We start from the raw sequence: 53,006 nt of genomic DNA on the forward strand, positions 1-53,006 counted from the left end.
CATCACGCCTGTAATCCCAGCACTTTGGGAGGCTGAGGCAGGTGGATCACGAGGTCAGGAGAACGAGACCATCCTGGCTAACACAGTGAAACCCCATCTCTACTAAAAATATAAAAAATTAGCCAGGCGTGGTGGCGGGTGCCTGCAGTCCCAACCACTTGGGAGGCTGAGGCAGGAGAATGGCGTGAACCCAGGAGGCGGAGCTTGCAGTGAGCCGATATCGCGCCACCATACCCCAGCCTGGGTGACAGAGCAAGACTCCGTCTCAAAAAAAAAAAAAAAAGTATCCCCTTCTTGTCCTTTAGTCTCAGTCTCTAGGGGGAAGAATATCAGTTGGTTGGGTTCATGAACCTCCCAGCTTTTCTGTGCACTCATACAGAAACATCTAGGGATTCTTTTTCAACCAAAAAGTTGTGTTGCATTGTGTGCCTTGGGCTGCACTTTGGTTTTGTCACTTAACACCATGCCAAGGCTGTCTTTCCAATAGTACATATAGATCTACCTCATCCTTTAAAATTTGCTCAGTAAGACCCTTATTGATGAGCCTTTGCATGTTCTGCCACAAAATGTTGCTTTGAGCATTTTTGTCCAGATATCCTTGTATACTCTTCCAGGTGGAATTCCTCATTTGTAGCATTTTCTTTTTAACAGATACTGCCCAATTATGTCCCATCTCTCTTTAGTTTGAATTAAAACAAGCTCAAGCCATCTGACGCCAGGTTAGCAAGAAGTCTGTTCTTTTTCTCCTGGGGCCTCTACCTTGGCCAAGATCCCCAAGAGTTCTGCTAATCCAATGAGAATCCCTTTTCAGAGAAAAAAACTGGAAAATCTGGTCAGGCTACCAGTAGGGCCCATTTGTGCTATCTTTTCCCCTAATGCTATTGTATTAGTCCACTTGCTGTTTATTATAACAGAATACCTGAAACCGGATGATTTATAAGAAAAGGATTTTTGTTTTCAACATGGAGTCTCACTCTGTTGCCCAGGCTGGAGTGCAGTGGCTCTATCTCAGCTCACTGCAACCTCTGCCTCATGGGTTCAAGTGATTCTCCTGCCTCAGCCTCCCAAGTAGCTGGGATTACAGGAGTGTGGCACCATACCCAGCTAATTTTTTTGTATTTGTAGTAGAGACAAGGTTTCGCCATATTTGTCAGGCTGGTCTTGAACTCCTGACCTCAGGTGATCCGCCTGCCTCGGCCTCCCAAAGTGCTGGGACTACAGGCATGAGCTGCCGCGTCTGTCCAGGAATTTATTTTTTACAGTGATAGAGACTGAGAAGTCTAGGGTTGATGGGCTGCATCTGGTGACAGCCTTCTTGTTGTGAGGATTCTCTGAAGAGTCCCAAGTGAGACAGAGCATCGCGTAGCAAGGGACTGAAGTGTGCTCACTCAGGACTCTCTTTCTCTTCATGTGAAGCCACCAGTTTCCCCACCATGATAGCCCACTAATCCATGAATGGATTAATCCATTCTTGAGGACAGAGCCCTCATGATCCAATAACCTCTTTAAAAGGCCCATTTCTCAGTACTGCCACATTCAGGATTAAGTTTCAGCATGAGTTTTGGAAGGGACATTCAAACCATAGCAGCTACCAAACATTCAATGCTGAAAACAAGTCCTTGTGCAATGTAATGTGTCCTTGTCCATTGCTGCATTGATCTTCCCACCTGGGAGATGAACCTGATGGGCCCCAGTGTTTCTTCTGAGAGATAATTCTCACTCCTCAGTGATGCTTACAGCCAACAGTGCGTTCATCCTGAGCTCTCGGGGCTACTGTTTATTATCTTGCACTTGGGTTGACAGCCCATTGTTCCCACCAAGTCTGTCCTCCATGCTAGCGTGGCTGGATTGGACTTTTTCCTGTGCCTCACCCACCCTCTCCCCAGCACCACCAGATTCTTGTACCATGAACTGATTAGCAATTTACTGTCACCTTCTCTCAGGGAAACTCTCCCTTGGAGACTGTTGATGTGTTTTCACACCTGAACCTTCTCCTCAGCAGAGAAGTTCCAGGCCTGGGACCGGGCACTATTCTAGACACAGGGTACCTTAGTCTCTTTTGTGCTGCTATAATGGAAAAACACAGATTGGGTAATTTATAATGAACAGAAATTTATTTCTCATAATTCTGGAGGCTGGGAAGTCCAAGATTGGGGGACCGGAATCTAGTGAGAGCCTTCTTCCTGCATCATTCCACAGCAGAAGGCAAAAGGGCAAGAGGGTGAACTCAAGCCCTCTTATAATCAGCATTAATTCATTCATGAGGGTGGGTTCTGCAGACCTAAACTTCTTCCTTTAGGCCCCACCTCCCGACACTGTTATGTTGGGGATTATGTTTGCAACACATGCGTTTGGGAGGACATATTCAAAACATAGTACAGGAGATGCAGACAAAACAAATAAGTTTTTCTGCTCTCAAAATGCTTCCTTTCTCTGGGGAGCAGGAGTAGGTAATAAACATATAAGCAAGAGAATACAGTCATTCCTCAGTATCTGTGGGGGATTGGGTCCAGGACACCTGTGAATACCAAAATCCGCACATGCTCAAATTCCTGATGCTGGCCCTGTGGAACCTACGTATATGAAAATTCAGCCACCCATTTCTGAGAGTTTAGCATCCCTCAAATACTGTATTTTCGATCCATGTTTGGTTGCAGGTGCAGGACCTGTGCATATGGAGAACTGACTGTATTTACTGACAAAAGCTTGTGTACAAGTGGACCCATACAGTGCAAACCTATATCATTCAAGGTCAACTGTACTGAATAATGATAAGTGCTACAAACGCAAAAGGCCAGATTAGGTGATGAAGAGTGGCTGCCTGGGCTCCCATCAGCTGAGAGCCAGGGAAAGCCTGACTTGAGGCATCAGTGAAGCTCACCAGGTAAAGATGTGCTGCACAGCATACTAGGCACAGCCAAGACCAGCGACAAGGCCAGTGTGACTGGAGCAGAGTGACAGTGATGGGCAGGGAGGGGGAGAGCACTGGGAGATGCTCTACAAGGTTGGGGGGCAGGGCCACAACATGGATGGGTCATGCCCAGTACCCCAGGACAATGACCTCTAAGGACTCTTCAACCTTCTCAAGACCTACCTCAAGATTTAAGAGGTTCTTTATGCCAAATATGACTCCTTAATTTGAACATCTAGATTTTGTGACTTTCAATTGGGAGTTTTCTTATTTTCATTCCAATTTTTAATCCTATGACCAGAAAAAAGTTTCTAACTTTATGGCCACACCTTTTCATATACCATATGTTTCATCTCAATACAATCTTATATACACAGTTTCTTACAACAATTTCGTTAAAAGACTATTCTCGAGTAAAGATTAACAAAATTTACTGGCAAATATCTAAATTGACATTTAGCATACAAATGAAACCAAAAGGTCAGGAAATGAAAACTGCTTCATAGTTTTTACAAAAGCTGCACCTGCCCCAGATCAGTGATTAGTACCAAAGAGAAAGGCTAATTTTCCCTATTGATGCTTCTGTTGTTTCTGACCACCCCTTCTGCTGTGATCCCCCAGGCAACAAATGAAGCCATTGTGAAGTCTTTTCTGGTCCTTTCAATGGGCAATTACACATTTTTTAAGACAATAAATTTTGTTCTAGTGCAGCTGATTACATTCGTTTATGAAAATGACTAAAGGCAGTGAATCATTTTTTTTTCTGTCTGGTGATGTTAAGATAATCACCAGAGCCATAATAGACAAGTGGAGTGGACCTGGAATTAGGAAACCTGGAGCTGAGTCCCATTCTTCTACCAGCAAGCTGTTGATTTTCAGTAAATGATGGCATCTCTCTAAGCCTCTATTTTCTTATCTGAATAAAATGGATAAGTGTACTCCAACTCAGAGAGCTACTGGGGGTAAGGGGACATCCGGAAGTCTTCCAAGGCATTGGTAAACTTCCATTTCATATATATGTGTTTGTCATATTATTCATCATTAAATATCTGTACACATTTTTTTTTCTTTCTTTTCCTTTTTTTTTTTTTTTTTTTTGAGACAGGGTCTTGCTCTGTCACCCAGGCAGGAGTGCAGTGGTGGGATCACTGCTTACTGCAGCCTCAGCCTCCTAAGTAGCTGGGATTATAGGTGCATGCCACTACATCCAGCTAATTTCTCATTTTTTTACAGAGAAAGGATCTTACTATGTTACCCAGGCTGGTTGGGCTCAAATCAATCTTCCCACCTTGGCCTAAAAAAGCACTGAGATGGCCGGGCGCGGTGGCTCACCCCTGTAATCCCAGCACTTTGGGAGGCCGAGACGGGCGGATCACGAGGTCAGGAATTCGAAACCATCCTGGCTAACACGGTGAAACCCCGTCTCTACTAAAAAAATACAAAAAATTAGCCAGGCGCGGTGGCAGGTGCCTGTAGTCCCAGCTACACGGGAGGCTGAGGCAGGAGAATGGCGTGAACCTGGGAGGCGGAGCTTGCAGTGAACCGAGATCGCGCCACTGCACTCCAGCCTGGGGGACAGAGCGAGACTCCGTCTCAAAAAGAAAAAAAAAGCACTGGGATTACAGATATGATCCACCACATCAGGCTCACATTTTCTTCATGTGTGATATGTATGATATATTCCATAATAAGTTTCTAAAACAGGCAATAAATAGCTGTTGACATACTCGACAAAAAGTAAATACAATATGAGTTTTCCTCTGGATCTCCTAACAAAAAGAATAAATCTAGATATAAGACAAAAATCATTTTCCCCTCACATCAAAACATGGCATTTTGAAAAATAGTTTAATGGAAAGAGTAATCAGTGACATTGTTGAAAAAGACAAAGACTGTATCATGTTTAGTACAGCTCCCTTCCACCCTGGCCCTCCATTTTCCCCTCACTTGTGGTTTTCTAGATCTATCTCCAGAAATATTCCAGAGAGACCAAGAAATTATCTTAAAAGCAGCAAGAGAGAAGCTTATAGAAGCATTTCTGTGTGCAGGACTGTTTTACATGAACAAAAGTATGTTATATGTGCTGCTCTATATTTGCATTTTTTTCATTTATCTTAGAGATCTTTCAGTATCAGCCTATGAATTTAGCACAGATTTGTTTTTTCTGAAGCTCACTGGAGCAGCGTGGAGAATGGGAAGGGGTATACAGTGGGTGTGAGGCAGACAGATGTTTTCCTTATTCCCAGTGGTTTTGAAAACATCAGGCTAATGCCATGCTGCAGTGACCACCTGCCACAGGTGGTCATCCAGCGGGAAGTGTCCATATGGCATGAGAATCACTGCCACTCAGGTGCAGTTTCCACGTGCCGGGTACCGAGCAGGTCAGTCCTCAAGGCCACCTGCTTATGTTATTCAGAGGGGGAGATCAGAGTTCTGAGAGGTTAAGTACTTCTTCTGTGCTCACCCAGTTAGTCGGTGCTTCCTCCCAACCACTAGGTTCACCACCCCTTTTATGCAGGCCCACAAATTGAGCCCTCCAGATGCTGTGGGGGCTGGCTCATGACAGTGGTGAAAGTTGGATTTGGCAATTCCCTCGTCATCCTCTGTCAGAATGCCATAGAAATTCAAGGAAATTCTGTTGATGATGTTGATAGATAAGCTGCTGACAGCAAATATTCTTAGATCTTTGAAGAGTTTCTTTCAAGTGTTAACTACAGTCAAATGTCATGTAATCACAGGGATACATTCTAAGAAATGTGTCATTAGGCAATTTCGTTGTGTAAACATCATGGTGTGTACTTGCACGAAACTAGATGCTATAGCCTACAGCACACCTCAGCTATGTGGTAGAGCCTATTACTCCTGGGCTACAAACCTATACAACATGTCACAATACTGAATGCTGTAGGCAGTTGTGACACAATGGTAAATATTTATGTATCTAAACATAGAAAAGGTACCCTAAAACAACAGTATAAAATATTTAAAGGCCGGGCGCGGTGGCTCAAGCCTGTAATCCCAGCACTTTGGGAGGCCGAGACGGGCGGATCACGAGGTCAGGAGATCGAGACCATCCTGGCTAACACGGTGAAACCCCGTCTCTACTAAAAAATACAAAAAACTAGCCGGGCGAGGGGGCAGGCACCTGTAGTCCCAGCCACTCGCCAGGCTAGTGCAGGAGAATGGCGTAAACCCGGGAGGCGAAGCTTGCAGTGAGCCAAGACGCCCCCTCGCCCCCCAGGCCGGGCCGAAAGAGCGAGACTCCATCTCAAAAAAAAAAAAAAGATTTAAAATGGCTCACCTGTATAGGACACTTACCATAAATGGAGCTACAGGACTGGGGTTGCTCTGGGTGAGTCAGTGAGTGAGTGGTGGGGGAATGTGGAGGCCCAGGACATAGCTGTGCACCACTGCAGATTCTATAAACACTGTACACTTAGGCTACACCAAATTTATTTTAAAATATTTTTCTTCAACAAATTAACCTTAGCTTACTGTGACATGTTTACTTTATAAAACTTTAATTTCTGTTACCTTTTGACTCGTAATAACACTTAAAACACACACTATACAGATCTACAAAAATACTTTATATCCTTATTATGTCAGCTATTTTCTATTTTTAAAATTTGGTGTTTTTTTGTTTGTTTTGTTTTTTCACTTTTTAAGCTTTTTTGTTAAAAATGAAGACACAAACTCACACGTTAACTGAGGCCTACACAGGGTCAGGATCATCAATATCACTGGGTTCCACCTCCACATCTTGTCCCACTGGAGGGTCTCCAGGGGCAATAACATGCATGGGGCTGTCATCTCCTGTGAGAACAGTGCCTTCTGGAATACCTCCTGAAGACCTGCCTGAGGTTGTTTTACAGTTAACTTTTTTCTTCTAAGTAGAAGGAGTACACTCTAAAATAACAATACAAAATATGGTGGAGTCAAGATGTCAGCTGGAAACTTTTTAAAAAGATTTTGAAAAGTATAACATAGTAAATGCATAAAGCAGTAATAGTCACGTATTATCAAGTATTATGTACCATACGTAATTGTACGTGTTATGCTTTTTATAATCTGCAGTGTGGTAGCTTTGTTTATACCAGCATCACCACAAACACGAAGTCACGCGTTGCACCAAGACATTATCCCGTGACTAGACAAAGAAGGTTTTCAGCTCCATTGTAATCTGACGAAATCACCATTGTATACGATTCATTGTTGACTGCAACATCACTAGGTGGGGTATCACTGCATTTTGCTTGAAGTTCCACGAGTTCTCCTAAAGTTACTTGGTAACTTTTTATGATTGCTTTCTGCTCATCTGAATAAAGGGTGAGCCCAGGGCCTGCTGCCCACTGTCTGCTCTGATGACCCTCTCTCCCCTGCAGATTCGAGTGATGGTGGACCTGTGCAACAGCACCAAGGGCATCTGCCTCACAGGTAGGCCGGCCGCTGAGCAGAGCCGCTCACACGCGCCACCGAAGGCCCGTGGTAGAATGAACACCTAGGGACACTTTGTGTTATAAAAATACATGTTGGTTTACTTTTACCAGATGTTTTTAATGAGTTGAAAACCCATTGTAATATGATTATGAAAAATAATATTTTCAGTATTGCCATAGAAATATAGCCATGGAAAATAACTAGGACTTGGGTAATTAGAAACGTGTGGTACCTTGAACCAGAGCCATAGATGTTTTTCCTTTTCCCATTAGTTTTTAAAAGGGGGGAAAATGGAAGGGAAAAGACCTTGCTAATTGATACAGTTCTTTTATCAGAAGTACTTATTGGCCAGATTGGCCAGGTGTGGTGGCCCAAACTGTACGTTGTGGAGTGCTACAGTAGTCCCCTCTGACTATAAAACATGACCATGAGACCTGAAGCCACCTGAAGCTTTTGTTGGATCTCTCAGTTGATGGTCCCAGTCTCTGGGGAGGCCAGGCTAGAGCTTCTCAGGGTTGAGAAAACCTGCACAGTTTGCATCATGTTGTAGGAAGCCTAGCCTTTTTCCACAGTACTTCCCCCACCTCCCTCTCATTACCTGGCTTGTATTAGGAGTGCAATGTGAGTTTGCTGAGTGAATAAACCTGTGGGTATATGAGTGTATGAATGGAGGTGAGATGGTAAGAAAGAAACTCCCCTCAGGAACCCCAAATCCAAGTCTGACTCTCGTTCACTTATTTTGGCCTCAGAGAGAAAAACTATAATCCTGTGGCTTCTTGGGAAATGCTAATTGAATAACTCAAGTCATATTCCGGCCCTCACTGAAAATTAAAGATCTTCAGAACAGCTTGGTCCTTTATTCTGAAACTCTTGTAGCTTAAGCATCTTTCTTCCATCTCTGGAAGTCCCTTTTCAGAGTTACATGCGACAGTAATGAGTGCTAGAGAAATGGATGGATGGAATTACAGGCACAAAAGCCTGTTGAGAGGCACAGGAAAAGCCTCTTCCTTTTTTATTTTTTTAATAGTGATAGACCTGAGAGCCAGGCTGTACAGTGAATGCACGGGACGGAGCTATTGAGACCACTTAGGAGAGATTGGCAGGGAGTAGGGGATGACATCCGTGCTGGAAGTGGGTTGAGTAGGTTTTCTTTAGCACTTTGAAAAGCTTTTCAAAAGACAGCACCTTCTCCTTTCATGCCAGCTTGAAATTGGGCCTCCTTTTACACAGAAAGTTCTTCAATTAAAATTAGATGTGAAAAGTACAAGTTGCAAAGTGAGAGGATGCTTTGGGATAGACCATGGGGTCCGGATTGGGGGCAGGGTAGTGGGCAGGAGGCTGAGTGACAGGACCCAGGAATGAACTGGGTAGCTTCAGAGGGTGGACAGAGAGCACTGGTCTTGAGCCCTAAGAGGATGCCTGGCAGGAAGAATGTGCCAGAGCAGAACCTGGGCTTGGGGACTGGGAACAAGATTTATCGTTCCACTGGATTCATCTTTGAAAAAGCAGGTCCTCATAACTTGAGGCTAGTCCAGCTGTGACCAGGTAACCCGGCTCCCGTCCCTCTTCCTTGCCCAGCTGTTGCTGCTATGCTGCTACGGCAGTCAGGACAGATGCTATGTGATTTTGTGCAACCTTTAACATCTCAGGTGGATTGTGAGGGTAATCCCCTAGCTAGAGAAATTAGTTATTTTTGCTAGTACAGAGTTTGTCAAACAACACATGCTTTTCTGAATGCATCTTACTCTGGAGCCCAGATTTCCTTGGGAACCCAGAAGCATATCTTCTGGGAGAGCAGGTGTCTTGAAGAAGCCGTGTTATCAGGTTATTCTTCACTCACTGCATCCTCTTCATGTGTATCTGTTGGAAAACATCTAAATTATCACGTTACTGAACTGCATATTGGGGCAGAAGCACTACACATTCTCCTTGCAGCCAAGTGACCCTAACCCAGTTATGATACGTGTCACTACTCTCTCATTCTGTACCTAGGCAAATATCAATCATGGATCAATGCTGCTGAGCACAGCCTCATAGCATTCTTTTCTGCTGTTCCAGAAAGCCAACACTAATTGACTGGAACTGGCACTTCTCTCTGCAGACTGATTTGTTTTTGGTGTTCATGGCCATCACAGGCCTCAAGTTTACATAACTAGGGGCATTGTGGGCCAATTTTAGATTTCAAGGGAAAAAAAAAATCTAAGTGGCTCAGCTCTTATCAAGCATCCACCCAATTTTAATCGATTCTGGTTAGGAGTGTGGGATGGGTACAGTTAGCATGAGCTACATAATCTGCAGGGCCCAGTGCAAAATGAAAATGCAGGGTTTCTTGTCCAAAAGAAGCAGGAAAAAGGCTTTCTTCTTTCTTCCACAGTCTTGACCTGTTTTGGTGTGAGTTTTTATCTGCTACCTAATGTCATACTCCGCGAAGCATGGAATACTTATAGGGCAAGTACAGACCCTCACAGGCACCAGGGGTCTTGCCTTGTGACTCAGGCATGCAGGGCAACACTCAGCCCCACCTTTCCTGCACTTGTGCCCCAGCCCCTACCAGGGTGGAAGGTGGCAGAAGTTACTGATGGGGCAAGGAGTACAGAGAGTACAAAGAGTACATCATGGGACAAGGGAGCAGGTGGCATGTCCTAGGAAGGTGGTGGGAGGTGAGACCCCACCAAGCCCTCTGTGCATACTTTATTGACCCGTTGGACTTCACTTACAAAACACAAATTCAAAAACATGATCACTGGGAATTTCTAGATGGCGACCGCAGAGCATTAAGCCCACACCTGAAGCCCCCTTGTGAGGTGAAACCCTATGCACCTGCGTGGGTGGCAGGCCCCGGACACCAGCCTTGCATGCACTGTTAGCATGAACATGGATGTCTGCACACATTCCTCGAGGATGTGCTATTCAAGAAAGGGAGAAGGGTCAGGAGCTGAGAAACAGTTTTCTAAACACTCAGTTGGCAAACATCATGACATTTGACATTATTTGACCCATGTAGGAGCTCTTCCAGATGTCAGGCCCCTGGAGAGCTGGGCTGGTATTCTGAGAGGATGGGGGGCATCCTGCCATCACCATAGCTCCCTATGCCTCAGCACATTTTATGTCTGCCTGGACTGCTGAGCTCTCTGGGGCTGTCTTCCTTTCTCTTCTGAAATTCTCTCCTCATCTAGCTGTGGGGCATTAGACCTGCTGGATTTCCTCCTCCACGTGTCTTCTGACAGCTCTCTCTTTCCTGGTGCCTCTTCTCTCACTTACCTCTCCCCAGGTGGGGTGTGGCCCTCCCGCTCTTCCATCCCCAATTCTAGCCCAGACTTTTTACTCTTGCCTTAAGACTAGTAGCTCTGAACCTTTTTAGGGTCAAGAACCCCTCTAAGGATCTGCTGATGGTGACTGATTCTTTTCCCGGAAAATTTTCACACCACATCAGAGGGCCCATGTCCAGATGCATTCCAGTCGCCTATGATGCTTGGTAAAAATGCAGATTCTTGGGCCTCTAAATCTAAACTGAATTAGGAACCCCAGATAGGGCCTGGGTATCTGCATTTTAATAGGCATTGCAGGCAATTCTGTGGATTCATATGAGAAGAACTCTATCCACAGGGCGTCAGTGGAGCTCTTGCAGGACACCCTAATCTAATCACCATAGTTACAGCCTTGGCCACGGCTAATATGTCCTGAATATACAGCTTCAGCCGGGAGCTCTCACCAACAGTACTGATGCATGGGCATGGTTATCAGACTGTCGTGGGGAACTCTTGAAACCTACTGTGTACAGGCAAGTCTTGTGTCTTACAGTCAAATTATTCCTTCCACCAATCTCTGTATCCGAATTTGGCTCCCGCTGTCATCAGGAACGATGATTAATTGATTTCCTCTGACCTCTGTTAACTGGCCACATCACCCCCTTCCCAGTACGTGTGCGCCATCTGGTGGTAAAGTCATGGAGACACAGGCTGTACTGAACCTAGAGGATGTGGTGCCGTCTTAGCCAGCCATTTTTGCCCTGAGTAGGGCTGTTATGTATTGAAAGCATATCCTCAAACACCTATTTATCCCAAGAGTCCCCACGCCAGTCAAAATAGCCTCTATCTGTGTTGCTGGCCCCCTGTTATCTGAAAGTCCTCCTCCTTTGTCTCCTACCCAATCAAATGTGGATTCTTGCTCATTCTGCTGAAATACCTCTTGAATGTCTAGCTTTCTCTACAATTCTACAGTCAGCTCATTTATATACAACCTTGTCACCGAGTTTAACTACAAAGATCCCCTAGGGTTTTTTTTCTGCAATGCCCATCCTCCATGTCTCTCTTCCTGTGTCTGTGTCACTGTCTCTCTCGTCTTGTTGCACCTAGTTCTATCCATCTTCCAGCTACAAAGAGGCTATCAAACCCACACTGCTTTCACAGCATCATCCCCCTGCCTAAGAACCTCCCATGGCTCCCTCCTGCCTCACAGATACCATCTACACCTCCTGGCTTGACATTCAAGTGCTTCTGCCACCCACCATACACAGGTCCTTCTTCAGCCTCATCTCTACACACTTGACCAGTCCTCTAACTTCCTCCCACCCTGAATCTTATGAGTCCCCACCTCTGTACCTGTACTCCTGGTGGCCCCTTCATGGAAATGTCAGACCTCATCTGCTGCCATCTTAAGCCCCATTTCTTCAATGTCATGGCTCCAGGATCATCATCTTGAGATGCCTTCTCAGACCACTGCATGCCCACACTTCCCCAGTACCCTTTGTCAGGGGTATGGGAGTGAACACTTCACTGTAGCTCTCTCATACTGCATTATGATTTCAAAGAGTCCATCTTCCCCACATAGACTGTGAACACAACAGATACAGGGACCAGGATTTCTTGGTGGAGTTTGATGCACATAGTAACTGCTTAGTTAATGCTTGTTTTGTGAATGGTCACAGGCTTAGATTTATAGAAAGACCTCGCCATTCCAATATTGGTAATCATTATATGTGGTCTAAAGAGGTGGGCGGATCACGAGGTCAGGAGATCGAGACCATCCTGGCTAACACGGTGAAACTCTGTCTCTACTAAAAATACAAAAAAAAAAAAAAAAAAATTAGCCGGGTGTGGTGGCGGGTGCCTATAGTACCAGCTACTTGGAACGCTGAGGCAGAAGAATGGTGAGAACCCGGGAGGCGGAGCTTGCAATGAGCCGAGATGGCGCCAGTGCACTCCAGCCTGGGCGACAGAGTGAGACTCCGTCTCCAAAAAAAAAAAAGAAACAAAAGGAATTCAACTGCTCATGTTACAACCTCATTAGCTTGTCTGAGTACTCAAATAGAATAGTTGACAATAAGACACCCCTATTTGTGGGAGCAAAATCAATTTGGATTCATCTGAACCCCTTAGATCCTTGGGTAATTACACGCTAAGGAAGGTATGTGTTACCTGATCTGGGCTCTCAATTTTCCTCAGGCTAGTTCATATAACAAAAGAGAAATCTAGCCAGCCAGCTTTCACTCCCGACTCCCCCCAGTGGCTCAGATGAGACAAGCTAGCTAGATGAGAACACTTGGAGGCCTCCTGGGACAGCCAAATCTCAGCCCCACAATGACAGCACCATCATTTGCTAACCCCCTGTGCTAGGGCTGCATTCATGGCCACCAGTATTGTTACTGGCCCTCCGTTTATTAGGTTGACTGCTTGAGAGATGACTAATTTAGGAATCTACAGTGAGGACAGCTCAGAAGTTAATCTTGGTTCCTTGAAACAAGCAAATGTGGTTTGATTGGCAAATGGGTCTTTGTTGAATTGCTTTAAAGGAAGGGTCTTTTGGCCAAATATAATGAGTTCTAAATACAAGGTGTAGAATCCGTTGCTTAGGGTCGGTAGATAATTAGGAGATTTGAAGGTCGGGGGTGATCTTTGTTTTCTGGGTTCGATGCTGGTTTCTCTTTCTTCCACCCATGGTTTCTCATTTAAATTTTTTTTCTGTTGTAGGACCTCCCGGACCACCAGGTAAGAGCCCTTGGACTTTTCTAGTTTAAGGGGAGGCTGTGGGTGGCCAGACCCCTAGGATCTCTCTGATGGGACAGATGAGGGGAGGGCAAGAGCCTGGAGGCTGTCCTGCTGTGTGTCTCCTTCTTTGTGCCCCTCACCTGAGGCTCCTCCATCACCATTCCCCTACTTGGCACTGCTTTTGCCAGAGAAGGAAGGGAAGAAGTGGGAGAGGATGTGGAAAAGGTATTGATGCCTGCTCAGTTTCATCGGTAAAGGAAATTACAGTAACTTCAGTGAAGAATGTTTTTTGTTGTTGTTGTTAACGTCCCTGTTTCTGTGTTTTGATGCAGGACCTCCAGGAGCTGGCGGGTTGCCAGGACACAATGGATCGGATGGACAGCCTGGTCCTCAGGGCCCAAAAGGAGAAAAAGGAGCAAATGGAAAAAGAGGAAAAATGGGTATTTTTGGCAACTCTTCTAATTAATTTCCCTGTTGTTTATCTCCATGATTGCATTTGGGTTGACTAAAGCTGTGTGCAGCAGGGGTAAGGTGCTTCATCTCTGCACAGTGTAAGACCTGTTTAACTCTTACCTAGAAGCCATTGTGTTCTGGGATACCAAGGGTACACTTCTTGGTCCCACCTTGACAGATGTTTATTTCAAACTGGAGAAGCCATCTCCTGGGAACTGACTCCCTTCTGCAGACGGGAGGTGGAAGCAGCAGGAGCCCACAGCCCTGGGAGGGGCACTCTGTGGGCCGTGTGACAGCTGGTGCTGGCACATGCTCTTTCGAGCCTCAGCTCCTGCCTTGCCCTCTATTGCCTCCGCCTGCCCAGCGAATCTGTGTTTGGTTGAAAATCAATGAATTGATGTTGGCCCCTGGTAAAGCTTTTCTTGGCTAGAGGAATAGCTCAAACTGCTTGAGTGGAAAGGCAGCATCCCGGCGTCCCTGAGGCCGGCACTCAGGTCAAAGGGTCTCCTCTTCAGGGGCTACAGGATAACTACGAAGATATGGCTGGCATCTCGGAGGAGCTTCCTGTGCCCTGTTACGAGCAGGGCCGTGCCACCACTGGAGCAAAGACCCAGAAGCACCAAGGCATCAGATGAGCCCAGGGAGCAGTAAGAAGCAGGGGCTGGTGCAGGGCCTGGCAGGAGGCTGGGGCACAGAGGGGAAGATTCTGAAGGGCTCTGAGCCCCCGTCCTGGGATCCCCAGGGCAGATCCACCTGAAGAAAGCTAGCACATGGTGTGTTGGGAGCTCAAAGACCAGAGGGTAAAAAACAACTCAGGAGGCTCCTATGAAGGCCTGGCTGTCAGCCACCCGTCAAGGCCACTGCTGAGAGGGGAGGGAGGTTGTTTTCGGCCAGAGACTCCACTGCACCGTCTCATTTTCAACCTCTTGGCTCTGCTACCCAAACTCACTTGGACTTGCCCTGGACTAGAAGAAATGGTAGAAACTTCTTCCAGACAGCAATTACTCCTTTGGTCACCTCCACTCTTATTCTCATTAGCAATTGAAGTAAGGGCCAGTGGAGAGGGAAAAATTGTCGAGCACCTCTGCCACTTGGCAGTGCCTACCTGCTTGTGTTCCAGAGGGCAGCTTCAGAGAAAATGGGCACACACCGTCCAAGCCAGCTCAGTTCTCAGAAGGCCAGCAATTACCATTGGAATTACCGAGCAGCAATGGATCGTTCATATAGGATAATAATTATAATTATACATGAGCATCGCTGTAGAATAATGATGCCTATTAGCTTATCCCAGGGAGACTCCAAAAATGTGATTCAGTCCTGAGGCCTCGGCAAGGGGCATGAGGAGGGCAGGCTCAGGGGCAGGAGGGCACCCTGCTAGAGCTGGGTGTGGGGCACGTAGGAAAGGGGTGGTTTTCAAAAAGGCTTGAGACAGATCCCTGGCCTTGAGGATGTGCTTTGCATGCAGTCTGCAACCCAGGGAGTACAGAAAAGAAAAAGTGCATTCATTTATGGAGCACATATTTGTGTGGCAGGTACCATTCTAGATGCTGGAGATTCAGAAATAAGCTCCCCTCCTCCACCTTCATGAGGCTTACATTCTAGTTGGGAGAGATGGATAGTAAATAAGATAAACAAAATATACAGTCTGGTCCATGGTGATAAATGGTAAGGAGAAAAAATATCATAGAAAGGGGTGGGAAGTTTAAGTGGGGTTAGAGGCGGTACATTTAGATTGGGAGGCCAGTAAGACCCCCTAAGAAGGAGCCTTTGAGCAAATACTAGGAGGAGGTAAAAGAGAGTCTCGGGTTTCTGGGGCAGAGGGCTCTGCGCAGAGCATATAAGTCACCAGGGTACCTGGACAGTTTGAGGATCAGCAAGGAGGCCAGGGCAGCTGGACAGAAGGGATGAGTGGCTAACCTAGTCTAGTTGATATCAGAGAGGTAATCAGGCCAAATCAGGTCAGCCCTGGGCATTTCAAGAACTGTGGTTTGTACTCAGAGCAAAACAGGGAGGATGTGAAGTGGAACAGTGCTATGCCTGACATATGGATGAGAGGCTGGCCTGACAGCTGTGCTGAGAGGCTATAGGAGGGAAGGGAAGAGGCTGGAGCAGAGGACAGCAGCAGAGAAGGGAGAAGGTGTTGGATCCTGTTTGTCACTGGAGGGTGACCCCAATCCTTGGTTTCTGGGAGATCTCATAGGAACTACAGCAAAGACCCCCTTCTCTACAGCAGTACCCCAGAGAGTAAGGCTTCTGGGGGTTGGCAGCGTTAGACCGTGAAGCCTCCACTCATACTGAGGGTGGAAGTTGAGTCCCCGAGGCCCCCACAAGGAGTCCATTGTCCCAGGCCAGGGGAAGTGGGAGACTAGCCACCAAAGGCTATCTGAAGAACCCAGCTCGATGGGGTCACTCACTTCATGGGCCAGCTCAGGCTGCAGAGCAAGAGCCACACTGTCCTGTTAACCCTGCTGAGGCCCCAGGGCTGCACTTTCCCTCCTCACCCACTCCTGAGCCCTGGGACAGATTCCCTTCCTACCCAGCATTTGCAGGAAACGGATAGGGAGGAGGGTCCAGAGGCAGCAGGGCCACTGAGGGGAACAGGGTTCCTTCTGAGGGCCATGAGAAGCCCCAGAGGGTTGTCAGGTGGGAGAGACTGATGGGATCAGATCTGCCTCTCTAAATGCCACTGTGGCTGCTGCATGGAGAGCGCACTGGAACCGGCAGGCGAGTGAGCCAGCGTAGAGGCAGGGAGATGGCTTCCGTAGGCGGCAGACAGTGGGCAGGGGCGGAAAGACCCACAGGGGTAAATGATATTTAGGGGTGAAGCCAGCAGTTCCCAGTGGACAGTAGATACAGGGAGTTAGGGGGTCAGGGAGGCACAAGACTGACTCTGAGGTTGCTGTCATGCTCGACTGGATGGATGGATGAGCTGCTCCTGCGTGAGGCGGGCAGCCCTGCACTCAACTCAGATCTAAAGGGACAATCGTGGACTCTGCATGGGATGTGCTGAGTTTCAGATGCCCTGAGGTATCCAGGAGGAGGTGGGATGGTGGCCTTGGAAAACAGGTCTGTAGTCGGAGGAGGTCTGGGGTGAGAGATATATATCAGAGAGTCATCGAGGCACCTGGGCATGTGGGCAGGGGGTGAGGTCACTTAGGGAGAGAGCCTGGCAGGAGAGGAGGGGCTGGGTTTCATCCCTGAGAAGGTCCAACCTCAAGTGACCAAGTAGAAGGGGACGAGTCAGCAAAGGAGACTGAGCAGGGGACTGAGCAGCAAGAGGAGCACCAGGAGAGGGTGGGGACATTCATCAACAAATACTTATTCAACAGACGTCGAGTGCTGTTGGGGAACCACAAAAGACACAGACACTGTTCTGGAACTTTCCATCTTTGGTGGCGAGGCCAATATCCATAGTCGACAGTCACATCCACCTACCATCTCAACATGAGACGTGTGTTTGAAGGGAAGAACGAGGTGCTCCGAGGTACAGTGATAGAGAGGGAGGGCAGGGAGGTAACAGCTTTGGCCAGACATGAAGGGAGGGCCCGGCGCACACAGAGGGTGGGGTCACACAGTCAGGCGAGGTTGGAGGCTGGCCCCAGGCCTTTCCAGACCTTTCCAGACCTTTGGATAAGCAGCCAGCTCCCAGGATGGCCCTGCAGGTCCTCACGTGGGTATGCAACCTGCCAGGCCATTGCTGTGACTGTAGAGAAGGAAGGACTGTCATTTAAACTGAGAGTTAAAGGATCATTCGTGGTTTGCCAGGCAGGGGTGGGGTAGGAGAGGTGTGAGAGTGCATTCCACAAAGAGGGAACAAGTGTTGTTTCGAAGAAAAGGAAAAAAGGCCTGGGTTCCACAGAGTTAGGGACCCAGTTAGGGTGGGGTGTGCCTTCTAGCAACAACCTTCGGAACCATAATACGCAGCCAGCATTTACTGCCAGACACTCCACTAAGGTCTCCGTACACTCAACTCATCTAGTCCTCACAACAACCCAAGGGCATGAATACTTTCGTGAGCCATATTTTTTCCAGATGGAAATACTTCTGTCTTAAACAGGCCAAGCCCACCCTTATCCCAGGACCTTAGCACGAGTACCGCTAGGGACCCAGAGTAGATTGGGATGGGACTAGGGCATAGTGGCCTGTGCCCACTGCCCAGAATGCCCTCTCCCTGACTTCCCCTGTCTTCCCATGGTGCAGGTCTTAGCTCAGATGTCACCTCGTGTACATCATCATCCCTGGCCTCTGTGTCTAGCCCCTGTCTCACCTACTCTGTCACATCCCCTGCTCTTTTGAAATATTGACCTCTTCCTGAAATCACCCCATGGTGATTATTTGTTGCTGCACTGAGGATCTGACTCCCCAAGTGGAATCAATCCAAATTATTGATCTTTCCCTGAAATCGACCCATGGTGATTATTTGCTATTGCGCTAATGGTATGACCTCCCAAGTGGGATCAATTAAAATATTGATCCCTCCCTGAAATCATCCCCTGGTGATTATTCACTGTTGTGCTAATGGTCTGACTCCCCAGTTGGAATCAATCGAAATATCCCTCCCTGAAATCACCCCGTGGGGATTATTTGCTGTTGTGCTGATGGGCTGACTCCCCAAGCAGAATGTGAGGCCTGTCAGAGCTTGGCCATGTCTGTCTTGCTTAGTTCCTACCTTCAGTGCCTGGAACACACAGCCAAGGAGCTCAATAAATTCACTGTTGAATTATTGGATATAACTTGTGTAATGTCAAAAGCTAATAAGTGAAGGAGGCAGAACTTGAATCCAGGTTTCTCTGACTTCTGGACCCCTGCTCTTAACCACAGTGACACTCAACTTCTGTGCTCAAGGGGCTTGGGCCCTGTTGTGAGAGCAGGGTTACAGGAGGTGCCAAAGAGCAGGAGCAAACAGGAAGGAAGCCAGGGCCCTGAACGCTGGTGCAGTTAATGATTGAGAATATAGGGCTTCAGACACCCTCCAACCTGAGCTTCAAGGCTGAGTCTTCCTGGGAGGGCTGGGAGCCTTCCAGCCCTTCAGAGAGGCCTGTAGGACACTGTTGAGAACACACAGTTCAATGAGTATAACCTGCCAGTCAGAGACGGTTGATTTTGTCCCTCTTGTTCCCTGCCTTCAAGGCAGAGGGGAACAGTGGAAGGAGTTCTAGGAGCTCTTGCCTTTATCCCTTACTGGCCCTGAGGCCCTGGGCAAGTCACTCCAAGATGAGGCCTTGACCTCCTCATCTGTAGCCAGAAGAGGTTGGGTTATGACAACTCTAATATGGTTTCTGGTTTTAAATAGTCCACTATAGTGTTTGTCAGTGAAGGCAGGGACTATGTTTTATAGATTTTATTATTCATCGCATCTCTTAGCTAGGGCCCAGCTAAGACCCAATAAATAATTGATGAATGAAGAATGAATGAATGAGTGCACGAATGAATGAATGAATGCATGAATGAGAAGACTAGAACATCGTGTCTGTATATAAGGGCTTACAATCCAGTTGAAAGAGAAGATACATCGTGCAACAGCAGGTACTCGGTAACTACTAATTCCGGTTGGAAGACTGCTTTATACTTCACAGCAGGCAGTACTGCCAGAAGAAAAAGCCAAACTCCCCTGTGCAGAAGATGAGCAAATAGGACCCTGTGTAGAGGATGGATTGTGCCGTAGAACTAAGCATAAAGCACGAGAGAGAGAAGAGGGATCAGCACCTTGGAAATAAGTAGAGGAGTGGTGGGAAAGGCTGGGGAATGGGGCCCAGTCCCAAGACACGAATAAGAAGGAAGGCTTTCATTTCTGGGTTTGTTTTGTTTTGTTTTGTTCTTTTAATGAGAATTTGATTTTTAGAGAAGATACTGCAGCAGCATTAACTGCAGGGAGAGAACAGAAAGGCCTAGGCTCACAGGTTATGAGGCCACCCCTGGGTACAAGTGGGGACCCTGGCTAGATTGGGGTAGGACTAGAGGGTAATGGCCTTCAAAGTAAGGTCGGGGATTCAGCTCCACATACGCAGGAGGCAACCAGGAGCCATTATAAGACTACCCTGATGAAGCCAGAGTTTAAGCTCTGTAGCCTAATGGTTGCTTCCAGGAGACTGACACATCAAAGCTTCTCAGGTTCTGAGCTTAGAAAAGCTAAGAATGATGGTGGAATGGCTCAGAGGCAGAGCTGGAGCCAGATGATTTGTGTCCCGGCTCTTCCGCTTACGAGCGGTATGCCCCTGGGCAAGTTATCACTTTGTGCCACAATGTCCTTATTTGTAAAATGGAAACAATAATAATATTACCCTTATAGTGTTATTAGGAAGATTAAATGAGTTAATATATACAAAGTGCTTAGAAGAGGGCTTGACACATGGTAAGTGCTATACTGGGATTAGCTATTATTGTTGTTGTTTTCAAAAGTGGGGAAGGAGAAACTTTATTTTAAACCAAAAGGAAATCTAAGTGGAAGTGTTCTGTATTCATGTGGAAACACCAACCTAGATCTGAAGAAAAAGGTCAGAACTGAAAGAAACCTAAATGTTGTCAATTGTGCAACCAGCATCTTCTATGAAGTCTGACGTTCCATTGCCTCAAAAGCAGTTTCTTTCTTTCCAGCTGCCTCTCATTTTCTCACTTAAGAGTTAATGTTGCAGTATCTTCTCTAAAAGTCAAATTCTTATAAAAACAGAAATGAAACCCTCCTCCATATTCGTGTCTCAGGACTGGGTTTTGTGTGACACCCTCTCGCCCCTTTCCCCCGCCTTAGCAACAGATGATACTGCTGAAAATAAAACATCCTCCCTCACCCCATGTTGTGAAGATGAGAGCTGACCTCAGTCTCGAGATATCACACAACTCCAAACCCGAATGCTGATGAAACTGTTTTGAGTGGGCGACACCAGAGAAAAACAGTAGAGAGCCGCTCCTCGCACAAGTTAGGCAGGCAGAGTCTGGCCTTTCTTCTCTGGCAGAATGTGCCGACTCAAAGCCAGCCAGGGGTCCACATCACATAGTGTCATAGTGTCACTTTGCACAGCTGGCATCCCTGACCTTCCCTGGGACAGGGCAGGGAAGAAAATGCCACACACAGGTTCCTGATAGTGAATCGTGATTAGGTGGTATTTAATTTCTGACATACCACAGCGAAAGCACAGCCAGGGCAATTTTACCAACAAAGACGAGGGGATGCTTTGTCAGAGCTATGGTGGACAAGAGGGCAAAGGCAGACTCTATGCAGACAAAATGTCCCCCAACCCTTTCTTAATGAAAGCTATAAAATGATCATGCATTTCCCAACTAGAGTCAAAATGCAGCCTCAAGCAAAGGCCTTGAATAGCTTTAAATACCTGCCCCTGTGGGGGGCGCATTACAACAGCTGCCCCCTATTTCACATATGGCCTTTCCGAGAAAGAAAATAAAAGACATAAGAGGAGGAAAGAAAAGAAAGGAAGGGGAAATAAGCTGATGATGCAGAAGGCTGTTTGTGACTAGAATAAATGCCTGAAGAAGATATCCCTGCAGTAACCAGCAGATACCATTTCCCTGAGCACTGCTAAATCTGGGTCACGTGAAACCTTTCGAAGGTGTCAGTTACACTTGGTGCATTGTGCGGGCTGGACTCTATGGCAATGCCCTGTCTTTTGTCTCCTTCAGATAATGTGCCAAATTGCCTATTTAAAACACTGACAAAAGAATGTCTTCTCACACAGAGGGCCTGGCAGAAGGGCTCTTCTCAAGTGAGTGAACCACTTTCCACCCAGATGTCCTGATGACTGAGGGCTGGGAGGAGCCAGTGCAACAGGTTTTTGGTGCTATCGTGAGGGAGGTATTACGAGCCATGACCCCTCAAAGAGGCATGATTTGACCCCTATATCACTGAATCCATGGCAGAGCCACCGCTGACAGTGGAGGGATCCCCTGCTCCTCTTCACATCCTCTTCTACTGTGCTCCCCAAGCTCCACTGGACGGGCAGCCACCGCCCAAGCTTACCACTGGTAGTGGTGAGGACCCTGGGACTTCTGACTCCCAGCTGCAGCTGAATTTCATGGTTTTCACTAAGATTTTTTTTTTTTTTATTGGTTGGTTGAAATCTAGCAAATTTTTTTTATTCACTACAGTTTTCTTCTAACAGTGATCAACACTTTGAGGCTTTGTCATGCACTGCTGTCATCCTTATAATAGTCTGCAGACACTTCCCTGAATATGGAATATGAGCATGAATATGGAAGAGCAGAAACCATTTTGAATATTTATTACTGCTCTGGGGTAAATGAAAGGTGCTAAGAGCTCTAGGTTTATTTTTAGGGTAGGGGTCCCCAACCCCTGGACCCATATCAGTCCATGACCTGTTAGGAACGGGGCCGTATAGCAGGAGGTGAGCGGCGGATGATTGAGCGAAGCTTCACCTGTATTTACAGCCACTCTCCAGTGCTCACATTACCGCCTGAGCGCCCTTCAGATCAGCAGCAGCATTAGATTCTCATAGGAGTACAAACCCTATTGAGAATCTAATGCCTGATGATCTGTCACTGTCTCCCATCACCCCCAGATGGGACTGTCTAGTTGCATGAAAACAAGCTCAGGGCTCCCAGTAATTCTACATTATAGTGAGTTGTATAATTATTTTGTTATATATTACAATGTAATAATAGAAATAAAATTCACAATAAACATAATACATTTGAATCATCCCAAAACTATCCCTCCCCACACCCCAGTCTATGGAAAAATTGTCTTCCACAAAACTAGTCTCTGGTGCCAAAAAGGTTGGGAACCGCTGTTTTAGGGAATAATTAATCTGGTGGCAATGCAGGGCATTTGGATATGAACTGTGGGGTATTGTGAGATGCTCACTTCCCCATCACTGAAATCTCTGCCACTTGGGCAATACCTCTGTTAAGCAATATCTCCAAGGGGTGGTTGTTAAAATGAGCACATATTCTCTGAGATAGGGTATCATGGTAATTGATCCATATCTGGCAATAACTTAGTACAATATTAGATAATAACTTCCCCTCTCAAGGAGCCTGTATAACTGTATACTCAAGAGTTCTAGTAGCCTTTTATAGATTCCTTGAGATTTTCTATGTAAACAATCATGACATCTGCAAACAGTCTTCATCCTTTTCAATCTGTACGCTTTTGAGTTATTTTTCCTTGCATTATTGCACTGGCTAGGACCTCCAGTAGGATGTTAAATTAAAGTGATGAGATTAGATACCATCACCTTCTTTCTGATATTAGGGAGAAAACATTCAGTCTTTCACCATTAAGGATGATGTTAGCTGCAGGTTTTTTTGTAAATGCCCTTTTCCAGACTGAGGAAGTTCTCTTCTATTCCCAGTTTGTTGACAAATCAAGAATGGGTGTTGAATTGTATCAAATGCCTTTTCTATATCCTTGAGATGATCATATACTTTTTCTTGCTTAAATTGCTAATACGCTGAGTTAAATGAACTGAATGATTCAAATTTTGGACTCTCAGCAGGCACAGAGTCAGGCAGTTAAATCACTGGCAGATAGGTTTGATCCTTTAGAAACTTGTGTTGAAACTTTGTAATGATGGGGTCCACCACAGCCTTTAACCTGGGGCTAATTTAGCCCCACTACTAAAACCAGACTTTTTCAAGGACTCTACCCAGTATTTCAGTATTTGATGAGATTTCTCCATGTTAGCCGTGGGAATGAGAAATTTTTGCTGTGTGAGCCCTGAGAATTTTATAGCGAACAGTGTGTGAGTTCCTTTCCCAGCCCTCTGGAATTCCCTCATGTGTGGAAGTCATCCCTCAGTCACAGGTTCAAGAGAGCCCTCTGCAGATCCACAGGGCTCTCTCACACAGCTGTCGTCTTTCTGCTCTTCTATCTTGCAAATTCTAGCCATCTCCATCTCCCCAAACTCTGGTTTTTGGCCCCTCAACTTAGTGAGATTGACAGGCTATTTGAGATCCTCCTCCCTGTGCCACTGGGAACTACCTCCCAGCAGTGAACTGGGACAATCCAAGGGTGCTTTCACTGCTCAGGGTTCAAGGCTGACACAAGCTGTTACTTAGACCTTGACTGGTTTCTAGCAATGTAGGGAGGACAGCAATTCCGGTAGTCATAGCTCCCCGTGAACAGAGGCAGAAATTTCACCCACTACCTTTTGTTCACCATCCCTATTAATGGTTGTCCTAAAGCAACTTTACCTGTTTTCCTATTGTGATTGAAAGTATTTTGCATTGGAAGGTCACAGAAAAGGGCACTGGAGATGGAATCAGAGGTGCTTTGCTGCTCTGACTTGGCAGCATCTGTTATAACCACTGTAGGCCTTAATTTCAACATCTATAAAATGAGAGTAAGGATGACTGCCAAGCCTACCACTCCAATATGTTGTTAGGAATAAACTAAATAATGTGTTTAACACTCACTATTATGGCAGCAGATACACGCCTCTGAGCATCATGGTTGCAGACTTCTCATTAGGCCTTCCTTACCTTCTTTCCACTGTTGCTGTCATCGCCCCCTCTTGCAGTTCACTCCTCTCTCCAACCTGTTGGCTCAGCCAGATTTCTCTAAAAATAATCCAGCAGTCCAGGAGTAGTGGCTCACACCTGTAATCCCAGCACTTTGGGAGGCCGAGGCAGGCGGATCACCTGAGGTCAGTTCAAGACCAGTCTGGTCAGCATGGCGAAACCCTGTCTCTTTAAAATACAAAAATCAGATGGGTGTGGTGGCTCACGCCTATAATCCCAGCTACTTGGGAGGCTGAGGCAGGAGAATTGCTTGAACCCAGGAGGCAGAGGTTGCATTGAGCCGAGATCGTGCTATTGCACACCAGCCTGGGTGACAGAGCCAGACTCCGTCTCAAAAAATAAATAAATAAATAATCCAGCAAAGCCACCTGGAAATGCTGTTCTTTAATGAACGTATGGTCACACTACTGCTCTAAAACAGTTATGAAAAGCTGTATGTTTGGTGTATAAAACTGCTTCCCTGTAAAGCACAAAGTACAATAATATAAAGTGGTATGCCAGAACTTTTTGCGCCATAGGCTAACATGTCATTTGCTTTTTTGGTCAGGGATACCTGGAGCTGCAGGAAATCCAGGGGAAAGGGGAGAAAAGGGAGACCATGGTGAACTGGGCCTGCAGGGAAATGAGGGCCCACCAGGGCAGAAGGGAGAAAAGGGTGACAAAGGAGATGTGTCCAACGATGTGCTCCTGGCAGGTAAGAGGGGTGCGCTCTGGCTCTCTTTGAGGGCTTGTGTGCCCAGAGAACTTCCTGGCTTCGAACACCAGGGCTGCTCCTGTGTCTTTTCTCCTTTATGGCCTTATGTGGCCATCTGTTTTGCAGCATGTTTTGGAGTTCTATGCTTTCAAAGAGGAGAAACCTGAGCATGTTACTCCATGTGGCAAGACCAGATCTGGGTTCTAAGCATACATGGTTCAGGTAATTGGGTCTAAAAACCACGGTTGACTTGAATGGAATAAAGGAAGTTTTCTTTTCCAAGATATATTGAAATCCAGCACAATCCAGAATAAGACAAGTAAGCAGGCAACTTACGACACCTCAGAGGACAACTGACAGGAAGCACAAGCATTTGCTTCACTGATGAGGTCGAGCCATCCTCAGGCCCTGATCCTAATGGCCTTTTTACATATAATTAGGGCAAAATATTGTTGTGCCAAGCCCTGATCAACCTCAGTAGGGATGGCAACAGATTCAAGAAACTAAAGAAGAAATCCAGGGCCAGCAAATGTGACACGGAGCTTTACTGGAGGCTTCGTACAGAGGAGAGAGTCCAGTGGTGGCGGACTGGACAGGAGAACCAACTTAGGACAAAAACAACCCAGGGGCAGTGTGCTGGATGAGCTAACCGCCTTACCTGCAGCCCAGAGGCAGTGGACTGAGCAGGAAAACTGCAGCCACTTGCAAACAGCATGCAATTTACCTGGCATTTTCACTTAACACCTGTACTAGTCCGTTCTCACATTACTATAAATTACCTGAGACTGGGTAATTTATATATTTTTAAAAAGGTTTATTGGCTCATAGTTCTGCAGGCTATACAAGAGGCATGATGCTGGCATCTGCGCGGCTTCCGGAGAGGCCTCAGGAAACTTGTAATCATGGCAGAAGGTGAAGGGGGAGCCGGCACATCACATGGCGAGAGCAGGAGTGAGAGAGAGAGTGAGAGTGGGGTGTGAAGGGCCACACACTTTTAAACGACCACATCTCGCAATAACTCACTTATTACCAAGGAGATGACCCAAGCCATTCATGAGGGATCTGCCTCCACGATCCAAACACCTCCCACAGACCCCACCTCCAACACTGGGGATTACAATTCAACATGAGATTTGCGTGGGATATCCACACCACATCAACACCCTCCCCTTAACCACCTCCACCTGGCAACCTTCACTTAACCCAAAACTCAGGGCCTCAATTGCCTGCACGGCCCCTCTTCCATGAGATGGGCTGGGGGTTCAGATGTTCCTCAAAACAAGGAACAAAGCTCTGGGTTGGCAACTCCCAGATTCCCTAGCTCTGAGCACACATTCAGTTGCATCTGCTATCCAGGGTCATTCTAAGGATACACTTCAGTTATTGCAATCAGGGGCGTTTCCCCTACAAATACAGTGGCTGCTTTTCCAGCCCAGGGTAAAAGCAGATAGTTGGTGTTTGTGGGAGAAGAGGGTAAGGGGCAGAAAGTCACAAAGCAACAGCACAGGGGAAAGAACAGGTAACAGCTGACTCTCATGGAGGAGCAGGAGGCAGAAGAATTTTTAAAGCACAGTACCTTGGAGATCATCTATATGATAAAAATATAACATGTAAATATAACTATGTAGTCAATACAGATTTATCAAATACCAGAGAACACCATTTCTGAATCAAAGACTTTGCTAGTAGCTGGAAATGAGGAAGACATAATGTCTGTCCTCAGGAAGCTAGGATGATGCTAAATGTTCAGAATAATGACCCTGAATCAGTTGCCCATCCAACCATCTATCCATGCATTCAGACTTGATTGAGTGCCTATTGTTTACCAGGCACTGTGCTTAGACCAAAGTATCAAGGAAAAGATCGAACTTGGTTAATACATCTTGTCTCATGAACAGCAGATGTTGCTATGCAAAACATGTATAATTTCAGAGGTGTTTTCAACAGGGTAATATACATAAATGTATTTGAAAAAATATAAAATTCTGTTACACTTCTGTTACATAGAAAATCTACACATCCAGAGTACCGTGTTCCTCCATGCTGCTGACCACATGAGGGGTGATGACAAACCCTTCAGAAAAGCACCATCCCTTATGAACCCCAATTGAAAAGACCAGGTCAGAGCAGAGGGTGTCCCCTGGAGGAGACTGGAGAGGGCGTAGGAGGTTGGGCCTCATCTGCTCTGCTTGCAGATCTCTGCCCCTTCCTGGTGGACAGAGACCTGCCTCCAGCTTCTGTGGCCGCACTTGTCCACTTGTAGAGAAACTGAAAAGCCTTATTTGGTCTGACTGCGAGGAGGCAGCTAAAGAGACCTTAGCTGACCACTCTCTTCCCTTTTTCCCACCCTCTCTCCCTTCTTCCTTTCCTCCCTCCCTCACTCCTTCCTTTCCTCCCTCCCTCCCTCCTTCCTTTCCTCCCTCCCTCCCTCCTTTCCTCCCTCCCTCCCTCCTTTCCTCCCTCCCCTTTCCTTCCCTCTCTCTTTTCTCTCTTCTTCTCTCCCCTTCTCTGTCCCTCTCTCCCCTTCCTCCTTCTCCCTCCTCCCTCCTTCTCTCCCTTTCTCTCTTTCTCTCCAGGTGCCAAAGGTGACCAAGGCCCACCCGGTCCACCTGGGCCCCCAGGCCCTCCAGGTCCTCCAGGACCCCCTGGAAGCAGAAGAGCCAAAGGCCCTCGGCAGCCAAACATGTTCAACGGCCAGTGCCCAGGTCACCAGCTCTCCCCCATGGGGCCCGCCTCCTCTGTCAATTATTCCAAACTCTTGGTCTGGACCCCAGGCTCTGTGACCAGATTTGTTTTAATAGAGGGAGGAGGGTTTTGTCCAAAATGAGAGTTCCCTTCTTGCAACCTTCTCACAGGAGGTCTTCGTAGTCTGCCCTGGGACTGAAGACCAGGGACAGTATTAAAATTAGGCCTCCCACTCCCCTTCCCTCCTCCTGCTTCCTTCATTTACCAGCAGCCCAGTCCTCCTCCTTGCCCTGTCCACCATCCCTTTCCCCTGAAACAGTCTGGAAAGCTAAGCTGCTGTTTTTGCACTCTTGGGAAGTGAGAAGCTTGACTGATGCTCAGGAAATGAAGGGGAAGTTTGGATTGGTTAAGTCCTCACGAATAGTAACAACAGTGCTTCATTAAGCCAGGCACAGGGCTATGTGCTTATTTAATTCTCACAATAATCCTATGATATTAGAATCATTATTGTGTGCAACTTACAGATAACAAAACCGATACCCCAAAGAGCTAAGGAACTCGCTCCAGGAGTAAATAGCGGAGCTAGGATTCAAACTCAGTTCTGCCTAACTGTAAAGTCCCAGCTCTCAGGGCATCTTCCATTTAAATAGAAATTCACACTTTGAGACCTGACCCAAGGTCAAGCCAACCAAGAACAAGGAATACTTGACCTCTGGTGGACTTGTTCTTTAGCCAGTTTGTGGCACAGTGGCCACAGGGTTGAAAGCTAACTGGAAATCAAGGATTATATTAATGGAAAATACTTCTAGGGTGATGCTAGGACTTCTCCCCCAAAAGGGGTGACCTAGGATCTGTCACCTAACTGAAACTATGACGAGGGCCACTTGCGGCCATCTCCTCAATGGCACTCATAAGGAGGATCCTCACTGGAATTTCTCAGCCTTGCTGTGGCCATTGCTGTCATTTTCCTAAACAGTCTTGAGTTCTGTTTGGTGCACTGTTCTTTCTGAAAGACATTTGGGGGCACACAGTCAGCTGTCAGAGTGGGCGAATCTGTGCTTTCGAAGATGGCACCATCGCCCTCCCCAGTTCAGTAGAGCCTGATTGTAATTCTGCAACGTGAGACCACGGCAGAGCTGCTCCTCTGCTGGGCTACTGTGCAGTGCCTCCCCAGCCATTAGCATCAGCCCTTTGCTCAGCTTCCCTTGAAGAATGAACTGAGCGGGACCTCCCCTGAGAGAAGGGGGCTCTGACTCGAGCTTTTGCAGAATTCTAATTTGCCACAGGCTCTGCCAGCCAGTGACAGCTCTTGTCTAGAGAAGCAGTCTCTGGGCTTAGCCTAATCTACCAGGTGGCTGGATCGGCAGGGGCTGGATGCAGAGTAAGGAAAATGGCTTTAAATGAAAGGCATTATCTTCCACTCTGCCTCCTAGAAATGAGTCTTTGGTTGCCAGGCATTTGCGTCTGAACTTGGCCCTCTCTCCTGCTCCAACTCCATGTCTTTAATACCCTATAGTTCCCTAAGTGGAAACCCCAGTTGAAACCCTGGGGGCAGCAGGATTGCCCGTGGGAAGTTGTAACAGATCCCTGAGCCCGCTCTCATCAGGTGACAGAAGGACTTCAGGGAAACACAGGCTTATCCAGCTGGAAGGAAGCTTAGAGATCACGGAGGGTCGGGAGCCCCTTCAGATGATCCTTTCCATCAAGCAACCACAGGGTGATTTGAAACCCTCAGGATTTGAGTGGGCCTGCGGTTCAGTCCATGTCCTGTCCTCTTCACCCTGGCCACACGCATCTTCCTCCCTCTTCTCTCTCAGCCTTACTTCTGCTGCCCTAAGGCACCTCTTCACCAAAGGTCTAAATTCAGCCCATTCATTAAGGGGGACACTGATAAGCCAAGGAGGATGAATCATAGCTCAGCTGTAGCCTCAAGCCAACTTGAACCAGGCCCCTGTCAAGGACCTGTGTTTCTCTAGGCCCTTACACAGAGACAGTGGGGGAAACGGTCATGAGGGGACTCCCATGTAGGCCCTTAGACAGAGACAGCGGGGAAATGGTCATGAGGGGACTCCTGTGTCTCTGGGCTGGATGGAATCTAGATTACTTCTTCCTCTAAATCTGTGTTTCCCCTCCTGATGCCTCTCCCAGGAAGATGCTGCATAAAGTGGACCACCCCATTCTCTGGGGCTGCTATTTCACAGCTTCCACCAGCTTCCCTGAAAGTGAAAATCCTTCCAGAACAAGGCAATCATGATAGTGATACCACCTGCCAGATGGGCCAGGAGGGCGTCAGCAAGCCTCTCATTTCCCCCAAATTGCTGAGGCCTTGAACAGGCTGGCTCAGGCCACTTTGTTGCTTTTACTGATATCCTTTTGGGGTTGTATTATGTTAGCAACTGTACTCCTGAAAAGCTTCTTGGGAACTCAACAAGCAGGGCAAAGAATTTGGAAGGCTATGACTTGGAGTTGCTTAAAAGCAAGCAACCAAGGAATCTGGTGACCTATTGCAAGGGATGCTTATGAAACTAGAGTCTGGAATGAGGTGGGGAAGAGCAGCAGCTATAAAGTCCAACAAATCTCACTGTGCCAGCTGTATTTGCTCTGATGATTGTCGTCATTTTAGGTGAGACCTGTGCCATACCAAATGATGATACCTTGGTTGGAAAAGCTGATGAGAAAGCCAGTGAACACCATTCCCCACAAGCAGGTATGGAAACAAAGCATCCTGTCTTGAAAGTCAGAAATTGAATGCCTTCAAGTCATAATTGGCAGGTAAGTGACTTTCTTTTCTCTTCTTTTGGCAGAATCCATGATCACTTCCATTGGAAACCCAGTGCAAGTGCTGAAAGTGACAGAGACATTTGGGACTTGGATAAGAGAGTCTGCTAACAAGAGCGATGACCGGATTTGGGTGACGGAGCATTTTTCAGGTACTTACACTCGGCCGATGACCCATATCTGTGTGGTGACTGTATTTTTCATCTGTTGCCTACCTTTGGGCGTATTCCATTTGCGTGTGTCTGAAATCCTCAGTAGCTGGTGTGATAAATGTCTCTTTATTTTAGAAAGACCAGTGAGTGGGCAGAAAACTTTCTTCCTTTGAACATGCTGGTGGCAAGCTTTGAAGTTCAGGTCACAGGAGTATGACGAGGGTAACCCAGAGATCGCCTGTTTTAGGACAAGTATCCAGGAGGAAACAAATAGCATTATGACTGCAGGCCTCATAAACCTCCAAACCATAATGGGAAAAAAATATCAAAGACAAAATCCTTGTGGACCACCCATCTTTCTCTAAGGTTGCTCCCTCTCCCAGAAGAGTACTTTTGGACATCTTTCCCAGCCACCTGTGGGACAGAGAGCCCAGGGAGAAGGTGAAGGTCCACCTTGCAGTTACACTGCATCTGAGCAGGACCCTAGTTGTACTGTCCCAAAGAGAGGTGGTCAGGAATTGCTGGTGGTAGTAACAGTGGCCTCATTAAAGAAGGGGTCTGACCATACTCACTGGTTGGAGAAATAGCTGAGAAGAAATCACTTCTTTGTTTTATCAAGGCCAGTTATTAAACGGGGAAGCTGGTAGTAACTGCCCAGATTACCAGGATTTGGGGACTCAAAAAGAAAGTAATGTTGTGCATTAGTAGTGGCTGCTGCACAGTGCAGGAAGAGGTGGGAGGAGGCAAGAGGTGACTGTCCAAGCGCCAAGTATCTGCTATTCCTGGTGAAGGCCTACACCACTCTCATAGAAAGAGATAAACAGTGTAGAGTGGGGTGGGAGAGGGTGATACATAGTTCTCCCGGGAGTCAGGCCAATTCGATGCCTACCACATTTGAAAGACATTTCAGAAATCCATATGGAGAGCTGGACTTTGAGATGGGGAGTCTTAGACTCTTCACACTGGAGAAGGGACCTTAGGGAACACTTCACTCTCAACTTCCCTCCTTTGAAATTCCTCCCAAGGACTCCCTCCCAAGCTGTGATTGCTGGAGGTAGGTAACGGCCTCTCCCTGGCTTCCCTCCTACAGGCATCATGGTGAAGGAATTCAAGGACCAGCCCTCACTTCTGAATGGCAGTTACACGTTCATCCACCTTCCGTATTATTTCCATGGCTGTGGGCACGTGGTTTACAACAACTCTCTCTACTACCACAAAGGGGGTTCCAACACCATAGTGAGGTGAGTCGCACCACGGCACCTTCTCATGCCTCTCAGGCAGCACCTGCCCATGGTGCTTTTGTGAGCAATTGGGGGTAGGGACTGTGTTTTCATCATCTTTGTGTCCCTAGGGCTGACACACAGAGGTCAGTCAGGGTTTGTCGACTGAATGAATCACAGGATATGTTAGTGAGCCCCGTGACCCAGCCCCTGCCTGGGGTCTGCATTTGTTGCTGGTCTGGACAGCCTGAGGAAGGTCAGAGCCAGGGAGAAGTGGACCTGGAGTGGTAATGGCTGCAGCTTCCCCTTCCTCTGAGAGAGAAGCAGCCTGAACTCAGAGCTCCCCCTGGTGGAATGTGCTGCTGCTCCCTGATGAAGTTTTGTTTTGGAAAACTTTGGGTGTGGGGAATTTCATGTCACAGCTGAGATCATTGAAGACTGGGGAATGAACCCCAAGTCAGGCATCTCTGCCTTCAGATCCGTCTGTCATCCTGATGGAGTCCTCCCAGGCCGCCCTCTGCTCTCCCACGGGGAAGCGAGGAGGGTCACCTGGGTAGACATTGCCCAGGGCAGCCGCTGAGCCTTCCCCACAAGAGTTGCTGAAGTTCTGTCTTTAGGGTTCAAGAAGAGGAAATCAAGCTCTGGCCTTTGGAGGCAGAAGAAGGTCATCTTGGGCAAATCAAGAGAGCAACGAACCGAAAGCCAGGACACTTGGTTTCTGGCTCCAACTCTTCTGCCTCCTCTATGGCCTTGGACCAAGAGACAGCACTTCCTGTGTCTCCCTGTCCTCAACTAAAAATAAAAAGATGGACTACCGCCTCTGAGTCCTTCTAGCTCTTCCCCGTCTGAAACAGTAAACCCAGTATTATGAATGCCACAGTCCTACTCATTCAAAACAAGAGACAGTGACCTTGAGGGAGGACTGGGTCCCTTCTCTCTCCCTCATCCTTCTCCTATCCTTAGTGAGGTCCAGCTTTAACAACCTTTGGCGTTTGAATGCTCAGGTTAGAATGGGGTGAGTTTCCTAGTATAATCTGCAATTTGATCAGACATATCGAACACTGGCGTCAGCCGTGGCAGGAAGCATCCCTTCCTTTGCCTCTCACTTCCCTGTACATGACACCCCCATCATCATCTCTACACCTCCCTGGCCGCCTCATTTGGGCAATCTTGTGCTGGTAGAAAAAGGCAACTGACCTACCACCTGCTTAGCAGTCCTCGCTCTCAAGACACACTCCTTCGTCCGATGCTGCTCACTGAATCTTGTGGTCCCCTGCTGCCATGTTCTATAGGGCTATTGCCACACGGAGGTGGGGTCGGGGGGAGTTCTGAGGTGGATAACCTCCACAGTGAGAACTGGCCTCTTCAAGGAGGTGTATCTTCTAAGGAAGCTAAGTTTGGATGCAGTGGTTAGGAGGCTGTACTGCTCTATGCCAGGCCACTGACTGGGACCTCACAGAGAGGCAGAGCTGAATTCGACCCTGTAATTGCTGGGAGAGATGGGTCTCACCAAGGAATGCAGCTGTGAGGTGGCAAGACTAGACACAGCCAAATGGCAGCACTAAACCCCAGGTATTCAGAGGAAGAACTCCCGTGAACTGAGATGTGCAGGGACCTTCCCAAGCCTCACTCTTCTCTAGTTTCTTCATGGTTTCTTAATAGAATTCAAGTCTGTTTTGCTCAAACGCATATCCACAGATTCACACATTTCATGTTTCTTCTGCTGCTCAATGGCACCCTCTGGTGTTTTCTTTTAGCCCTAATGTTCCTGAATTTTCATTCCTGGAGTACCCTTTGAATTATAGTTCACTTTTATGCTACAGCCTAGAGTTGGAATCTGTCAAATCAGCCTCCAGGAGCTAAGGGGCATGACATTCCATACTATAGTTTAATGTATCCAGCCACTTACTTGACAAGAAAATGGTTTTCACAGTCATGACTTTGCAACAGCCTTTCTCACCTGGTGACTTTCTTCTCAACTTTGCAGACTGTGAAACTCTTTTTTTTAAATTTCAGCAGGGAGTAAAGGAATAACCACCACACTTAGAGTTAGAAACCCTAAGTTCAACCTCTGGCTCTGCCTCTTACTTGTAGTCTCGGGCCAGTCGCTTCTCATTTTTTGCTTATAAAATGAAAATATTGGACTAGATCCTCTTTTACAGCCCCCTTGCAGCTCTAAGAATCTTCGAGGGGGCATTTCAGGAGGTCAACAAACATCTGGGCATTAGTGAAGTGGAGGTCACATGGCTAGTAAGTGGTCACTCAGATGCAAATTCATTCTGACTATAGGGAGTATTCTCTTTAACACCACACCACTGTCTCCCTGTTGCCTCTGCTAGCACAGCCAGTCATCGTCTCTTACATCCTCACTGCTCACAGCATTGCCCAAGGACCAGCAGAGCAGGCATTACCCAGGAGCTTGTAAGAAATGCAAAATCCCAGCCCTCACCCCTGACCCACTAACTCAGTTTAATAGAGGAGCCTAATAAACCACCTTTGTCCACAGAAACAGTGATTCATGTGTACTTTTCTTTGTTTGCATATTTCAGATTTGAATTTGGCAAGGAAACATCCCAAACTCTGAAGCTTGAAAATGCCTTGTATTTTGATCGAAAATACCTTTTTGCAAATTCCAAGACTTACTTCAATCTAGCTGTAGATGAAAAGGGCCTTTGGATTATCTATGCGTCAAGTGTGGACGGTTCAAACATTCTTGTAGCACAACTGGATGAGAGGACGTTCTCAGTGGTGCAGCACATCAATACCACGTACCCCAAATCCAAGGCCGGCAACGCCTTCATTGCCCGAGGAATCCTCTATGTCACAGACACCAAAGATCTGAGGGTCACATTTGCCTTTGATTTGTTAGGAGGGAAACAGATCAATGCAAACTTTGATTTAAGAACTTCCCAGTCTGTTCTTGCCATGTTAGCATACAACATGAGAGATCAGCATTTATATTCGTGGGAAGACGGCCATTTAATGCTTTATCCTGTGCAGTTTTTGTCAACTACCTTAAAGGAGTGATGTGCTGCATTCTGCTCCCTTCAGCAAATTTCAGGTGTTTTCTGGGACCAGTTCTCTGCCAACAGGAAACTTGTTTTTTTTAACGGCAGCCAGATATTTAGAACATAACCTCATGACATAAGTGTTTAAATGGTCAGTGAGCCCCCCTTAGTGAAATAGCAACAGATTGGAAGTTGAAATGGCTGAAATGTGGTGATCTCGCCACAACTGGCTCTGCAAGTTACCTCCTTCTCCTTGGGCCTTAGTTTCCCCATTGGTAATCTGAACCATCTGGCTAAGATGATTGGGAAGATTTTCTCTACCTGTAGGAAATTTGGTGATTCTTGGCGGCTTCTCTTCTCACAACTTTTATGTATCTGCTTCTGTTGTTTAGCTGTTTTAGCCACATGCTGACCAAATTTCCCTTTGAGTTGAGAAGTCCAGTGGCTTGAGTAGTGAATCCCTCAGTGCTGACTTAGATCTGGTTCTTTGAAAAGGTGCATTAACTCTTCAAGACATCTAAAGTATCACATTATCCATAATTTATTGCTTTTCTTTGCATCTGCACCTGCCACCACAGAATAACCATTACCCTCAGCTGCTGACTGGGCAGCTCTGAGATTAGCAAAAGCCAGGGACAGCTACATGTTCAGGGTTTTTTTTTTTTTCTCAATAAGCTATTTTTTTTTTTCTTTTCTTGTTTTAAATAGAGAGTCTTGCTATGTTTCCCAGGCTGGTCTTGAACTCCTGGGGCTCAAGTGATCCTCCTGCCTTGGCCTCCCAAAATGCTGGCATTACAGGCATGTGTGCCTGGCCCAGGTTTCTTTTTTTTTTTTTTTTTTTTTTTTGAGACAGTCTTGCTCTGTCACCCAGGCTGGAGTGCAGTGGCATGATCTTGGCTCACTGCAAGCTCCGCCTCCCGGGTTCACGCCATTCTCCTGCCTCAGCCTCCCGAGTAGCTGGGACTACGGGCGCCCACCACCATGCCTGGCTAATTTTTTGTATTTTTAGTAGAGACGGGGTTTCACTGTGTTCGCCAGGATGGTCTTGATCTCCTGACCTCGTGATCCACCCGCCTCGGCCTCCCAAAGTGCTGGGATTATAGGTGTGAGCCACCACGCCAGCCCCAGGTTTCTTAATAACAGAGAATCACAATCTTCCAGATTCCCCCCAACTTCTTATCATGTTGACTTGTAGCTGTGGATCATGAACAGTGAATCCTCAGATCACGCTGACTTCTTATGCTTCTTCTGTGGATCCACTATCAAAGTACTAAATGCTGTGTAAGTAGACATTAATCTGGCTGGAACCATGGGAAGCACTTTTCAGTGTTCAGAGGAGAGGTGCCATTTGTGGTTATTACGTAGAACTGGGCCAGAGCCAGTCCATTGCCTGTTTTTTAAATAAGGTTTTACTGAGCACAGCCACGCTCATTTATTTATGCAGCACGGCCTGTGACTGCTTCTGCTCTGCACCAGCAGAATCGAGTCATTGCAACAAACAGTGTATGGCCTCACAGTGCCTAAAATATTGACTAGCTGCCCCTTTATGGAAAAAGGTTGCTGACTCCTGATAAAGAATATAAAGTGAGCCTGATTCTTGAAAAAATCAGAACCAGAGCCTGTTTTGTTTTATTCTAAACTAACAAGCCACATAGGAGTGACTTGCATTTTGAGTAGAGGGGAAGGGTGATAACGGCGTAAAATGAAGTGGCCCTCCACAAAGGCTGGTTAGGGGACTGTTCTTTAACATAGTTTTAAAGGATGTGATCTGGTCCCCTTGGATGCCAGGAGAGAATCCGGTTGAACTTGCTCCTAAATATGCATATTTTCTGCCAACTCACTTCTTTAAACATCTTTCAGCCCAGCGCTGCGGCCCCCGGAAGGGCCACTGCGAATAGAGAGGAAGCTGGAAAAGTTCCTGGGGCTCTGCAGCCAGGAAGGGGAACCAGGACAAATTTTATGTAAAGATTTTCCAGCAACTTGCCCCAATTTGTGTGTGTTCTGAAACTTTTTCTCTGGGACCAAATTCATTCTCAGTGGCCCTGAGTTCAATACATTATTAACAGCAGCATTTTAAAACTTAGGGGATGAGCTAGGCATGGTGGCACATAACTGTAATCCCAGCTACTTGGGAGGCAGGGATGGGAGGATCACTTGAGGCCAGGAGCTCAGGACCAGCCTAGAAAGACCCCATCTCTAAAAAATAAAATATAAGTAAATAAAACTTAGGGGATGTACAGATTTAAATATTCAAATCTCCCAGCTCCCCTGAAAGTCCCCAGGCAGCTGTTAGTGACTTGTTTGTTGTGTCGTCAACATGATGGGTATTTGAAACTTCTCCCCCTACTTTTTCATTAGATTGGTTATGCCATGTTACCTTAGCTTGCAAAAATACTCTTTTCAGATTCACGTTCTATAACAAACAGTCTCATGTTCAAGATCGATATGTCTAATGAGTGCTGGTGTCCTTTTAAAGTATTTAAATATCTATGTTGCCGTTGCTGAACACAGGAGACCGGGATAGGGATATAGTTTCATAGTAATAGTATATACAATACTAATTGTATATACGGTAGCAACCAAAAGAGGTTAATTAGCACATATTCCTTTTAGAAAAATGGTTTAGAAACCTCAGTCTTGATATCTGAGCTATCTTGCCTTCCTTACTCGTGAGTAAGGGATCATGCTCACTGCTGGAGAAGCTTACACTGGGACTTTTTTTCTTTTTTCTTTTCTTTTTTTTTTTTTTGTTATGATAGAATAATGCTAATGTAAGGACAACTGAGTTTGATCAGTGTTTAATGGCAGTGGGTAATCTTATCTGATTGTCTTTAAAAGTGAAAAGGATTAAGATTTTATTCTTTCTTGTAAACATTACTTGATTTTTTAAAAAAGTTTTGGGCTCACTGCTAAAATAGATTATGCAACCTAAGGTTTTTAAGTCAAGATACTGTTTTAGGAGTTTGCCCTCTTATTTATAACCAAAGTTGCTCTAAAGCACTTTCCAAATATCTGCACTTCTGATGTCAGAATCAAACCAGATAATTCTCTAATTCTTCTTTCATCTAAAGTAGATAGCTTCCCACTGGAGAGTAAACAACACCATCCCTCCCAACCTCAAAGCTAGGCCACACTCTATTTCAAAGCATTTTCTTTCAACTGATAAGGTGGCTTCCTGAAGCCAAACAGGTGGTTCTGGTCTCAAAGTATCATTAGGCACAGGTGCTATCACAGAAAAAGTTCTGGGGTGGAAGTTTTAAGATGAGGCGTTCTGATCTTAGGCGTCTTAACAGTCACAAGGCGAAAAGTCAAATGAAGCAGTACAATTCTTGATGAGTCAGTTGTCACCTTCCCGTCACACAGAGGACGTTTTGGCTATGATCATCTGATGGCAAGTGAAGGAGAAATGAGTGATAGGGCTTTTCATTTTCATCCAGATGCCGTGGCCTTGTGTTTCACAGCATTAAGAGCCGTAATTTCCGACCTGCACAGATTCTGAACAACAAATGAATAATGATGAATGTCTTTTTGGTTGTAATTTAACAAGTCAAATAAAATAATCATTGCTGAGCACAATCACATGTTGAAACAAGTGTGTTGTTATTTTTACCTCTTGTTAATTTATATGTAACATTTAAAAGAAAAAATCCAAAACAATATTGTGGTAGAATATTAGTTGCTCCTCTGCGGAAACTCTCAATTTGCTAGCTCCTTCTGAATACAGTACTGGAAAATTGTTGATATGGACTGTCTTTTCTCTATAAGAAAACACGAGCAATGGAAATATAATACTAGAACTGGGTTATACGTAGACATAAATGCAATGAAGATTTGCCAATTCATCAGCATGGGCAAGGCAACTGAGGACATAATATTTGAGGCTAAAAATTAAAAGAACAAAAATTTAAAACTGGATTTGTGTGAATTTAGGCAAGTCTCTTAATCCCTCGGAGCCTCTTTCATCTGTAAAACATGTCTAAAAAAAAGTAACAGTATTTACTTCCCTTGGTTTTTCTATGCGAAATGCTCTGATAATTATACAGTTCTTGACAAATCATAATTGTTACTTTTGTTGTTCCTCCCTGCAGGGAACCAGAGTGACCCTGTTGTTCTCATGGCCTTATCTAGGGCTGCAGAAATGGTTAGGGACACCATGTGAAAAGTTTCCATGGGCTGAGACCAAAGACCTGTTACATCAGGTAACACTGTCACAACACCAAAAGGTGGTCCCTTAGTTATACAACAGATTTACATAAAACTCCCCAAATAATGAAAAAATGGTTCAAGTACCTGTTACTTTGACCTATGGAGCTTCTTTATAACCTTCCCTAGAAGTGCTTGTTACTGGACTTTTGTAACTGAAATATTACAAAGTGAAAAAGAAAAATCTAAGGAGAAAATAATAGTCTCACCCCTTTAAGAGGACCATTCAGACCGTGCATGTGATTTTAAGATAGCTAATCTTCTATCTATTCACTGTAAAGATTTTAAATGAAGGTGAAATTGGTCTTTCAGTCCCACTACTGTTTCCTCCAAACACTCTGGTATGATCGAGCTCAACAATTGAGTTAAGCTTTAATAAAGAAGTAGTTTAAACTACTTCTAAACTCAGATTTTTGTGTCTGGCAACATGACATTGTCAATGTCCCAAGCTGCTTGCCCAGAGGCCACATCCACAATTGCAGGATGATAAAAGGTCAACACTGGATGGGAACCCTACAGAGCACTCGATCCCACTCTCATTGTAAAGTCTAGGAAAGTGAGACCAGAGGAGATGCATGACTAACTCACCCCACGTGCAGCTTAAGTGCCAGAGTCAAAAGGAAACACTGTTCCCGACTTTATGTTTTCCACCTCATCCCACCGCTTCCAAAGATAGGATCTGGTTCTTATAACTGGAAAGTGGAAAAGTTAACTTTGAACGCTTTTTAGGGCACTCCTTTTTAAAAAGCTATGTCTAGAGAAATATGCCAAACCCAGCCTCGTCTTGCAGAGAAGTTCCATCACTGGGTAATGGCCAGCCTCACCTTCTGGAGCAGATACACACGCCCAAGTCCAGCACTACTTGTTACTCTCGGGATTCCCACCACTGGACAGCCCTTCCTTGCCCAGGGCTTTAGAAACATCAAAGTAGCTGCCACTTAGTGCTCATCATCTCTATGCCGTGGTGTCTTCTGGGCAATCAGCACACATGATTTCACTCAACCATGCCCAAGTAGGAAAGTCCTTAGATATCCCCCCCTTCTCTCTACATGATGTTTAAATCCTCTCTACAAATGCAGTGAACACTGTGATGCACTCACAGCTTGGATTCTACTTCAGAAAAGACATTTTGCTTTTGGTGCTGGAAGTGCCGTCAGCATATAGCGTTCAGCTGTCAGCGCCTACAGAAATGGTCAGTGCTGCAGAGAACCGCTTAGCCCAAGGATACGCCTCATCATCCAATGACTGATCAGTGTGAGAATTTAAGGCCTAGACACCTCAGCCCACCTTGGAATTACTCTAAAGAGCAATTCTAGAGCCAGAGCACCCCGGCGTTCAGCCAAGTCTGTCCCTGGGCCTGTACGGCAGATTGACTTTCTCTGTCCTTCCTGCTTCTGGCACCTCCTTTCCACAGGTGTTGATCCTAAGGGCTCTTCTTAATGACATCATGCTGGCTAAACTCCATCTCAGAGTTTGCTTCCCAGGGAACCCAACCTGTTGTCGAATTGCCACATAAAATACAGGATGTTCAGCTACATTTTAATTTCAAATTGACAGAAAAATTATAGTAAAAATATGTCCTAGATATTACATGAAATATGCTTTTAAAAGTATTTATTTATTTAAAATTCAAATTTAACTGGGAGCCTTGTATTTATATTAACTGAATCTGGCAAGCCTAACCTGGTATGGTCGCAGACAGAAGCCACTGATGTGGGGCTTTGGTGCTGGATCACTCACCACCCTTCCTTCAGTGAGGACCCCAGGTTGGTAATAGATAAAGCACAAATAGCAAATGGGACAAGGAACTGGTCAAATTGCTCAAACTTGCATTGGTGATCCACTGGCATGTATAGCGGTAGAAAGGAAGGCATTAGCTGATGTGATGTGTCAGATGTTTGAGATTATGGGAGAAATAGGTACTGAAAGGTAAATAAAATCAGGTGGCTACTGCTAAGCTTGATTGACCCACTGGAAACAGATAAAAAGCTGAGCGTGACTAATCACCAATAGAAAGCTGAGTGAGCAAGCCAAAGGCCTCCTAGCCCGCTCCTTACACCTCCAGCTTACAAATAAGGCTCTTTTCTCCTGCAGAAGGGGAGAAAAAGCTCGGGGTCACACCCTGAACTTAAAGATCAGAGTTACCAACCTCCAAAGAAGGTTAAACTCCCAACAAAAGAAGACCTGCTATGCCAAGGTTAGAACGTGAGCTAGGGGCAGGTCGGAGCTCTGACATATGGGATAAAGTGTTGGCCACTTCCAAGTTGCCGTTTGTGTAGACTTTGTGGGCATTTGGAAATAAAGGGGAAATTCAAAGATGGGTTAAATCAAGTTTGTTGGCAAACTTTTTCTGTAGAAGACCTGATAACAAATATTTTAAGCTTTGTGGGCCACATGGTCGCTGTTGGAACTGCTCACCTCTGCCATTGTAGTTGAAAACTATAATATGTAAATCAATGAGTATGGCTCTATTCTATTAAAACTTTATGGACACTGAAATTTGAATTTTATGTAATTTTTACATCTCACAAAATGTTTTTCATTTGACTTTTTCTTTTCTCAAACTTTCGACAAGCATCTTTGACTTTTAAAAACGATTTACACACATAAAAACCGTTTTTAGTTTGCAGACCATACAAAAACAGGTGGTGGGCCAGATCTAAACTGAAGGTCATAGTTTGCCAACCCCTGGGATAATCATGCTACCTCAAATTGTACTTTCCATTAAGAACATTTTTTTGGCCACTGCTAGAAGACGGGAGCCACTGTGCCAACTTAGAGATAGCTGCACACATAGGGTACAATAGTTTTTATTTTGCTTTCTCCAAAGAAGCTAGAAAAGAAATACTATGGTGGTGGCAACGTCAGTGTTGTTCATGTTTTTGAGTGCTGACCATGTGCCAGGCACTATACTAAATGCTTCACGTGTGTTAACTCGTGCAATTATCATGGGAAGCCTATAAGGTATAGTCATTTTTAAATTAATTTCCCAGATTGAAAAATTAAGAAGCTCACCCACTGTCGCTCAGTTTGTAAGTGGTGAGGTTGGGATTCAAATTCAGGCGGCCTGACACCAGAGCTCATGCTTTTAGCAACTACTCTTTCTTGCCTCTAAGTATATCTAGGATTCCTCCACTGGCTCCCTCTGACCTTTCTACTGTAGTGATAAGGGCTGAAGACATTCACATAGGAAGAGACTCAGCAAGTCCTTTTCTGTTTTTGTCTTTTGGTCTCTCTTGTCCTTAGGAGTCTGACAAGGTCATGTGAGGTTGGCAAGCTGATCCCCTTGGTAAAAGATGGCTCTATATTTCTATTTTCACCCTTGCCATCTCTTTGTCTCTCCATCCCCCAACTTGTGCTCTAGGATATACTTTGGCTAATACAAACATGTGCACTCCAGCTGTCTTTTGGTTCATGTTAGCATAGTATAGCTTTTTCCTCCCTACTATTAATCTATGGGTGTCATAGAAAAGTGGGTTTTTTGTAGGCAGCATATAGTTAAGCTTTGTGGGTTTTTTTTCTTTTTTTTACCTAACAACTTCACCTTTTGAGATATTTAGACCAGGGATTAGTAAACTACAGCCTGGTGGGCTGCCTGTTTTTATAACTAATGTTTTATCAAAATGCAGCCACATCTATTTATGTATTGTCCATAGCTGCTTTTATGCTTAAAATAATAAAGTTATATAGTTACAACAGAAACTTTATGGTCCATGAGCTTAAAATATTTATGATTGGCCCCTTTAAGAAAAGGTTTGAAGACTCTTGGTCTGGACAATTTACATGTTTTTTCTTCCCAACTCCTTAGTTTAGACCATTTACATTTCATGCAACAGATATGCATTTATTGATATGGTTGGTTTAAATCTACCACCTTGTTATTGTTTATCTGTTCTGTGTTCCCTATTTTTTCTTTTTCTGATGACTTTTGAATTGACTGAATGTGTTCTAAAATTTCACTTTATTTCCTTTCTTGGCTTTTTCATTATAATTTGTATAATTGTTATTTCTGTGTTATTTTACTTTAGGGTTTATAATGTGTATATTTTTTCAGAGCCTTTTTAAAAACTAGTTTTTCGGAAGGAGGCAGAGTAAGATGGTGAAAGAAGCCTCCAGCAATCATCCCCACAGGAACACCAAATCTAACTACTATCTACACAGAAAAGCACCTTAAGAAGCCAAAAAATCAGGTGAGCCATCACAGTACCTGGTTTTAACTTATCACCGAAAGAGGCACTGGAGCGGGTCAGAAAGACTGTCTTGCGTTGCCAATGCCACAGTGGCCCCATGACAGAGAGCATCTGTCCTTGGGGGCGGGAGAGGACAGTAATTGTGAGACTTTGCATTTGGACTCAGTGCTGCCCTGTCACAGTGGAAAGCAACACCAGGCAGAAATCAATTGACCCCACAGAGAGAATATTTAGATGAGCCCAAGCCAGAGGTGTGTCATCCCTTCCAGTGGCCAGAATTGAGTTCCGCAAGCCTCGCCGCTGCAGGCTAAGGTGACTTGGGTTCCAACTAACCTTGAGAAGCAGTCTAGGCCACAAGGACTACAACTCATAGGTGAGTTATAATGCTGTGCTGTACTGCACTTGGAGCCCGTGAACTTGGGGGGCACACAGTCTGGTGAGAAGCCAGCCGGGTCAGCCAAGGGGGTGTGTGCACCTGCTCTCCCCCAGGCTCAGGCCACACAGGTCACAGCACAGAAAGAGACTTTCCTTCTACTCGAGGTGAGGAGAGGGATGAGTAGAGAGGACTTTATCTCACAACTCAGAAACCAGTTTAGCCACAGTAGACTAGGGCAATGGGCAGTGTCCTAAGCCACTCATTCTAGAGCCTAGTTCCCAGACAACATTTCTGGACATACTCTGGGTCAGAAAGGAACCCACTGCCTTAAAGGGAAGGACCCAGTCTTGGCAGGATTCATCGCTTGCTGAGTAAAGGGGCCTTTGGGCCCTGAATAATCAGGGATAAACCTGAATAACCTGAATAATCAGTGGTCGCCAGGTAGTACATGTCGGGAGCCTTGGTTGAACCTCTGAGACTTACTGGCTTCAGTTGAGACCCAGCACATTCCCAGCTGTGGTGGCTGTGGGGAAAGACTCCTTGTTTTTAAAAAATGCAGAGGGAAGAACAAAGAGGACTTCGTCTTGCAGCTTAGGTAACAGGTCGGTCACAGTGGGGTAGAGCACAAAGTGGGGGTTTGGGGTCCCTCATTCCAGGCCTTCACTCATAGATGGTATTTCTGGACCTGTCCTAGGCCACAGGGGAGCCCACTGCTCTGAAGGGTGAGTCTCAGGTCTGGTAGCATTTACCACAAGCTGACTGAAGAGCCCTTGGGCCTTGAGTGGACGTTGGCAGTAGCCTGGCAGTACTCGCCATTGGCCTGTGGAAGTGTTGGCCATGGGAAGAGACACTTCTTGTGGAAAAGGGAGAGAAGAGTGAGAAGGCTTGTCTTTCGGCTTGAGTGCCAGCTCAGCCACAGTAGAATAGAGCACCAGGTAGATTCCTAAGGTATCTGACTCCAGGCCCTGGATGCCAGACAGCACCTCTGGCCCCATCCAGGGATGGAAAGAACTCACTGCCCTAAAGGGAAGAACACAAGCCTTGCTGGCGTTGCCACCTGCTGATTGTAGAGCTTTGAGCAAGCATAAGTGGTAGCCACATAGTCATTACAGTGGGCCTTGGATGAAACTCAGTGCTGTGCTGGCTTCAGGGCTCACTCAGTGTAGTCCCAGTGATGGTGGCCAATAAGGGTGCTTATGTCACCCACTCTCCCAGCTCCAGGCAGCACAGCATAGACAGAGTGACTCCATTTGTTTGGGAGAAAGTAAAGGAAGAGAACAAGATTCTCTGCCTGCTAATACAGAGAATTCTTCTGGATCTCATCCAAGCCCACCAAGGTAGTACCTCTGAGTCTGCACAAGCCACAGTATTCTTGGGCATGGAGTGCCTCCTAATGCAGATACAGCTGCAGTGACCAAATACATAAATCACAACACCCAAGTCCCTTTGAATACCTGGAAAGCCTCTCCAAGAAGGACAGGTACGAACAAGCAACAACCATAATAAATACCTGTATTAGTCAGTTCTCCCACTGCTAATAAAGACATATCCAAGACTGGGTAATTTATAAAGGAAAGAGGTTTCTTGGACTCACAGTTCCACATGGCTGTGGAGGCCTCACAATCATGGCAGAAGACAAAAGATGCAAAGGCACATATAACATGGCGGCAGGCAAAAGAGGTGTGCAGGGGGAACTCCCCCTTTAAAACCATCAGATCTCATGAGACTTACTCACTGTCATGAGAACAGCATGGGAAAGACTCGCCCCCCCTCCCCGTGATTCAATTGCCTCCTACTGGGTCCTCCCATGACATGTGGGAATCATGGGAGCTATAATTGAAGGTGAGATTTGGGTAAGGACACAGCCGAACCATATCATTATACCCCCCGCCCCCCCCTAAATCTCATGTCCTTATATTTCAAAACCAATCATGCCTTCCCAACAGTCCACCAAAGTCTTAATTCAGCATTAACTCAAAAGTCCACAGTCCAAAGTCTCATCTGAGACAAGGCAAGTCCCTTCTGCCTGTGAGCCTATAAAATCGAAAGCAAGTTAGTTACTTCCTAGATACAATGAGGGTACAGGGATTGGGTAAATACACCCATTCCAAAGGGGAGAAATTGGCCAAAGTGAAGTGCCTACAGGCCCCATGTAAGTCTAAAATCCAGCAGGGGAGTCAAAGCTCCAAAATGGTCTCCTTTGAATCCATGTCTCACCTCCAGGTCACACTGATGTAAGAGGTGGGCTCCCATGGCCTAAGGCAGCTGCAGCTCTGTGGCTTTTGTGAACCCCAAAATTTGAGACAGGTCTCAGTTATTTTAGAAATTTTATTTTGTCAAAGTCGAGGACACACACCCATGACAGTTTCAGGAGCTCCGGATGATATATGCCTAAGGTGGTCAGAGCACAGCTTGGTTTTACGCATTTTAGGAAGATATGAGACACAACTAACATATGTAAGATAAATATTGGTTTGGTCCAGAAAGGCAGGACAACTTTGAAGCAAAAGTGGGACCACTCAAAGCAAGGAGGGGGCTTCCAGGTCACAGGTAGAAGAGAGACAAAAAGTTGTGTTCTTTTGAGTTTCTGATTAGCCCCTCCAAAGGAGGCAAACATAATGCATTTGTCTCAGTGAGCAGAGGAGTGACTGAATAGAATGGAAGGCAGGTTTGCCCTAAGCAGTTCCAGCTTGACTTTTCCCTTTAGCTTATTGTATTTGGGGGCCCAATATATTTTCTATTCACATTTTCTCCCCTTTTTAAAATCTTTTGGAGAAAGTATTTTAGAATAAAATAAATCTCTCTCTGGTCTAAGATTTTATCTGATCTTTCATGGCTAGGATGGTGTATTCCCTAGATGGGTAAGTCCTGAGTTATTAGGAAAGCTCATTTTCAGCAGGTTGTGAAGTCTCATGTCCTGTTGTAGCAGGAAGAGCTGCAGACAAAACGCCTCAGACACCAAGTTAAAGAAGGAAGGGGTTTATTTGGCCAGGAGCATCGACAAGACTGCTGTCGTAAGAGCCGAGCTCCCCGTGTGAGTAATTCTTGTCCCTTTAAAGGGCTCATAACTCTAAGGGGTCCAGGTGAGAGGGTCGTGATCAATTGAGCAAGCAGGGGGTACATGACTGGAGGCTGCATGCACCAGTAATCAGAACGGAACAGAACAGGACAGGAATTTTTACAATGCTTTTCCATACAGTGTCTGGAATCTATAGATAACGTAACTGGTTAGGTCAGGGGTCGATCTTTAACTACCAGGCCCAAGGCATGGCATGGGGCTGTCTGCCTGTAGATTTCATTTCTGCCTTTTAGTTTTTACTTCTTCTTTCTTTGGAGGCAGAAATTGGGCATAAGACAATATGAGGGGTGGTCTCTTCCCTTATTCCCCCACTTTGAGACTCTCACTCATTTTATTAGCGGGAATTCTCACCTTCATCCTCACTACCTGTGTCTTCCTGCATGGCAGATCAATAGTGATTCATGTAGTACACTTGTGCTGAAGCATTCTGGTGAACTAGAGTAGCGATGAAACCTTTTACCATTTGAATGAGTACAGGTAGTAAACAAGGGATCAGTTAGCAGGTTCCTATTACTGCTTTAATTTTTATTATAAGAGTTTTAAATCCTCTTAGCACTGGGAACCATTTTCAAACATGGCCTCAGGGTTAAATCCATGCCACACTTGTATAGGCACATGTGCCAGTTTTGTCATGTCTTTATATCTTCAGCTACTTGCCCCTGGTCACCTATGTGCAGGTAGCACATAGTAAAGTTAAATTTTCCACAGACTTCTCCTCCAGCTGCTAGCAAGTAGTTGAGTGTTAATCTATTTTGATAAATAGCATTTCTCTTCTGAGTTTCTTCCCGGGCCAAAACAGTCAAGGCTTTACCGGTTTTATTAGTGATGATCTCCAAGACAGCTTTCAACCATATGATTTGGATGAGCATGTAAATGGGGGTCTAGTATCCCCATGAGCCATCTTGTACCTAGGTGGCAGGCCCGTAGTATTGTATAACTTTTTCAGGAGGCCGTTTATCATCTTTTTAATTATCTATGGCTATTTTTTGCCATGGAAGCATAGACAGGGAAGCCCAGGAGTTTGCCAGTGTTTATGGGCAGTAGGAAGAAAGATGGTTTAATAGTGCCAATAACACAAGTACCTGTCCACTGGTCAGGCAGCTTAGCATAGGCTCTATGTCCCCATATCCAGTGTAGCCCAGTGGGGGACGTCTGGTCCTGGTGGGATTCTGGGTGGACCTAAATGGTCTGCAACTTTGGAAATTTACTGAATGGATTTTTCTTTGTGTGGTTTGAACTCCACCATGTAACTGTTTTTGTGGTACCATTATACAGTTTTTGTCCCAGGCAACTAAGTCGTCCTACAGGATAAGTGAATTCTTTCCCTTCTCTAGCTATGCAATATTGTCTAATGATTGAGACTTTTAGAACCCAGAAATGATCAGGGTGATTCTTTTGGGCCAGGAATTCATCAGAAACTGAGTATGTAGGCACTAATACTTGGGCTTCCTATGGCCATTGATCTCCCATTACAGTTCCTCCACAAACTTAACATGAAGTGACATGTAGAGACTGGGCTACATGCTCAGCTAATTGCAAAAACAAATTTCTGGTTTTTCCTGGAGTCTCTGGTACTGGCACATTTAGTTCATCATAGAAAGTCTGAAATACCAGTTCTGGAGAGAGTTTACAAACCTCCACTTTTAGTAAGGTATTTACTCTAGGATTTAGTCCTTTTCCATCGATGTCCAGAGATACGTGTTCTTTTTTTTCCCACCTTGGGTTTAAGGGATTTGTAATTACTAATTTCAAGAGATTGCAGCTTCCACTTGTACAGGAGGGGCTGCCTTCTCCTTTTTGGAGCTAAACAGGGTCTTTTTCATCCTTTTTCTAAGTAATCCAGATGACACAAGACCAGTAATTATACACATTTGCACATGAGCCCAATTCATGGCAGATATACTTATTTCTTGCCATGTAACTTTTTTTTTTCTAATTTAAAGAACTGCATCCTATTCCATGCCAATTGCTATTGATAGTGGCACAAGCATTAAATTTTAGGGTTTTATGTTTGGGGACCCCTCTTTCTTCTGTCTTAGCTATTTACTTGTGTCACCTAGAAAAGGACCAGTCCTTAATTTTATTTTAGAAACTGTGATCATGGGAGGATTAAAATGGGTCATAACACACATCAGGTTGGTTATTTCCTGGGCTACATACCTTGGATAGAATAGCATTATACAAACAAGTTCTTTTTAGAGTTCCAGTACACTTATAATAACCATAAAATAATAGGACTGTAGCAACCTTTTGTCCTACCTCACTGACTTGATGTATACACTAGGAACAGCCCTCAGTCTGAGGAAGGTCAGTTGAAGTCCTTACTGTACAAGTCCAAATTTTAAGGAAAATGAGTCCTGTGATGAGTTTCCTCATGGTTCAGCCATGCGTGGACCAGTCAGCTTTTGAGTGTGACTGGAGCAGGGCTTGTCATCTTCGGAGTCACTTTGCAGGGGTTGGCAAAGCTGCTCCCATCCACGTACAGCTCCCAGTCTACTGATGTTTAAGGATGATCATGGAGGTCAGGCCCACTAGAATAAACTGAGTCTAATACCTCTACACAGTTACATTCAACTGGGCTCTCTGATACCAGGAGCAAGGTGGCGGAGTTTAGGGTGTTGCAAACTTCAGTGGTTATGTGGGGATTTTCACAGAGCAAGTTTGGTATCTAGTTAGTCTAGCATTCATTAGTTAATGATGTCCTTTGGTATTTATTAAAGTCACCACAGGATGCAGGGACTTGAGGTTTTGCCCAAGAGTTAGCTTATCTGCTTCTTGTGCTAACAGCCGTTGCTGCCAGGGCCCTTAGACATGGAGGCCAGCCTTTGGAAACCCCATCTAGTTGTTTTGAGAGTTAGGCCACTGGCCTTGGCCGGGGCCCCACAGTCTGGGTTAAAACTCCAACTGCCGTTTTTTCTCTTTCTGACACATAGAGCGTAAAAAGTTCTGTCAGGTCAGGTAGCCCCAGGGCTGGGACCGACCTAAGTTTTTCTTTTAACTCATGAAAAGTTTGTTGCTGTTGGTTGTAATAGATGTAGTTTATCTAATATACATTTTTATTAACTGCCACCCACTAAACTATTGACTTAAATCCTGTAGCTATTTGATTTTAAGCTTTAAATTGATCTGGTATTTCTTGTGGGGCTCCAATTGCATCTAAATAGATGTGAGAGTCGAAAGACCCATAAGGGGTTTCTCTCACTTTATGATGTCTTATTTGTTTATCCCTCTGGTTGATGAAATGCCAGGGTAAAAGGAATAGCCAAATGGACTAAAGCACAAGTGCCACTCCAGTTATTCGGCAGAGTGCCCAGTAAAAGTCCACCACAATACCACCCCACATCCACTCTGGGATGAACAAGGGTTGATTGATAAGCTCTTGAAAATTCTTAAGCTCACTGCATCCCTTCAGGTCTCCAACGAATGCTAAATTTCCTCCCTGTCGTGAGAGACATGAAATGAACTTAGTATTGGGAGACAGAAGCTGGATGGCCCTCGGGGGCCAACGTGCAGGGTGCTGGACTTCAGGATATAGCAGAAAGAGCTCGGCATGACTTACTACTCCAGACTGTAGAATCCTGGAAAAGAGCTACCATGCAGCCTACACCTGGTTGACTGGAGGACCACCTTAGTGGAAGGGGGACAATCTGGGCCTCTGGCCTGCCATGTTATGCACAAGCATAACATTTGCTTTTGCTTAACATGCAGATGGAATATTGGATCCTTTTTAACCAGGCATTTGCATCTTAGTATCCTGTCTTTATTGCTAAAGTTTGTTTTAAGTCTAACTTCTATGATCATCTAGTAAAATGAATGTATGTATGGTTTTAGGAAATTACAAAAAACGGTTGGGGCAGTCCATCCTTGCTCTTTAGTGGTCCACAGAACATTGGAACAACTATGGCATGAAAGCACTACATCAGGGGGCAAGACTCCTTGTTGGCACTGGGGTCTTTATCGAAATCTCTCTGGATTAAATGATGTAGTTTATTAATGCCCAGTCTGAGGGGAATCAGGAGGGACAGAAGTACTTTTCTGAAGAAGAAAGCTGTCTTCGACTTGGCAAGTCTCCACAGGGTATAACAAGGCAAGCATTAAATGCAATAGTTTGAGGCAAAATTGACTTGGTTATGTTAATAACTAGATAGTCAGCAATAGAAGGAGAAAGAAAGAGTAATAGAATAGATGAAAAGTTAAATTTTTGTTAGCTTTAATTTGGTAGGGTTTTCCCCTGGGACTACGGCCCATGACTTTGGAGGGGGTGGTGCTTTCTTGACTCAGGTGTGATTAATCCATCCTTTTTTTTGCTGTACGAACAGCAGTCTTGGTGGTTAGCAGCACAAGGTAGGGTCCTTCCCAGCCTGGCTCGAATTTTTCTTCTTTCCACCCTTTGATGAGAATGTGATCTTCAGGCTGGTGCTGGTTTACTGGAAATTCTAGGGGTGGTACATGTGCTAAAAGACTTTTAGTTTTTGAGGGAAAGGAAAGTGGAAGATAAACCAAGTATATAATTTTTAAGAAATTGACCTTTTGTTTTAAATATGGGGACCTTGGCAGTGGACTTTATGGTCCTTAGTGCCTTTTTACTGAGAAATTTCCTTTAGCACCTATTTTTATTAGTTTTTAAACCAAAGAAAGCCAAATATTTTATATTTAGCAATGCTTTTTGTATGATTTTTATACCAGATAAGCTAAATTTTACCTTTTTTTAGTGTGTTATTAATGTTAAACTTAATTTTAATAAAACCTTGTAGACAAATGGTCAAACATTAAAAGTTGGATAAATAAGGTAAGATTTTATAGACTCTTTAACCTTTTATAATTTTTGCTAAAGAGCAGGTTGGTGCTTTAAGAAAAACCTGCTATGCTTTTATTTTAATGTTCAGTTTACAGAAAAACTGGATGATACTCTGTAGCCAATGTTTACACACAGAATTTTCTTTCCAATTAACATTTGAAAACTTGATTAAATGTTTAAAACAAAATATACATATTTTTAACCTTTTAATGTAGGTAAAAATTTCTATTCTTATGTGTCCTTATCCTTTTACCAAAGGTATATTTTACTTTCCTTACACATCTTGCACATAAACTGTTTTTTTTCCCCAATAGTTTGCATTCAGGAGGTCTAGTTACTTTTAAACTATACAACATTTCTGGCATAAATTCTTTGTTATAACATTGTTTTCTTTCACGACTTTCACAGACAATTCTTTGACATTCCTCAACTTTCTCACTTATTACAAACATTTCTATCTTTAAACAACCAGTTAATTTATTTCAGGACAATAATTTACCATATAATAGTCTTTTTACATAAATTCTGCCCCCCATTTTTTCCCTTTTTTTCCCGAAGATAACCATTCTTTTGCAAAGCGAACTTCTTTTATGTCTGTGGACTAGACTGTCTAAGGCCACAAAATTAGAAGTTACTCTAATACATATTATGTTAACTTTTAGCAAACTTTACTTTTGTTGAGAACCATGTAAGTTCAGGATTTCAATTATCCTTTGCTATTAATAAGACCTTGTTTTGTCCAAATTAACTTAGAATTGGTATAGATGGCTTTTTTTTTCCCCCTTTGATTACCTGGGAGGAGCCATTGATCGTCCTGTCCTGAAGGGAGTTCCTCTTAGGTCTGGTCGGACCTTTGTATGGTAATTAAGATTTAAACCCCTTGTTAGGAAACCTGCTGGGTTAAGGGAATTTCCCTTTTTTATTTTTTATTATTATTATTTTTTCCTAACAGAATAGACTTATACTTTAAGATTTTTGAGTTAGTAAGCTACTTTTTGGCTTTTTTGATTTACGATAGTTCTGAACTGAACTAGTGAGATGTGCTCACAAGGAGGTTTCCTCTAAAAGTTACTTTTCTACTTTGTTCTGTTAGCAAAGCAGTTGCTACTACAGATTGAATGCATATGGGCCATCCATTGGTTACTGGGTTAAGAATTTTTGATAGGAAGGCCTCAGTGCTTTTGGGATACCCCTTGTTTACACTGACAACAAAGTGGTATTGGGGTGTTATAGGGTTACGGAGAATACCTTCAGTTATCAATTACAGGTTCTAAATTTACCTTGGCTTTTAAAGGACTAGGGTACTCTTTTATTTTTTTTTTCTTAACTACTTGTATATATCTCTTTCTCTTTCTTTCTCTCTGTGACTTTCTCTTGGACTTTTCTTTTGCCTCTGTCTCTTCCTCTCTTTCTCTGCCTCTCTCTCTCCTCTCTGCCTCTCTCTCTCTCTCCTCTCTGCCTCTCTCTCTCTCTCCTCTCCGCCTCTCTCTCTCTCTCCTCTCTGCCTCTCTCTCTCTCTCCTCTCTGCCTCTCTCTCTCTC

General features: G+C 45.2%; 1 protein-coding gene across 2 annotated transcripts; it reads left to right on the plus strand.

Annotated features, from left to right (window-relative positions):
- Positions 1 to 6,777: 6,777 nt before the first annotated feature.
- On the plus strand, positions 6,778 to 35,535 carry LOC116273306 (gliomedin-like). 2 transcript variants are annotated; one of them, XM_031662298.1, is made up of 9 exons: positions 6,778 to 7,348; positions 13,321 to 13,338; positions 13,671 to 13,778; positions 24,830 to 24,976; positions 27,553 to 27,681; positions 30,285 to 30,368; positions 30,466 to 30,591; positions 31,682 to 31,832; positions 32,429 to 33,268. In XM_031662298.1, the coding sequence occupies exons 1-9, from the start codon at positions 7,276 to 7,278 to the stop codon at positions 32,643 to 32,645; spliced, it is 1,053 nt and encodes a 350-aa protein (XP_031518158.1). In that variant the 5' UTR covers positions 6,778 to 7,275; the 3' UTR covers positions 32,646 to 33,268. The 2 variants fall into 2 exon arrangements, with proteins under 2 accessions (XP_031518158.1, XP_031518157.1); XM_031662297.1 differs by lacking the exon at positions 32,429 to 33,268 and adding an exon at positions 34,361 to 35,535 and having other exon boundaries at positions 6,784 to 7,348.
- Positions 35,536 to 53,006: the final 17,471 nt, after the last annotated feature.

This window comes from Papio anubis, unplaced genomic scaffold (genome assembly GCF_008728515.1).
Source record: "Papio anubis isolate 15944 unplaced genomic scaffold, Panubis1.0 scaffold537, whole genome shotgun sequence".
In the NCBI taxonomy this organism is placed as follows: domain Eukaryota; kingdom Metazoa; phylum Chordata; class Mammalia; order Primates; family Cercopithecidae; genus Papio; species Papio anubis.

Excerpts from the sequence above, each read along its gene's own strand:
- LOC116273306 (XM_031662297.1), top strand. The coding sequence starts at position 7,276 with ATGACCCTCTCTCCCCTGCAGATTCGAGTGATGGTGGACCTGTGCAAC. Across the intron at positions 24,977-27,552 it reads CAACGATGTGCTCCTGGCAG|GTGCCAAAGGTGACCAAGGC; the intron begins GTAAGAGGGGTG and ends CTTTCTCTCCAG. Across the intron at positions 27,682-30,284 it reads GTTCAACGGCCAGTGCCCAG|GTGAGACCTGTGCCATACCA; the intron begins GTCACCAGCTCT and ends TCGTCATTTTAG.